The 66,963-nt window shown below is 40.5% G+C and overlaps 3 protein-coding genes and 1 long non-coding RNA gene across 5 annotated transcripts in view; 2 read left to right on the top strand and 2 right to left on the bottom strand.

Moving 5' to 3' along the window:
* LOC124866408 (E3 ubiquitin-protein ligase rnf146-like) overlaps positions 1-2,938 on the bottom strand; it is a 4,569-nt gene extending 1,631 nt beyond the window's left edge. Inside the window, exons 1-3 of the mRNA XM_047362185.1 lie at positions 2,652-2,938; positions 1,961-2,018; positions 1-907 (exon numbers count right to left, since the gene is read on the bottom strand). The exon at positions 1-907 is cut by the window's left edge and continues 1,631 nt beyond it. Of these exons, the coding sequence (XP_047218141.1) occupies positions 1-895 (895 nt within the window). The 5' untranslated portion in view covers positions 896-907; positions 1,961-2,018; positions 2,652-2,938. The remainder of the gene's footprint in view (positions 908-1,960; positions 2,019-2,651) is intronic.
* Positions 2,939-9,439: 6,501 nt separating this feature from the next.
* mdh2 (malate dehydrogenase 2, NAD (mitochondrial)) lies at positions 9,440-10,910 on the top strand. The gene has a single exon (XM_047361119.1). The coding sequence runs from the start codon at positions 9,566-9,568 to the stop codon at positions 10,577-10,579; it is 1,014 nt and encodes a 337-aa protein (XP_047217075.1). The 5' UTR covers positions 9,440-9,565; the 3' UTR covers positions 10,580-10,910.
* A 1,094-nt stretch (positions 10,911-12,004) lies between these two features.
* Positions 12,005-33,408, bottom strand: rspo3 (R-spondin 3). Its single transcript, XM_047361120.1, has 6 exons — positions 32,513-33,408; positions 24,151-24,345; positions 22,081-22,224; positions 21,807-21,953; positions 19,797-19,982; positions 12,005-14,111 (listed from the first exon to the last, which is right to left on the bottom strand). Exons 1-6 carry the CDS (start codon positions 32,610-32,612, stop codon positions 13,900-13,902), a joined length of 984 nt encoding a protein of 327 aa, XP_047217076.1. The 5' UTR covers positions 32,613-33,408; the 3' UTR covers positions 12,005-13,899.
* On the top strand, positions 15,079-25,876 carry LOC124865750. Of its 2 annotated transcripts, none has more exons than XR_007037656.1 (4): positions 15,079-17,488; positions 19,826-20,028; positions 24,711-24,779; positions 25,655-25,876. It is a non-coding gene; the product is annotated as an uncharacterized LOC124865750 (long non-coding RNA). The 2 variants fall into 2 exon arrangements; XR_007037655.1 differs by having other exon boundaries at positions 19,822-20,028.
* Positions 33,409-66,963: the final 33,555 nt, after the last annotated feature.

Raw genomic sequence — 66,963 nt, 5'->3', positions numbered from 1 at the left:
GTGATGTCTCTTCCTCATCGTCATCTTGCCCTTCCCCTTCCCCACCCTCGGACCTGTCATGAGAAGGGGTGGGCCTGGGGCTGATTTGCAACTGGGAGAGAGTGTCCTCCACAGAGGGGCTTGTGCTGGGGCCAGGCTGACCTCCGAGGGAAGTGGGAGGCCGGGCAGTAGCTGAGGGGGCTAAAACAACAGATGGGATACCAGCAGCTTGTGGTGGAGCTCCTCCTGTTGTGGTATCAGCCCCATCTGCAGAGTTTTCTCGACCTACTGAACCCAAAGCTCCGGCAACAGAATCAGTGTCCAACCGCAGTCCGGCCACCCCCTTCTTGGGAATATCTATAATATCCCTCTTCATCTTGCGCCTGCGGCCATGTTCATTGCGCCTATACTGCACCATGTTCTCCAGATCAGCTACATACAAAAATCCAGCAATCAGCATTTCAGCTGTCTTCTTCCCCTTGGAGAAAGCATCCTCCAGCTCACGGCTGGTCCTCTCATCATACTGCCACCAACCATTACGGCCTTCGTAATACCACGCGTGATCGCTTGCTGCTCCGCCGCGGCCTCCTGCTGATGCTTTCAGCTCCTCTGGAGAGAGGAGAGTAGGCCTTTCCAGGAAGTCGTCCGGCACTTCCTGTCTGCAGAGTGCGCAGCGTTTGCTCTGCCAGGACGCCCCCTTAACGCACAGGAAACAGAAGACGTGATGGCACGGCAGTTGGACAGGGTGGACGCAGCTCTGCAGACAGATGGCACACTCCGGCACAGACAGGGCAGGGGACGAGCTGCTGGAGTCAGAGCAGGATGATCCGGTGCCACTGCCCCTTCCACCGCCGCTGCCTTTCTTATTGGATGGAAGCGAGCTCACAGAGTGATCAACCTCTCCACAACTAGCCATCCTTATCAAATACTGTAGAGAAGGAAAGCATTGTTCAGAATTTGCAGTCGAACCCAGATGTTTCCATACACATACAATGACAAGCAACCATTTTCCCCTCACTGTCTTGACATGAAATCAGATAAAACGTTTCCTGATTTAGATCAGTTAGAATAACTAAAATTATGTATTTGCTACTGTCCACAATGATGACAGATTTATTATGACTTTCTCTAAAATGTAGACGTTTGCTTATATTTTATTAGTTTTTGGTAAAATTGCCCTTTTAAACTGTTCAACTCGGGTCAAGCGTTTCAGGTACCCTTCTCCAAGCTCCTCACAACAGCCTGCAAGAATGTTGGTCTATTCCTGACTGATGTTCTGAGATGTTGCTTTACTATTCCCACATAATGCTCTTTCCTCGTGATGCCATTCATTTTGTGAAGTGCACCAGTCTCTCCTGCAGCGGCACACCTAACCAACATGATGCTGCCACCCCTGTACTTCACAGCAAGGATAGTGTTCTTAGGCTTGATCTTTTAACAATGTTCATTCTGGCAAACACATTGTTGTTGCATAAGACCTCAGGACATGTCTCCAAACATGAAGGTCTTTGTCCCTGAGCGCATTTGCAAACCGCAATATGGTTTGTTATGCTGCTTTTGGAGTACTGGCTTCTTCTACACTGATTGGCCTTTTTGACTATTTAATAGAAAACTTGTTCTACTGTGGATAATAATACTCTCATCAGCTTCAGCCAACATCTTCACAAGGTCTTTTGTTTTTGTTTTGGGGTTGATATACTGATACTGCACTTTTCTGAGAGGGTTTCTAACAATACTCCTAATCATTTAGAATCCCCACAGAATGATGCTGCCACCACCAATATCACTGTGAGGATAGTATGTCCATGTTTAGGTTTCCACAAAACAGTGTTTTGACTATAGGCCAAACACTCAATAGTGGTCTCATCTGATCACATCACCTCCTTCCATATATTTGTTGGTTCTCCTACATGGTTAAAACAAAGGACACAAATGAGGATCCTGGTAACACGTGCATCACTTTTACACAGCACACACTTACCTAAAGTTGTCAATGCAGATAAATCATCGGAAGAGCTTCTGGACCTTCAAACCACCCACTGTAAAACAAACAAAACAGGAAAAACAAAGAAGGCAGATAAAACGTACAGTCTACCAGAGCAGGTATGATGTGTAAAATCAAGCTACACATTGTGGATTTTTTACCCTATGAGACAAATAAGTAGATTTTGATTTCTGTATTAAAAGTGAAAGCTGTACACAAATCATTTAGCTGTGAGTGTTTTGAGAGAGAGTAGTATGGGGAGGGGACAAAGGCGTGCTCTGTTAACTGGCGACAATCAGGGAACTTGGCCACTTTTTGCAAACTTAGCCCAGCTGTCCTCATGATGGGTCATGTGACAGACAATAATGAGTTTGTTGTAACATATACATGGAACAAGTGTACTGCGGACAATTGAAAAGAAATGGTGCTTAGCTAACAAATAACAGATACGCAACACTGTGAAATGTTCTGTTCAACATGAGACGTTTAAACAGAAGTCACTATGTAGAGTCATAAAGAGGTAAAAGCCTGTATTATCAATGAATCCTTTTGTAGTCAGCTAACGCTATCTAGGCTAAGCGTTCAGCCTCCAGTAAATAGACGGATCTCATTTGACGACGCTAGCTCCTTTCAGCAGGGCGGCATAAACAGGCGAGGGGGGGAAACACAGACACCTCAATATACTCACCATATGTTAATATCTCGTTCTAGTGGCCTTCTTCACGGTAGAAATTCGTGGTATCGGAGCCGTGTAAAGAGCAAAAACATCGACTTCCAATGTAACTGGCTTTGTTTTCCTCTCAAAGAGAAGCTGACATAACGGAGAAAACGTAACAGTGCGACTTTACGTCACTGAACGTCCTATCCATATGGTCCAATCACACGGGACGTTCTTCTTCTTGTTGGTTTTCTTGGCGGTTGACAGCAAACTTTTAGTAGCATTACCGCCACTTACTGGTATGGAGTGTGGTTCGTGTCGGTCTATCTATTTCAGAATCAGCTTTATTGCCAAGTTCGTACATACAAACAAGGAATTTGACTCTGGTACACTTTGCTGTTTGGTTTTGTTTTTGTATTACAGAATATACATATTTACAATGTACAATATACACATATATAATAAAAAGGTGCATTTGTAACATCTGTATGCTGTTGTTTTGTACTCTATTGAATGTTCAACAGAGAAACAGCCTGGAGGAAGAAACTGTCTCTGTGGCGGCTGGTTTTAGTTAACAGCGCTCTGTAGCGGCGGCCTGAAGGTAAAACTCTAAACAGTTTATGTGCAGGGTGTGTGGGGTCTGCAGAGATTTTAGCAGCTCTTTTCTTGACCCTAGACCTGTATAAGTCCTGGATGGAGGGAAGGTCAGCCCTGATTATTCTCTCTGCAGTCCTGATTATTCGTTGCAGTCTGGACCTGTCCTGTTTTGTGGATGAGCCAAACCACACTGAGATGGATGAAGACAGGACAGACTGAATGATGGCAGTGAAGAAGATGACCAGCAGCTCCTGTGGAAGGTTGAACTTCTTGTGTTGCCTCAGGAAGTACAATCTCTGCTGGGCCTTCTTTCGAACAGTGTCTATGTGTGAAGACCAATACAGTGTTGTTGAGGATGGTGAGGGGGGTGTATGCGGGTGGTGTTCTCCGAAAGTCCACCACCATTACCACAGTCTTAAGTGGGTTCAGTTCAAGGTAGTTCTGACCGCACCAGTGTACCAGCTGATCCACCTGCTGTCTGTATGCAGACTCATCACCGTCCTGGATAAGTCCAATGACAGTGGTGTCGTCTGCAAACTTAAGGAGTTTCACGGACGAGTCCGATGAGGTGCAGTCATTTGTGTACAGAGAGAAGAGGAGTGGGGATAGAACACACCCCTGGGGGGCACCAGTACTTATTGATCTGGATCGGGAGAAGATGCTCCTCAGTCTCACCTGCTGCTGTCGGTCCGTCAGGAAGCTGTTGATCCACTGACAGGTGGAGGCTGGGACGTTGAGCTGGGTGAGCTTCTGGTGGAGGATGTCTGGTATGATGGTGTTGAAGGCCGAGCTGAAGTCTACAAACAGGATCCTGGCGTACGTCCCTGGGTGGTCGAGGTGTTGCAGGATGAAGTGTAGACCTAAGTTAACAGCATTATCTGCTGACCTGTTTGCTCGGTAAGCAAACTGCAGGGGGTCCAGCAGGGGGCCTGTGATGTCTTTCAGGTGCATCAACACCAGCCGCTCAAAGGATTTCATTACCACAGAAGCGATCACTTCCACAATTCTAACTTGTATTTTCCTATTTGTTAAAAAGTCTTTAATCCATTTAAATATTTTCCCTTTAATGCCCAGCATTTGCAATTTAATTAATAATCTCTCCACACACATCATATAAAATGCTTGTTCTATATAAAAAAATACTGCCACTACACTTTCTTTATTTACCTGTGCTCTTCTAATTTCATGCTCTAAACATAGCATTGGATCATTAGTACTCCTCCCTTTTCTAAAACCACTTTGATACTTTGACATATATCCTTTATTATTTAAATAATATACTAGTCTACTATTAATCATTTTTTCCATTATTTTACATAGATTTGATGTTAAGGCTATTGGTCTATAATTTCCTGGATTTGAGTTATCTTTGCCTGGTTTAGCTATTGGTACTATAATTTATTCCTTCCAGCTCAGTGGTAATTTTCCCTCCTTCCAAATTTTATTATATAATTGTAATATTATATCTTTTGATTTTTCACTAAGTTGCCTTATCATTCTGTACCAAATTTGATCTTTACCTGGTGCTGTATTTTATGTATTCCTAAGTGCCAAATTTAATTCAGCTTTTGTAAATTCAACATTTAACAGATTATTTGTTTCTTCAACACTCTGTAATAGATCTTTATATATTAGTTTTGTATTTTCTCTTCCTTTTCTTCTCTCTTCACTAATATAATTTGAACTGTTAATTTTACTAAATATTCTTGCCAATATTTAAACTTTATCTTCATATTTTATTATATTCATATTATTTATTTTTAATATAGGATATCCAAACTCTCTCTTTATGCCATTCATTCTTTTAATTATTTCCAAATTTTTGTATTTGTGTTTCTTTCCCTATTGTGCTACAGAAATTTCTCCAATATTCTCTTTTTGCCTTCTTAATAGTTCTCCTTACTATTGCTTGCTTTCTTTTATAATCAATAAAATTCTTATCAATTGGATTTCCTTTTATTACCATAAATGCCTTATTTCTTAACTTTATTGTTTCTTTACATCAATTTGTCCACCATGGTACCATTTTCTTATTACTTTTACACTCTGCTTTCTTTATAGAATTTTCTGCTGCTTCCATGATTATCTTACAAATTTTTAAATTTACATTATTTATATCCAGTCTCATATCTTCTTTCTCTAAGTTTATTTGACTCAAGTATCTAAATTTAGTCCAGTCTGCCTTATTAAAATTTATATTCTTATTATTTAAAGTTAATCCTACTCTTATTGTAATGGGATAATGATCACTACCTATTGTTGAATTTTTATCAATGCACCACTCACAACTACTAGCTAAACCATTTGAAACCATTGTTAAATCAATAACTGATTCCATCCCTGTTCTTACATTGATTATTGTTCCTCTCCCATCATTAATACATACTAGATTTTTTATTTCCATTAATTCTTCTATAACTTGTCCATTTTTATCATTACAGTTACCCCACAATGTACTATTTGCATTAAAATCCCCACACCAAATTACTTTCCCTTCCAAATATTAATTTAACTCCTCCATTATTTCAATTGACAATGTTTTACATGGATTATAAAAATTTATTATTTTAAATTTACCTTCTTGTTCCCATATCTCAATTACTATGTATTCAAGTTCTTTCCCTTTCCCTAATACCTGATAGTGTATCCCTTGCTTAATAAATATTCCACATCCTCCTCCACTTCTCTCCTGTCGATCTCTTCTTACACCATCATATCCTTTTATCACAAAATCCAACGTTGTTTTTAACCATGTTTCCTGAACACAAATCATTTCTGGTTGTTCTTCAAGACTATAAATATAACCTTTAAGTTCTTGTCTGTTAGCCATTAAACTTCTTGCATTCCATTGTAATATTAACATTTACTACTTTCACCAGATGTTCCTTGTCTCCCATCTACCTCCAACTTTTTATTTATGTTCTCCCATGATCCCTCCTTAAACCCCAACAACATTTCAGCTCCTCTCACTATTATTTTAATCTTCTCAGTTTTATGCTTAACTTGGTCAGTACAGTTTATAACATATGCGACGAATAATATTAGTTTTTCTACTGATATTGTAACATTTTCTTCTGACTGTACTTTGCTTTGCTGTGGAATTTGATTCGCTATTTGTTCAATCTTTCTAGTTTTCTGTTCCTTCATATTTTTAACTGCTTCTGCATAGCTTATGTTTTTAGTCATTTTAATCTGTATGATTTCTTTTGACTTCTTCCTTACTTCACATCCTCCATACGTAACTCTATGTTGCCCTCCACAGTTACATTTTTCTTGTACTTCTTCTTTACATTCTTCTAACGTGTGATCTTCTCCACATTTTGGACATCTCTGCTTCCCTTTACAAACTGCTGCTATGTGTCCATACCTTTGACATTTGAAACAACGAAGTGGTGGAGGGATATAAGGTCTAACCTGAAAGCTGAGATAACCTATTTTAATGTTTTGTGGCAACTCTTTTTCTTCAAATTCAATGAGGATTGACATACTTCCTACTTTTTGTCCATTTATTGTTTTTGACAATCTCTTCAAGTTATTCATTTTTGCACCTATAATACTTCTCTTAATTTTATCAAGATCTTCATCTAGAGGGATCCCATAAATCACTCCTCTAATTTTTTTATTTTCTCCCATGATTTATTTTCTCCAACACCGTTTTCTTGCAGATATTATCCACCTTTAAAGCCTTGTTCTTTTGTTCTTCATTTTTACAAACTACCAATAAGTTTCCATCTCAAAATCTTTACCATTTCAACATCTCCAATTTTCTTTTTTATCTCTCTTGACACCACAATGGGGCTGATGTTATCCTGTTCTTCCTCGTTCTTAAGTTTTAATACTATTTTAAATTCCTCCCTCATAACTTTCCTCCTAACTATCCTTTCTTCTTCTGAACTGCTTCCTTCCAATTCTCGTTTACTACCTTGAATATCACCAATTCCCTTTCCTTCATCTATTTTATTTCTTCCTCATCCTTTCCCTCTTCCTCTCCCCGCTGGCGTCCTCCCTTCAAAATCCATGTCTTCCTCATTTCCTGTCTCCATTTCCAACCGAACCATTCACATACCAGTTTATGCCCAAATCCGATATATTTCTATGTTTTGTTTTTCCCGCGCCGCACCAAAACCGTTTTTCTTCGACGTAGTCTCGCTGTGACGCCGTTCAAACAGACCAACGGGGTCCGAGCCTGGCCCACGCGGGACATTACATAAAACCGTTCTTTTTAAGATAGGAATTAAATGAAATTGTGAGTTTAAAAGTAGTTGATTAATGCAAAATAAATAAGAAAATTAAAATATGCTTTCAAAAACAATAAAACAAATAACTGTTAGAATATTAAAGGAGGTGAGGTTGAATTACTGTGGGTTATGTGAGAATTACGAAAGTTAATAATGTAACAAAGCAGGTTCTAAAGACAGAAAACAATGGAATGTCCATCATCAGTGGTATCAAAAATAGGATAAAGGAGAAAGCGTTTATATCAATTACAGCAAGACGCGGTGGTGCTAATTCAGCTCAGGTGGGGGGAAAACACTAGTCTGGTTTGGGCTAGTTGAAAGGTGTTGAAAGGTCGAATCAGTGGAAGTTATGCTTTTCAGATGTATAAAAGTTATTTAATGGTAACCTCTGGTAAACATGATGACTCTGAAAGAGCTGCAGAGAAAAATCTGTTGAAACACACCCAGAAATCAGTCGTTTATGGAAGACCAGAAAAATGATGTGAACATTGAACCTTTTGACCTACATTGAAAGCCCTATGTGCAGTGGCAAAATAACACTGTGCATCACTCCAAGAACACCATCACCACTGTGAAACATGGTGGTGGCAGCATCATGCTGTGCTTTTCTTCAGGGGGAAGAGTTGGTGGGAAGTTGTATGGAATAAATACAGGGCAATCCTGGACGAAAATCCGTTTGGGGCTTTTGACATTTTACGTTTTGTAAATACTTACACATTGTTTGTTAATGAACTAAATATTTCTACTTTTAGATTTTTGAACAGACATAAAACTTTTCAAAAGTTACCCAACAACAGAAAATGAAGTTGGAGGGGGTAGCACATACAGATATGTCTTGGAAACACAGCAGAAGTGCTCAGACAAACCTAATTTACTGCGTTGATATAAATAAAACCTGTGCTCAGGTCATTTCACAGAGTCATTAAGAACCTGAATAGCCACAGAAAGAGATGATAATGATAAACACTTCCACATACCGTGTCTTTCAAAAATATACACTACTGGTCATAAGGTTTAGAAACACCTTCTCATTTAACAGTTTTCTTTACGTTGATGACTATTTACATTGTACGTAGATTCTCACTGAAGGCATCAAAACTGTGAATGAACACATATGAAATTATGTAGCAAATAAAAAATTGTAAAAGAATGTTGAATATGTTTTATATTCCTTACAGCCCTTTGCTGTGATGACTGAAATATTAACCTTTGGCCGTCTCTCAATGAACCTCTGGGAAGTTCTTTCAAGACTTTTTGGAAAACCATTTCAGGTGACCACCTCATGAAGCTCATGGAGAGAATATTAAGAGAGCAAATCAGTCATCAAAGCAAAGGGTGGCTATTTTGAAGAATCTAAAATATTAAAATGTTTAGAGTTATTCCGTATTTGTGTCTGGTTCATACTAACACACGAGCATACTTTGATCTAAACCATCCCTTTGTAGCTCTGACTGTATGTTCATTGTCCTGCTGGAAGTTGAGCCTCCATCCATCTTCTGATCAGCTTCTCTGTCCATGCTAAAGCAAAGCATCCTCACAGCATGATGGAGCTGTCGTCATGTTTCACACTGGGGACAGGGTGCTCAGAGAGATGTTGAGTGTTAGTATTCCCTCACACACCGTCTGGCCTTAACACCTCCTTCAACAGGTTTGCTGTGTCTTCTGGCTTGAGGTAATTTACTAACAGTGCGTATTGCTAATAGTGAAATTACGGGGGTTGAACTGAATTCTAGTTTAGGGGGTGAATATATTTACTAGCTGCACTTTCAGATTTATCGTTTTCCTTCCACTTCACAGTTATGCTCTAGTTTTTATTGGACTAAAATCCCAAGACATATTGAAGAATGTGGTTGTAAAGTGACAAAATGTGAAAGAGTTCAAAGAGCATAACCTATTTGACCGTGTGAACGTTCAGATCCACACTCCTAAACAGTAGATGGCACCAATGCTCCACTGATGTCGACGCCGAGCGTCGTTTACAACAGGAAGAAGAAACCGGAGCGTTCCTGTTCACTCTTTACTAGAGGACGTTGGTGTCACAGAGGAGAGGGGATCGTCAAATAGTTTTTCTTTCCACCAAACTACACATAAAGAAGAACCGAGAGGAAGATGTTTTCCCGTGCAGTGAGACCAACACTCAGCCTGGCTCGGAGCCTGTCCACCTCCTCACAGAACCACGCTAAGGTGGCGGTGCTTGGCGCTTCTGGCGGCATAGGCCAGCCGCTGTCCCTGCTGCTGAAGAACAGCCCGTTGGTGAGCCACCTGGCCCTCTATGACATCGCCCACACGCCCGGGGTGGCCGCTGACCTCAGCCACATTGAGACCAGGGCCCAGGTGAAAGGCTACATAGGCCCCGACCAGCTGGACGCTGCTCTACAGGGCTGCGAGGTGGTGGTTATCCCCGCCGGCGTGCCGAGGAAACCCGGTATGACCCGGGACGACCTGTTCAACACTAACGCCACCATCGTAGCCAACTTGGCGGACGCCTGCGCACGTAACTGCCCCGAGGCCATAATCTGCATCATTGCTAACCCCGTGAACTCAACGATCCCCATCACGTCGGAGGTGATGAAGAAGCACGGCGTTTACAACCCCAACAGGGTGTTCGGGGTCAGCACCTTGGACATTGTCAGAGCCAACACCTTTGTTGCGGAGCTTAAAGGTCTGGACCCGGCCCGTGTCAACGTCCCAGTGATTGGCGGCCACGCTGGGAAAACCATCATCCCCCTGATCTCCCAGTGCACTCCAAAGGTCGAGTTTCCTTCCGACCAGCTGACTGCTCTGACCGAGAGGATCCAGGAGGCCGGTACGGAGGTGGTTAAAGCCAAGGCGGGAGCGGGCTCCGCCACCCTGTCCATGGCCTATGCAGGTGCCCGCTTCACCTTTTCCGTCCTGGACGCCATGAACGGGAAGGAGGGCGTGGTGGAGTGCTCCTTCGTCAGGTCTGAGGAGACGGAGTGCAAGTACTTCTCCACACCTCTGCTGCTGGGCAAGAACGGCATCGAGAAGAACCTGGGGCTGGGCAAGCTGTCAGCGTTTGAGGAGAAGCTGGTAGCCGATGCCATCGGTGAGCTGAAGGCTTCAATCAAGAAGGGCGAGGACTTTGTGGCCAACATGAAGTAATCAGGAGCTGTTTGAGTAAAGAAACCAACTGTAATTGATAATTAGTTTTGTCTTAAAGGCATCAGACTGAAGGTCCATCAGTGTTTCCTCTCTTTTTCTGTTTGTTTTGTTCCCCCCCCCTTTACCAACCACAGGTCTATCCTGTGGGTATAATTTGTGCCCATTCTCTACTGTACTATGATTTCTGTTTTTGCCAATCTAAATGCAGCCTGTACTTGCATAGACATTTCTGCTGTGAACAAGGAGGGAACACTGTCATGCCTGCTGATTTACAAATGGTTGTTAACTAAAGAGCAAAATCACTCCACCAATAAACTGATTACATTTAAAATGCTTCTTTTTCTTTTACCTGTCTTTCACAGTTTAAAAGGGTGAAAAAGTCAGTGATCAGCCGGTCTGGTTAGGTTACTCTGTGCAGGGCCGGACTTTAGCAAGGGCTTACTGGGGCAGTTGCCAAGGGCTCCAAAATAATATTTTTATTAATAGAATCTCCAAACAAAACTTAGTTATTGATCTGTTCAATTTTTATGTACACAATTTTGTCCTGAGTGTGGATTTTGAAAATTTGTGTTATTTGAAAATGATGTCACAAACCTAATCATGTACCCTAAGTGTCAGTGACTGTGTCGTAGCGCCACACACAGGCCTGACATAGTTACTGTAACATTTTGTATTGACAAGTCGTATGGGTGAAGACATTTCTAGAAAGGGTCCTGCGTAAATATGGACGTCTTTTTTGTTTGTTTGCTTTTCTGACACTAGTGGCCTTTATTCAGAGTAATCAGATGGAGAAGGGGGAAGAAAGGGAGAAAACTTCCCAACGTTCAAAATCAAACCCCAGATAGCTGAGTGGAGGACTAATAACCTCCATATGTGGGATGCCCACTACACCCTGCACCATCCGAATTGTAGATGAACTTTTAGAAGGGATTAGAAGATAGCTGATCTCAGGAGAAACTTATTATACAAGGCCTGAAAATCACTAAATTGATGTATAGCTAAACTGGCACTAGCCCATTATGTGACAGTGGTTCCCATTGTAGGGGCTGCAAATCAACAAATGTTTGGTCTTGAGTTTCTATTTGGAAATTAAATCATTTTAAATCACATGCCTGGAATATATGAAGAAATGTAGAAACAACACCTAAAAAAGAAAAAACGAACATATTTCCTATTGATGCTGCTTGTGTTATTGCACCTGTTTAAATAACCTGGTAGAAATGGATTCTCATTCAGTAGTCGGGGTCACAAATGAAAAGCCGAATAGTTTGGGACACACAGCTACACGTGATCACTCTCTAGCTCTACAAACAGGACTGTCCCAACAGGTTTTCGGTGATTAAAACCACTGCTGTGCTTCAGTCCAGTGAAAGGAAGATTTATGGAGCTGTATAAATTTGTCATAAAACAAACAACAGACACAAATAGAAACCATTACAGCTTTATTTTACATACAGTTTTTTTTTTTTTTTTGGTTTGTTTGATGAGCAGTTTTGTTTGGAGCACAGAATCCATTCACAAAAAAGGGGAGAAAAAAAACAGATCCAGAAGATTTAGCACTTTTCTGCATAAACGTTGCTTTCATCACACATGTACATATTTCAGTTTTTGACACAGCACTCAGCTTTCCCTACATCTGTCAGTATGAAGCTGGCAAGAGCTAAAACTCATATTTTGTTCTTTACAAAATTCGCACCAGATAGATCTACACAACAATAAAAAACTGCTTCACACAGTGTATTGCAGAAGTATTCATATGCCTTGAACTTTGTCACATTTTGTCACATTACAAGCACAAACGTCCATATTTTTTATTCTGATTTTCTGTGACAGAACAATGAGGGGTGAGTAATTGTGAAGGATGTTGTAAAGGATAGGTTGTTTTCAATTTTTGTTTAAAAATGCCTCTGCCCCAGTCTCTAGTCTGCTAACAGGTTTTCCTAGACAGCTGCATTATATCTAGCTCCATCCATCTTCCCATCAAGTCTGATCAATGTTCCTGTCCATGCATATGCTGTCACAATGACTAATCAAGGATATGGTGTCTTCAGGGTTGATGTCCTCTCATTTCCAGGCATAGCATTTTGTATGTAGCATAAAACCTTGGCCACATCCAACCACATCCTTTTATCATGTCTGCTGTGTCTGCTACATGCCTGAGGGTTAGCGTTAAACGGGACTCCTCATGGCTTTGTTTCAACCATGGTTATCTACTTGCCACTCATCCATCAAGGCCAGATTTGTCTATTGTGTGACTAAGAGTTGTCAGATGACATATTTCTCACCTGATCCCTGGATCTCTGCAGCTCCTCCAGAGTTACCATGGGCCTCTATGCTGCTTTTTGGATAGATGCTCTCCTTGCACAGCCGTTTTAGGTGCATAGCCATTGGGAGGTTTGCAGTTGTGCCATAGTCTTCCAATTTTTAAATGGTGAATTGAACAGTGCATCACATGATTTTTAAAGCTTGCGATACCCTTTTATAAACTTTTCTACAACTTAATTCCTGACCTGTCTTCGGTGTTCCTTGGTCTTCATAACGCTGTTTGTTCCCTAACGTTCTCCAACAAACCTTCACAGAACAGTTGTATTGTAATCAGATTAAATTACACACAGTCGGAGTTTACTTACAAAATAGATGACCTCTGAAGGTGATTGGTTGTGCTAGATTTTAGTAAGACATAATAGATTAAAAGGGCCTGAATGCAAATGCAAATTGCAGTATTCAGATTTTTATTTGTAGAAAAAAAAATGGAAAACAATGGATCCTTTTCATTCCATTTCACACTTATGTACCACTGTGTGTTGGTGTAGGACATAAAATGTCTACAAAATACATTTAAGTTTATGATTGTAATGGGATAAAATGCAAAACAATAATCAGCAGGAATTAATACTTTTGCAAAGCACTGTAATGCTATAAAATCTACATTTGGGACCAAGGATGCACAATATTATACCGAAGCTCCATTAAATAACCATATGAACAAGCACATATGTCTCTATCCTAGTCAGTCTGTATGACAGTCCTCTGCAGTCACAGACCATTCCCAGTTTCCCAACACCAGTGTTCCTTAAAGCTTTCACATGAGACACTTTGAGCGGTAATGATGCAGTTTTTGAGATCAAAAGGGCTTTTTTATAGTCTATGAATGTGCCCCATAATGCTGATGTAAAAACGGCCTGTTAAACCCATACAAGTAGCAGCAACACCCCTGTAAAGAGGGGTCAAAGAGGGGCGAGATAATGGGTGAGGGGGAGATGCCATGGAACAGGAAGGATGGGAAGACAACCAAAGGATGTCGTCGTTTGTCCCCAGCTTTATTGCACAAGGCTGTCTTTAGGAGAGACTGTTTGTGAGTCGTGGCCTCTTCGGTGTCTGTGCTCTGTTTTGTTCCTGTTATCAGAGTCTTCACTCGCGTCCCTGTTCCGCTCCCGCTCCCTCTTCCTCTCCCTCCGGCCCTCTTGGCTCTCCTTGTCTTTGCGGTTGTTGCGATTCCTCCTCTCTTTTCGGTCGGTCTTCCTCTGTGCTCCTGGAAAGCAAGGAAATTTATCAAGAAGATTATAATTCAGGCAAGCTCACAATTTTCTAACATGCCACTCATAATGAAGTAAATTCCGTTAACCTAAATTTGCTTGCTATAAATGTCATAATTCCATTGGATAAAAGTGATCTTTCATTAAATTACATTGATGTAATTTTATTCCATCGTTGTAATGTAATGCTGAATAAAAGTGAAAGGATTTCCTACTGTTGAATTCAGATATAGACTGTATAAAAAAAACACAATTTTTTTTCCAAACTTCTAACATTAAACATTTCTTTTTTAGGTTGGCTGGGATTATTGCAGTTATTTCTATCTGCTAAATTCCAGAAGGATTTAAGACAGAAGATAATATTTTATCACTTTCTTCAAATTCAAAAGTTTTACAAAATGTGTAGAGTTTAAAAGACAATACTAGGGAAATATATGTCAACTTCTGATTTTGAAGAAAGTAAAATAAAAACTCTCATTATTCTGGAATTTTGTAAATGGAAAAAACTTTGCTAATCCCATCTGACCTAAAACAGGAGAATTTGGTCTTATTTATTCTAAGACATTAAGAGAACAAGGTTAACTTTTATACCATTTGTGTATGAATCTGATTTTAGTTGTAAATCTGGATGGGTATGGAAATGCATTTCATCAAGCAACACACTTTAGTTTTGGTGTAGAAAGAAATAACGAAATATGAAATATGGTTAGTCTTCCCCAGTCTTTACTTGTAGGAACCGCAAAGATAGACTGAAAACCAACATACATTATGTTGAGTGCTTGAAGACAGAAGTATTGTTGATTTTCTTTTTACCACTAGGTGTCAGTCTTTACTAACAAGTAGCTGCTCTGCTGTCAGCCTGTCAGCTGTCGTGGCACTCTGCATGTGATCAGCAGACCTTTGTCGAAAATAGAAAGCCTTTAAATACACCCCCCCCCCCACACACACACACACACACACCACGGTCTATCTGATCTTGCAACACTGTCTCATACACAAAAGTGGGAGTCTATGGAATGCTGAAGGTTTTATCTCTGCCTGAGCTGCGGTTATTAATGATAATAACAAGATCTACTCTCAGGAAGGCTGGAGATGGGACCTATGAGTGAAAGCAGAGGAGGGCCCTTTCTGTTGTTGTACGGGTGCTGCTCATGTGTGAGTGGAACGGAGCAGTACGGCTTGCTCGGCTGTTGGCTGCCTGTTTGGGGATTGTGAAACTGCTGAAGTAGGCAGTAGCCTCAGACCCAGGGAGAGCGGAAAAGACAGATCTGTCTCTCCTGTCTGCAAGCTTTTTGCCTCTCGCCTAACCCTCCTACATGCATTAAACAGGCCGGTCTCTGGTTGGACCATGAACCAGGTGTGACTTATGCATTTTACATTGCTGGAACAGATACTCCCTAATTGCTGTGCTACATTTTCTGTTTGACATTCCATAAAGAAAAGAGGTCTTGAAATGGAAATGGGGACACAAAAATTATTTTGAGTAAAACAGAAGCGATAGTGAAGGCAGCCAATTTTATGGATGGATGAATGATGGATGGATGGATGGATGGATGGATGGATGGACTGGGTAATCTGCTCCACTGACTCACCATGGTTTGCCCTCATCCTCTATAAACACAGGAAGTCCCCTTCAATCTCATTGTTTTTTCTGTCCTAACACCATAACTATTTACAAGTTCAGTGGATTAGTCATACTGTAGCCCCAGTTCTTTTGTTGAACCAAAGCAGAAACCTAATCCGTGCCAATGGTGAGATGATTAACAGAGTGTTTATCAATCCAACGTGCATTTGTTTTGGTGGTACAGTTTTTGACAGGCCAAATGTAAACTGTGAGTAGAGAGTGGATAAACGTCCCTAAATGAGACACCTATATTGTTTTAGAATATGTACTGCAAAGACATTCAAATTTCCATTTGTTATGCGTTGTTTCAAAAGGACGAGTTTACAGACAGCTTGACTTGTTCGAAAAAAATCTTTAATTAACATACCAAGATTGAAGTTTGGGGTAAATTAATCTTGTTGGAACAGACTTGTTTCTCATAGAAATGTATGTATGATTATTGCTGAACTTGCACCATTATCAAGCACAGTCTGGCATAAAGTCCATTTACTCATGTGACTATGTCTTAGCAATCATCTGCATGAATTCTCTCCTCATATTAATTAAATTTGCGTGAAAGAATAAGGGCAGAGAAGTTCACGTATCCTGGTGTCTTGTTAATGAGCGATGACAGGATAGAGTGTAACCTGATTTGCTTTGTCAGAAACTCCCAAAGACTCAGGTGGAGGCCTCAACGATCTCCTGGATCAAAGAGTACCTGACAAACAGACCACAGATTGTGAGACTGAAGGATTGCGAGCCTAACCAGGTAGTCAGCACCACAGGAGCACCACAGGGGACTGTACTCTCACCATTCCTTTTCACTCTGTACACCTCAGACTTCCAGTACTAGACTAGAACGAGCAGGAGAGTGTAGCTGGGAAGAGACGTTTCTGGGTCTTCCTTATGGACTTGTTATCTCCACGATCCATTCTCGGATTTACAGAAGAAAATTTATTTCTGGGGCAGATTTATGTGTCATCAGGATAGGATATGTTTTTGCCAATGTTAAGCCTGTTGATGATAAAGAGGAAAGGGCCCAAAAACAGAGTCTTAAGGCACCCCTAGCTTGACTGCGGCTGTATTCAGGTATTATTGAGAGTGAAACTGCTTCCCGTTGGATAAGTAATACTTAAAGGAGGATACCAACATGATGAGGTAGGGGATAACAAGGATGGAAAGAGATGGTGTCAGAAAAAAAACTGATTGGTCAAAAAGAGTGAGTAAGAAGAAGAATAGTGACTACAATAATGTGTTTTACTCAAGACTAGATAGGGTTTGAAAAATTTCTTCTAACTCACACAGAACAAGTTATATACACGCTTAATGCTGCAGTCCTCTCAGAAATGATAAATAATGGTTTCAAGGATGTGGTCTAATTGTCTTTTTTTTTAGCACAAAAGTTATTTTTCTGGGAGCCCATGAAAACACCCAGTAAACTAAACCAGCCGCTTGTAGATATCAATGACACACAGCACTCGTCTGAGCTAAGAACAAAGAGAACAGCTTTATAGAACAAGAAACCACTTATAGCACAATGGCAGAAAAAGCTAGAGAAAGGAAAACACAGGGAAGTAATAAGTGAAAACCCATCATGTTGTGTGTTACTGACAGACACTGTGGTTTTATGTTGGTACGTCCTTTGTAGCAGTCATTCTGTCGTTGGGGGAGCTTTTGGCGGGAGACAGACTGGGATTAAAGGCCTTGGGCTGTCCAACAAGTGGAATGCCTGCTGCATGGCTGCCAGGATGTTACGATGGGGGTTGTAGTGTGAGTAATACTCAATCACTCATATACATGCATACACACTGCATGGATGGCTAGTGGCAGCTAGTAAATCTATATGCTTCTCAGTGTGTGAGAAATATATGTGGTGTCTTTTTCTGCTCAACAGACAGGCAAATGGTGCATCTAGCTACAGAGACAACCTTGGTTCTATTGAAGGACAAATTAGCCAACAATCTTTTCAGAGAGTATGAGTGAGGTTGTGGGTCTCTGCTTATATAATCAGTGGGTTATTCTGAACAGAAGCTTAGTTATGCTATATCTGGGTATAATGGTCTTTGGGATGTCAGAGGAGTAGGCTGTTAATTATTTATGCAAAATAAGCTGCTCAGTATATCTTTCTTCTGGTAAACAGAATGCAATGATTAATTTACGGCAACATAGTTTTTGTTTACATAAAGATTTATGAAATATTACAGATTTCAGATTTTGTTTGATTGTTTAAATGTTCAGGAGTTTATGTTCTACTGATCCCAACAATACGTTTCTCAGTAAGACAGCTTCTATATCCTCTCGAAAGAGAAAAATAATTTGATGAAGAGAAGAAAAGCTTTGTAGAATTCTGGGCTGTTACCTGGTTGAATAAGGCATATAAAAATAAAACTGATGCATTAATCAATTGGCTAGAGGCTGAGACCAGCCAATTCTCTCTTTATCAACTTTGATTATTCATTCATTAAATGCATCAAAACTATAAACTATGGTCATTTTCGGTCGGAAAAGTTGCATCAAACCACAGCATGTTCTTTGATGCACTTCTTTCAGTTTAATACAAATCACATGATAGCTAAGGACATATGCTTGGATGCATAAATGGGGATAATATTGGAATTCCTCCTTTTCTCTTGGTTTCAAAACCACAATATCTATTGTTTTGGTGACCTTGCAAAAAGAGATCAAAATCGTAAAAGCAAATCTCAAAGGAAACCTGAAGTTGGTTTCGGCCAGGAAAAGCCTGATCAGTGCATCAAAGAAATAAAAAAACAGATAAAGAGGAAACAAAAGTTGTGAAAAATGTAGTAACATTTTCCTACTACAGGAATAGGAATAGGAGAGAGAGGGCAGAAGGGGGAAGGAGGGCTAAAAGCTAAAGGAAAAAGAACAGAAAAGGAAGAAAGGAAGAGGATGGCAAGAAGGATGTATCAGTGTTGGAGGGCTGTTGGAGGATTACTCAGGGCTCTCTGAGGTCAGGCCAATGACCTCCTAGCGTGTGCAGAACGTAAACAGCGAGGAGAGGATGCACTGCGGCAGATAATTAGCTTCCATTCACTATGCAGTCTCTTGGAGATCAGGCAACTGAGTAATCACGTGTAAAGGTAAAACTGATAAGAACAGTCTACTCTCTGTCTCTCTCCCTCTCTGATTTGGCTCTGGTGGGATCAGTGGCAAATCATATGGCTGAGGAGTTATTTTAAAGATGGAATGTGTGCAAGTGCATTTGTGTGTGTGTGCAAGCAAATTACGTGTGTGTATTAGCAGCTGTGGGGATAAACCAGTGCTGATCCCCTGGTCGCCTTGTGCCTCCCAGGAGGATGTTGATGTTGAGCTGGCTGACTCTGCTCCAGAGTCAACTGCTTTTTGCTGCATCACACACACACTGATGCACACATGCACACTCGTACAAATAGTGTAAGTGTGAGGCCCCAGGGAACTGGATCTCAGCCTCCTACCCTGTCTGCAATCTGTCATTTAACACTGAAGAACCCCAAAGAAAAAACAACCAGCCGTAGCCGACAACCAACCACCTCGGTACCCACACACACACACCGAAAAAACTCAAAGTGGTCGTAAATGTGCCGTGGGTGGCAGATTTCACAAAAAAGTAGACCCTCGTCTGAAAGTAGTTTTCATCCATTCATTAGAAATGATCACGCTATTCCCTGTTTACTGAGAGCACAGAGAGTGGTTTTACTGTTTCAAATTCGAAGGGGGTCTGGTGGGAAAAAAACACAGCATACCCATTGCAACATCACACATGTGTGCTCCCCCCACTGTCCTGACTGCAGCCACAATGACAGTCCTCTGAGTAAACAGTCACAGTCCTGAGCGGAAGACAGGCTTGTTCTGGTTGTACAAACTGAAGCAGAGCAGTCTGGAATGCATAGAGCTGAAATTGTGCCCTGTGATCCAAATACAGCGTTGGCAGTGAACCTGAAGGATTGGCAGCAAACACCATTGGTTTTATTGGCTGTTTAAATCAATACATACAGTTTGTTTGGCATCATATTGGACCAGAGGGCCTTTAATAAGGAGAAAAACAAACAGCTACTTTGCCACAAGTGGGTTTATTTACCTGGACATCTCTTCTTCTTGACCAGACAGTCTTTGACCTCAGAGATCTCAGGGCAGGGATTGCCAAAAGGAGATGGATACTGCAGGACCTGTCTTGTGCGGGTCTCCTGGCCTCGTCTGAAGCCACAGGTTCTGCCCGATCTGGAGCAGGGGCTCCACTCGCTCCACTCACCCACCTCACAGTGCACTGACCGGGGAAACATGGAGAGGGGACAATAAATGTTCTCTGAAAGGTCAGACTAAGTTAGTCTCATTTCCTTAAGCATACAAAACTATTCATCCACCTCAAACATTTTCACGTATTTAATGTATTTTAAGGGGATTTTATGTGATAGACCAACTCAAAGCAATGAGAAATACGTGGTTTTCAAGGTTTTTTTGTACAAATGAAAATTTGTGTTGCAATTGCCACCGCAAGTTTTTTGAGCTCTGTCTGTCTTTGCAAAAAAAAACAACAACCCCTAAACATATTAGATGATGATCATCTGTAACATACATTTTAAGTTTTGCCAAGGATCCTCAGTTTGATTTAAGTCTAGAATTTGACAGGGTCATTCTAACGCCATACTTTGATCCAAACCATTCCAATGTAGCTCCGTGTCCCTGTCGAGATTCAAGGTAACTCCCTGCCCATTCTCAAGTCTTTTCCAGCCTTCAAAAGGTTTTCTTCCAGTATTACCCTGTATTTAGCTCCACCCCACTTATCTCACTAACTCTGAGCAGCTTCCCTGTTCCTGCTGAAGAAAAGCATTCCTTCAACATGATGCTGCCACCACCATACAAGGTTTTGGTCTAATCTGACCAGAGCACCTTCTTCTGCAATTTTGTTGTGTGCTCTAGGTGGCCTGTGTAAAACTGCAAATAGGATATTATATGGCTATCTTTCTCCTCTTTATCAAAAAGGCCAGATTTGTGTAGGTCAACATATTCTCCCACCTGAGCTGTAGATCTCTGCAGCTCCTCCAGAGTTACCATGGACATTTTGACTCCCTCCCTGATTAATGCTCTCCTTGCTTTGCTGTCAGTTTAGGTGGACGGTCATGTTTTAGTGCGTTTATATTCAAGTAGACTATATTTACTAATTAGGCCTTCTGTAGGCACTCACTGGACTAAATTTTATTTAGGGATATCGGAGTAAAGATGTTGTAAATCATGTATCATTTTCTTTGTTGGTCTTTCATGTGAAATCTCAATAAAAGACATATCCAGGTGCATCTCACAAATTAAAATATTGTTAAAACTTTTGTTTTATTTCAGTAACTCAATTCACAATAAATAGGTTAATTACAGACAGAATGATGTTTCCCAGCCTTTATTTCTGTTAATTGTGATTTTCTCTTTAGAGCTAAGGAAAACATAAAATTTTACATTAGACCAAGTAAAAAAAAAAATTTCTAATACAGGAATGTGGGCTTAATGAAAAGTATGTTTAATACCTGCTTGAAGGATGTTATTTTCAAATAATACTTTTGATCTGACAAACGAGCTTCATCGGAACACATATTTTACTATACTGAGATGTACCTGTGTGTTTGTAGTTATACATAAATGGTAATTAAAACGTAAAAGAAGTGAAAAAACTAAATCCTTTTCAAGCATAAATCAAATTTCAACAAATGTTAAAACATATATTTACAATTAATCTACATAAGGTACAGATATGAGGATTTTTGATTTGCACATGGTATTTATTGTCATTTTGATTTTTTTAACTGCTAAATATTCACTGATATATAGATTAAAAAAGAAAAGGAAGTAAGCTAAATAATTGTCAATGTTACTTTATGGAGAAGGGGAGAGACAAAATGAGTCTGCATCTGTTCCCATCTTTTTCAAATATGTAAATTAATTCTATAATTTATGTTCTTTTTTCCCATTTTGTTTATTGAATTTACATGTTTACATGAATTTACAATTTACATCTTTTGCTTTGAGTTGTATCTGCTATTTGTTGCGAATAAAGGTGCCCAGAGAAAGCAAACATACCCACACCCTCTCACACAGGACTTACCTTGCGATGTGCACTCCATTAGTTTGTCATTGGGCTCATAGTCATCTGGACAGATGTGGTAGCAACTTCCCTCCAGCTGATAAAGGCCTGGCCGACAACGTGTACATGTGTCGCTGTTCACACATAGCTCACACTCTGCAGAGCATCCTGTAGACACGGTTACACAACTGAGTTCAGCATGTTTTTGGACACACCAGGTGTGCAAAGAACCTTTATTTCATTCGATTTGATGTTTATTTTTCAGCCATGAGAAAAGTAAAATGAAGACACTCACTGGGAACACACTCCCTCTGTGCGTCATTGTGGACCATGCCCACGGGACAGCTGTCCAGGCACTTGCCCAGGTGAAGGTAGAACCCTGCTCGGCAGCGGGTGCAGAAGTTCTTGTTAAAGCATGAGTCACACTCTGATCTGCACTCTGAGAGAGAGAGAAAAAAACAGAACCACCGATTTATCTGCTATGTCCAGTAGGCAGATTGATGCTTGACTGGCTGGCTGTAGCACACACTTAATTAAATGACACAAAATGGCAAGACTTTGTTTGAGTTTTCTCAGTACATTTATTCATAATGCAGTGCCAGAGTTAGTTTTGCTTGTAAAGATAAATGCTGTTGATATAACACAAATCTGAAATAACTATTGTGCCTTGCAAAAGTAGTAATACTGCTTTAACTTTCCCACATATTGTCACGCTACAACCAAAAACCTAATTGTATTTTATTAGGATGTTATATCAATGACCCCAACAAACTAGTGCACAACTGTGAAGAGAAAAGGAAATGATGATCACGATTTTAGTTTTTTCAAATAAAATCATAAGTGCTAAATATATAAGTGCAGTTTGCATTTATATTAAGGCCCCCTGAGTAAATACTTTGCAAAACTTATGTTCAATTATGTCTCTACCAGGTTTGCACATCGTGTATGGACATCAATTTTCCAGCTCTTCCTCAGATTTCCAATTGGATTTTAGACTGGACTTTGACTGGTCCCTTCTAAAACATGAAGAAGCATTGGTCTAAACCATTCTATTGAAGCTCAGGGTTGTCCTGTATGGGTGGTTAACCTTTAGGCCCAAACTCAAGTTTTTTACAGCTGCTAACAGTTTCTCTTTAAATATTTGCCCTGTATTTAGCTTCTTGCATCTTTTCATCAATGTTAAACCGGTTCCCTGTCCCTGTTGAAGACATGTATCCACACAGCATGATGCTGCCACCACTATGTCAGAATGATGTGTTCAAGTTTATGTGCTGTATTAGTTTACCATTTAATAGACTTCTAAAGGCAATTGGCTGAACTGGATTTTATTTATTGTCATCGGTAAATCGGTAAACAGGGCAGAATACTAATGCATGCTACATGTTATAGATTTTTTTTTTTATAAATATGAAAACCAAGAATCCTTTTCCTTCCATTTTACAGTTATCCATTTTTGTGTTGGTCTTTTACATATATTCTAATAATATATAATTTAAAATCCATCCATTGTCTTCCGCTTCTCCAAGTTGGAGTCCCGGGGGCAACAGGTTCAGGAGGGAACCCCAGACATCCCTCTCATCCCAGCTCATTCAAGGTGTAAGGCAGACAGGATATGTAGTCCCTCCAGCAGGTTCTGGGTCTTCCCAGGCAACTCCTTCCAGTGGGATGTGCCTGGAAAACCTCTAAAGGAAGGCACTAAGAGGGCATTTTTATTAGATGCCCGAACCACCTGAACTGACTTCTTCCAATGAGGGAAAGGAGCAGCTCTACTTTGAGCTCCCCCTGGAGCTCCTCACCCTATCTCTAAGGCTAAATGCAGCTCCTCTCCTAAGGAAGCTGATTTTGGCCGCTTGTATCTTAGATCTCATTCTTTCATTTATTTTATATACCTCATGTGCATAGATAAAGGTCGGAACGTAGAGGACTGCTCCAGTGCATGCTGGGGGTCATAGCTTGAAGAGGCCAACAAAAGACCTTCTCCAGGTCTACAAAACACATGTAGACAGGTGTAGCATACTCCCATGACCCCCTCAGCAATTCTGCGAGGGTACATTTCTAGTTCACTGTTCCCTTGGAGGCTGAGAAGTGTGATCCCCCGATAATTGGAACACACTCTCCAGTCCCCATTCTTGAAAATTGGGACCACCAGGCTGAATCTCATCCTCACCTGCTGACTCTTTGTAATGTCACAAAATGTAAAAAAAGAAGTTTGAAGGGTATGTTTCCATAACAGATCAAAAAACAGAAAATAATAACCAACTGAACCCAGGAATTATTTATGCAAAGGAGGGATTTGCTACATAAAAAGAAGACTTTAAAGCACTCCATCATCTTTCTCCAAGTTTGTTGCTAGTTTTTTACTCACTTGTACAGGTGTTTCTCTCTGGGGATCGAGTGCCGTAAAAGCCAAGAGGACAGGAAGTCATGCACACCCCGATCTGCTTCATCCCAATCCTCTCCAAATGCATGAAGAGACGAGGCTTGCAGGACAGACAGCCATTGTAGTCAGAGCATGTCAGGCAGCCACCTTGCTGGCACCCTGAGCTCGCACCGGTCATCGCTGTAGGCAGAAGCAGAAGACTTTAATTGTGACAAATGAAACATTAATATTATATCAGAAAAGTTGTATAAAGCATACTGTGCAAATTCAGGCATTTGACCAGCAACATGGCAACGTTTTTGGTTGGACACTTGGAATTTCTTTCCATCCCTGATAGGGATAATATTCTTATCAGTTTATTTTATCACTGAAGGTTTACAAAGTTCTATGAGGGGCAATTTGAGTCATAATTTGGTCTGCCACTCTCAAGTTGCTTTTACACCGTCACATGCAATCTATGCTGGCCTATTAAAAAAATGCATGATAAATGGTTGAAACACTGAAGTGCATTTTGTGTAACATCAAGTACTGTCACTTCATTTCAGGATAAACTGACTGGGTTAGGATCAAAGTCCAATGATCATTGAGTGACCTCAAGCTGGAAAACAAGTTAGGTATGCTTCAAACATTTGGCATGCTGAGCTGAGTACACCTTCATCAGGGCAAACAGAATATTTGCATAAACACATTTGTTTAGTATATATGGTATTTTCTGCTCATGCTGTAAAGTTTTTCAACATATACAAAAAAAAAGATTCATGGCAACTTGGCTTAGCGGATAATCAAATTGTTTATGCTAAAGCATCAGATGTGTGGAAAGGCAGAACTGGAATGTTATTTACTATGGCAGCATATTTTACCTTGCCACTGAATTGCAAAGCAGATACACAACAGTGTCAAGAAGATACTACTTACAAATATTTTTAGAAGTAGTAACCAGCCCCATATAAATTTGAGCCAGTTCTTTCTTTAATTTACAGTACATACGTAATACAAATTATATTAAAGTATAGATGTTTCAGACAGTGTATATTAGTCAGTCTATAACAAAGTAAAGATATACTGGGATTATTTGTTGCAAAACTGGCTTAAGTCAACAAATAGACTAAATAGAATAAACTTTTATAAGGTTTTTTTATTTGTTCTACTCAAATCACTCTTACATTAGAGTCTCATTCACAAAGCCACACCAACAAGAAAAACATGGTACACACCCTGGCCCAGCCTTCCCCTCTCTGTGGTGTTTGCATGTGTCTGTGGTAATGTGAAATGTTGCGATGAATGCAGAGGCATAAATTATGGGGTAATATTATGGCGTTTTGCAACAAATTCAGAGGTGCATGCCGCCACATACTGTACATCATTGTATAACTCCACGCACTATATTCTATGTTTTAGTTTTGTATTTCATAAAAATAAGAACAATGCTTTATTTATAATACTCTTGATTTCCTCCCTATCTCCCCTCTGTTCCTAATATTCCTTTTAGACTGAATTATCTCCCATTCCGGCACTACGTTTACTGGCGGTGAGGAGTGTGACAGCGCATGCGCAATGCGAATCGACTAACTCTGTGCTCCACTAACCAGCCTGAGATCACATGACGCCAAGTCGCTGACGTAAATTTATATTCTCATAGAAAGAAATCGTTTTTACAAACTGTTATACCATATTGTATTCATAAAGAATAAACAACAACTGTAAACTTGAACTTTGTGTTTGTAATTTCTTGAAGCTGTAACATTTTATTTTGTATTCTTATAGAGAAAATATACAATACCTCTTTTGGATTTTACTTATGCACAACTATTGCTAATATGCACAAATTTTCGTCTTTACATACACACTGTTTTTGACAGCGTTCTTACCCCATAGTAAATCTAAAGTGCATTAAAATTAGGGTTGTGGCTGGGGTGTTTAAGACAGCAGCCCCAAAGCCCTGAGTGTCTAATGTATTAAAATTGAGGTGCATGTCTGCAAGACCCATCGTCCCACACCCCAAGGCCCAATGATGTGTGGTGTTGCATATGTAAGGGAGGAGGGGGTGGGCGCTAAGCCACCTCCATGAATCCCCACTGGGGGCAGCACCCCAACTGCACATCTACATGTGTTGGGGATGACTACCTTTCCCGCTGTACCACAGCCACCCTTAAACATAAAATGATTTTCCCCATAATTTCTTAAGCGTGTTAGTGTTGCAAACTCTAATAAGAAATTATGAAATCCAACTATATCAGTTGTTTTCAAAACAAAACAACAACTGAACCACGATTGGTTAAATGGTTAATTGTAAAACCTTTTACTTTACCTATAATAGACATTTTACTATTTGATTTTTGATTTAACGTAAATGTTTGATCATGTACGTTTAGATATTTCCTGTTGGCAACAGTTTTTAAACCTCTAGTTTTAAAATGAGGCTGAATAAATTGATCACACAGGTCAAGCCTGAACAATAACATACACAATGCAGCATCCCAGCAGTAGCAGTTGTACAGGTCAGTACCTAACATCACAGTAATGGTTGTCTCAGTGGTTTTCTCTTTACCTGAAGTAACAGTCCAAACCTTAGATGTCAAAGTGCTAAGCCAAAGTTAGAAAACAAATTAGAAAATAAATGGAGCAACACAGAGTTCAGACAGGTTGACAAACTTAATCTTCTTCGTATCAAATAGAAAGGCCTTTTACTGGAATCAAGGTATACCAAGGTTAAAAAACTTACGGTTGTAATACACTTGAACATTTATGTCATAGCAATCCTTTGACTTTAAGCTCTTTAGTGAGATGCCACAGAAAATGTCAAAGTGACCAAAGAGTTCTTTGACTGTATGGACCACAGAGTGATGCCCTGCCCGCTCCAGCCCCCCATCCTCATTGCTGCACGCTGCTGATCAGCTGGTTGACAGAAGACTACTGCTCTTTCCCGTCATTTATGGGAAAGACAAGTTTGTCTGTTTGTAAATGTTTAATTTGTGGAAAATAAAGCAGCAGCACCCATCACCTTTATAAAGTTAACACAATCTTAAAACTACAATTGGCAAGGTACAAATGTCATGGCTGTGAAGCCACCTGGATTAACTAGCTAGCTAATATCAACTTTAATTTATAAAGAGCAACATTAAACATTATTGTCATAAACAACCTTACAACTAAATATTATTATAACTAATGATGTATATATTATATTATTTCAGCAGGAGTAGGAATGATTGTTGCTTGTCTGTTTTAAATAAACCAGTTAGATCATGTCAGATAAGTTTGTGATGCTTGAGAATCTCATTCCGGCCCATGCCTGCAGTTTTGTGTTCCAAAAAACAATTTTAGGTTTTCTGAATTCGAACTATATTTGTTCCTTACAGCTGCAATGGACTGGCGACCTGTCCAGGGTGTAACCCGCTTCTCACCCGTAGACTGCTGGAGATAGGCACCAGCTCCCCTACAACTCTCTACGGAAGAAGTGGATATAGAAGATGGATGGATGGATGGTGTTCCTTACAGACTGCAGCTCCTAAAAATAATTACTAGTTGAGGAACTCTTGGCACCAACAGCTACCATCAAGCATTTGTGACAGCTGCCAATAAGTCTTTTATATCATGATGGAGAGAAATTTTGGCCCACTTTTCTTTGCAGAAATATTTTGGATGGTTTTTGAGCACAATTAGCCAGTTTAAGGTATTACCACAGCATCTTTAAGTCCAGACTTTGACTAGGCCAATCCAAAAGCATCATTGGTTTTAGCTGTTTAGAGGTGGACTTACTGGTTTGCTTTAGATTTTTATGCTGTATAACCCAAGAGTTGTTGAGCCAAACGCCATGAAGTGATGGTTGGGTATTTTCCTTCAGGACGTTCTGCTAGAGAGCTGATTCTTTTTATGTCGTGAACGCTGACATTAACTAGATATGTGAGGCCTGCATTGGTTTAGACTATGTTTTGGGATCTTTTGTGACTTCCTGGATGAGTCATCCAGATTGATAATGGAATATTTTCCTTATTGTTCAACGTGATCTTTATGTGTAGATAACAGTTCTCACTGTGGATCACTGGAAATGGCTTTGTAATCCATTCCAGATTGGTAGATGTCAATAACTTTTTTTCCTCAAACATTGGTTTATATTTATGAGTGGGTTTTCCCCTTAATAATTGAGATCATCATATAAAAAAACACTTTTTGTTGTCACTCAGGTTGCCTTTTTAAAACCAGTTTGACCACTTAAAACATTCAAGTCCAACAAAAAAAAAAGCAAAAAACAAACAAAATTTGTTGGAGGTGGGAGGTAATATTTTTACTTCACTGTATATTGAAGTTGCAAATAACTCCCTCAAATGTAACCTCAAGCCAAATCCAAAAAGCTGCTCATGGCTTTTTAGATTTGGCTGCAATTCTCAACCTCTGGTTTAAGATTTGCAGTTACAGATGTGTCTAATCAGTGGCACCTGCACGATCATATGTGCAGAAACTGCAAAAATACTTTCCTCATTTTATACCTTACTTGACCTACTTGAATTAATTCTACATTCCTTATGTTTTATGAAAATGTACAGTAGTGCATCATGCAGGTCATGAAGTGTCATGCAGGTGAAAAACATGACACTTCCTCCCTTATCTTAGCATCACTTGGAAATGCCTTATACACTTGGTATATTTCTCAGTTCAAGCTGTGGCTGCTTTAGCTGCCAGTTGATCATAGATCATAGACAATTTGTTTGAAATATCTTGACTGTCTTTACAAGTGCTGTCCACTGGCCCACATTGGTTCCTGCTAAGCTGCTCAGACACAGGAATTCAGCTTTTCACTTCAGCTAGTCTGCCTTCATCTTTGTAGCACACGAATAAATGAACATGTTTTTATGTATGTTGAATAATAGAAAATAAGAGAAAGCCATTGCATTAAGACACACGATTAAATAATCAGTTGTTTATCAAGGATTGTTCACATTTTGTTGTTTAATCTTATACTTTATTTATCTCTGAAGAAAAAAGTGATTTAACATCACTTAAGCAACAAAAAATAACTTTATTTTAGCAATTGCACAATTCAGAAAAAAAAAATGTTTTTCTATGCTAGGAAAAAGTAAGCACCCCCTAGTTCTGATAGCTAATTATACATGCTTAAACGAAAATAATTTTAGTAAGGCACGTCTTGTAGCAATCTACTGGTGTGAGGAAAATTTGTTCCACTCTTTACTTTCAGCTGTGAAATGTTTCTTGCACGCACAGCACGTTTCAGGTCACCTCTAGCTTTTTCAAGTCATAGTAAAAGTGGGATGTTCATAATTTATTCCTAATCAGAAGTAGCTTTTTCTAGATTTTATAAAAAAGATTTTCTTTCCAGTTTTATGGTTTATCTATTTTACTTGAATAATCAGTATTGTTAAGATTCTTATTAAATGTCCATACGTCCAAATGTGTTACAAATACACACAGGTTGTAGTAGTTTTTCACATAAGTCTATGTGTCTTTTACTGTAGATGCTATCATGCAAACATCACTGATGACACACTCATTGCACCCAGAGCTTAATTTTTTTTGGTAGGCATCATCATCACACAGGAAGTTTGTGGTTTTGTCTGCTGCTTGGTAATCCTGGACTGTTAACTGAATGGTCATTGACTCTCCTGTGACTCTTTTCCCCTTTTTTCTAACTCCTGTGGTCTGTACTCTTTCCCCAACTAATCCCTCCATCCTCCCTAATATCTGTCGGAGTGTTAGATATCTGCATCCTTGGAGGAAGTTGGTTGTTAACTGTTTATTAGTCAGTGCAAAGGTTAGATGATTGCTCCTCATTCTACGTAAGAATGAAGGTAATGTTGCCATCCCGTCTACAGAGCAGAATCGCATGCATCAAGAGATGTTTTGAAAGACACCCGAATGGTTTCAGACTAAAATCACATTTCATGTTATCATGTTCTTCTGCACAGAATGCAGCGAGCATAGTCTGTTCTTGAGGAAAAATATCATAAACTAAGGTTTTGTCTCAGTGACCTTCCTGTTTGCATCCTGCCAGCGCTGTTCACAATGGCTGTTTAGTAGCTGGTTAGAGGAAATAAACGGTTAGGGACATAATCTTTGTAATGAAACTTTCAAGAATACAATGAAGTTCATCATCTGAATGCTAAAACTTTTACATGTTCTGTCAGTTTGAACCATTTATCCATTAATTAAGATTTTTTGTGATAGAGCTTCACATGTTGGCCCATATTTGCGAATAGAGTAGTGTGTTTATTTTCAGTAGAAGCACAGCTGTTTTATTAGAGAACATTAGTACGCAAACAGTGTCATAAACATAAAAAAACACAGCAGACAGGTCAGGAGGAACGTTGTAGAGACGTTTAAGGCAGGATCAGGTATAAGGCAATATTCCACTGTACATCCAGATTGGATCCAGATTGGATGTACAGGCTCAGTGACTGTGGCTTTGTAGGAAGAGTAGTCGTCTTGCAATCAGAAGGTTGTGGGTTTGATTCCAGCTTCCTCCTGACATATGTCGATGTTCCCCTGGGCAAGGCACTTAACCTCAAGTTGCCTACGTATTGGTGTATGAGCGTTAGTGAGTGCAATTGGGTGAATGTGGCTCTAGTGTAAAGCACTTTGAGCGGTCTGTATGACTGGAAAAATGCTGTATAAGTTCAGTCCATTTACCAAGTAGCACTGTTAGATCCTTCATTGGATAATGGAAACTCATAGTAGTTGAACTTTTTAAGTCTGATTTTTATGTAAGAGTGGCAAGAAAAAAAATCCATTGCAGCTCCATTCCTAAAGGCCGGTGTCCTGCTAGTTTACTCCAACACAGCTTATTGAAATAGTCCAACTACCTCCTCAGCTTGAGCTATTTTGCAAAGAAGAATGAGGAAAAAGTTATATCTTCAGATGTGCAAAGCTGGTAGAGACAGCTCTGCCCCCAGCTTCGCAATTGTGCACCACTTTGCGTTGTTTTGTCTCCTAAGATTAATACAAAACACATTCAAGTTTGTGCTTGTAACATTACAAAATTGGGAAAATGTTAAATGAGATGTGACTACATTTGCACCTTCGACGCTGCACTACAATTATTGCAGGACTATTTAAAACAAAGAACTCTTAGTGCAAACCAGAGCTCTAATACCAAATCAACTTTTCAGTCCCAGGTGGGACGGATAAAAACATCACTCAAGGGCTCTATTACCGCAGATTAGAGACAGCTTTCAGATATGCTGACAAGTGATGCATGAAAAAGTCCAGTTATCATTGCTCCTCTTTAACTGAATCGGTCAAAGAGCCCATCTGGCAGCCTTCAGTGATGCTGTGTGGGTATAACAGAAAAAAAGGATGCTTTATTGATACTTATTTCAGGGAAGGGAGACCTGGTCATAGCCCAAGAAACAAGACATGATGTTGGACTTTAGGGAGATAGATGGCAGAAGAAATCCCGGCAGAGGCTGCATGGAACATCTCCTGACTCCTGCTGTCTGCTTTGCATTACTTGTTAGAAGACACGATCATGACTGCAGCCAACATCTGGAGAAATATTTCCAAATTTAGAACAATGATGTAAATACAAGAAGCTCGTCAGACCTCTAAATATGGTAAGAAAATAACATCAGCATGTTCAGCTCGGGTACACAGACCGTTTAAACCGTGTGCCTGAAATCTGCTGCGCTGACCGCTAGAGAGCGACGCAGGAGGCTCAGCTCAGAGCGATAGCTGCGGACTGCAAGTGGGCCCGCAATTATTTAATCAACCCCATTAGGTTCACTCACAATGATGCTGTAGAATAAAAGCTTGGTCACACAAAAAACAATCTCCAGATGACACTTTTCCGTCAAAAATTGATTTTGTGAACGGAAATGCTGGAGATAGAGCTGCAGGTGGATTTGGGAAAAAAACATGCATATTTTATATTAAACACAGTTTAAAAACATCGCATTTGAGCTCGTTATACAAAAAAAGAAAAAAAAAAAGAAATAAAAAAGCGCTTAAATCTCAAGCATCTCCCAAACTTATTCTGACCTATCTAATAGATAAGTGACCTCATTGTTCAGAGCGTTACTAGTGTAAAAATAGTCTACATAGACCTAAGTGATAAAAGCTAATCTTTTGGACCTGGGAAATGCAAGTTGGAATAAAAGAATGACAGAAGCTTGCTTATAATAGCAGAAAATTAAGATTTTTGTCTGAAGTGTAACAGGTACCTCGATTTCTAAGTCTTAAAAACGGAACAATCTGAATTTAAACTGCATGTAATTGTTTTTATTCATTTATTCTTTTCCATAAATCCATGAATAAAACATGTTCATTTTTATTTTTTTCCAAACTTTTTATCTTGACCTTCCTGTTAAAGCATCAGACATCATGCTGATCTACTTACCTTTGTGCTGGCGGTGCCTGGAGCTGCTGTGCGACTGACAACCAGTGTAATCCATGCAGTTCCAGATGATCAGAACAAAGGAGATCAGTTGTAATTGCATAGTAGCCCAGAAATGAGACTCTTAAAGCCAGTGTCAATGTTCACCAAAACACGTTTTGTTTTTGTTTTTTAACGTTTTTCCCCGCCTAAAGGAGATTTAAGTTGGAGCGCGAAAAACTCCTAAACGCAGCAGGACGCAGCCCAGCTGTGTGGTGTTATGTGGTGGTTGTACCGTACCGTGGCCCAATGATGCCTGGGCCGTTTAGACTGTAACATCCTGGATAGAGTCCACATATGTGCTGAGAAAACCAGTCTTCGTCAGAGGTCCGTTATCCTTTCAGCGACGGGGAACATTTTCTTAAAAAAGACAAAGCGCTAAAAACCCCCCTCCACTTTCATCTGTTGCGCACAATCAGAAAAACGGAGTTACACATCAGTATGTCTGTAAAAATACTAAGAAGGCTTTAGTGGAATACTGAAGAAGCTTGAAAAGTTAAATCCTTTTGTCCAAACTCCATATTAGCGTACCCTTTCCTGTCCTTTGGTGGAGATGCGCCGTGCGTCCCAGTGTGAGTGGATACTGCGCCAGGCGCGCTTATTCAGCTCAGCATCAGCTGTAGCAAACACACACAAACACACACACACAAGCACACTGGCATAAAGTAAAACAAAAAAATCAATCAATGTTAGGAATCACTAAAGTAATTCCCCAGCAGTGTTCCGCAGGTCTTGATGTACAACCGACACCTCCTCATGCTGCTCGCCGTATCTGAACCAAAGTAAATCTCCGCAGTTTCAGCGCTTTTCTGCTTTGCGTGCAGGACCTATTCACTCCCTTGATGACTTCAGCCTTCTGCTGTCTCTCTCTCTCTCTCTCTCCCTCCTATGTTTCTCTCCCTCTCTCTCCCCATGAGCTCTAAAGTTTATTTAGAGGGCATGCCCCCCGCGTCAGAGAGAGGGAAAGAGAGAGACGGACTGAATAGATTCAGATAAGCACCGTGCTGTCTCTAATTCATTATTCCTCCTTTGAGTTTTTTCGTTTGCTCATCCGTAATCCGTAATTTTAAACCAAGAGCAGCTCAAATCGATACACACACAAAGTGTGCTCACAGTCAAAAATATAAACTGCCGGCTTGTTCCTTTTACCTTAAATGCTGAATTTATACTGCGAGCAGTGATGGTTTTAATATGACCAATACGGCTCACTGTCCGGGGTGGCACAGTCGGGGGTGGGATGGGGGGAGGTGGGGGGTGCAGGTTGGGGGATTTTAGGAGTAGTTGCCAGGAAAAAAAAATAGTCAATTGCACATTCAGTCAAGGAGGAGTTGCCCCCCCCCCCACCCCACCCCAATGATATTGATTGATACATTGTAAACATGTTGTATTATACAAATTTTTGTCAAAGTAAATCTTAATGGATATTATTAGAACTGAATTAAAAAATAAAGTCATGAACTTGATCCCAAATATAATTTCTTTAGTGATCCAGGTTATGGGTTATTCCTTTTGACCCACACTTTGGTAGCCTTAATCTTGGATATTATTCAACCCAGTAACCCAATTAAATTGTATTAAACCAAACCAGGACTAGATTACTGTATATATAACCTATAACTGGGATGTCAAAATAACTCAACCTGAACTGATGTTAATCCAGTGGTTTTAAAAGTGTGCCTTCCTCCAAAATAATACAAACCAATGGATACACTTCTTGCATAGTATACAAGTCTACTTTTTCAGAATTGCTTAGTTATTGATAGGTAAGAATGTACAAGCTCAATTTAATTCATGTCTATAAAGTAGGATATATCTTCTTATTCAGAGGTGACTTTTTACCTAATCTGCCGTATATATTATATTTTGAGATACCTATTGTAAAGTAAAAAAAAAAAAAAAGAAATCATGTTATCTATTCCTATATGATTTTTTTCTTTTGGTGTACCGAGCAGCATGGCTGATAAGTTGAGGAAAAAACGGATCCAAAGACGCACAAGCAATTCTTAGTACCACCTCTAGAGGGAGTTAGTTCCATAAAGCTTGAGATGAATTTCAGCACTTGACCCCTTCTCTGACGAGTCCAAATGCAGCGTTGTTACACAAGACCAACAGTTTCTCACATAATAAAAATGTAAATAAATTGTCTGTTTTAAGTGGGCATGCAGATCCAGAGAACACTGGTAAAGACTTTCTAGAGATATATTTTCTCATACATGCAAGGAGGGACTTTACAGGTTTGGTTGACTCTGGAGACAAGAGGAGGGAGGGAGGGCCAAGGTCTCATTTGTCTAACTATAGTGTTGATGTTTAGGGGGAACAGTATGCACGACTCCAGTGCTTTTCCCCACTGTGGCTTCTGGTCTTCCATCAGTCACCGGGCTGAGGAAAGCAATGCAAACACAGTGTGGGTTTTCTTTTTTTCATTATGAGAATACTTCCCTGTTTGCCCTGTACTAACTCAAGACCAGGACAGTGAGACATAGCAGAGATTGATGCATTGTTTTAAACTCCTTTACCTCAGTAGAAGCAGACCTCTTAACCCAAACTCTGCCAAAAGATATTAAGTGAAGTATTATGCGGCTATTACACAGTGAAAATGACAAGCCATCTTACTACATTTATATCTAATCCACAACTCAACAAACCTTCTCTTAAAATGTGTCACATTATGGAATGCAATGTCACATATAAAGATAGGCTTAAAGTAACATTGCTAAGATTTGAGAAATTCAAAGATAAATTCTAAAACCTCCGTCCTTCTCTCCTCAGTCTGCAGTTTATTGGTGGGGATGTGGGGGAATAATGCTTGTCTTTGTTTCCCAGACTCAACAAGCTCCACTGGCCCCCAGGGGTAGCAATGTGTGTGTGCCTGTGTGTGTTTATGTGCGTGTAGGTGCGTATGTGGCTGAGGGGTGTGGAAGGTTAAGGTCACTTGGTCAGTCCCTGTGACCGGCCCATGAGAGAATCAGTCGACACCTGTAAATGAAGTCTGGCAGGTGCATAGAGCCGGTTGACCCAGGATAGATGCACGTTACAAGTTTTTTTTCTTCTTTTCAGACTACACCTTGTCGTATTTTAGCCACAAACTAATTTAGGTCTTGTTCTCACAGAGCGAGGTATGGGGGTTTATACCAACATCGCTGATGACTCAGAGACAAAGATGGTTGGGAAAACACAATGTCAAGTTCACAATCATTTTTCGTTTCTTTCAAGAATTTCATTTTCAATACTTGCTGAACCCTTCCATGTTTGCAGGGGTGCTGAAGCCTGTCTATGGGTGAGAAGTAGTTACATTTTATCTACTGAATTGATCATAAGGACATGTAAAACAGGAACATTAATATTTTGTTCTTACCATCTTTAAACAGTGCAGTATGCAGTTTATATGTAAAATGTTTTGGGAGGATGGTCTTCTTTTAATTGAGATATTTTCATATGCCACTCCTTATATGCCTTGAGTTTCAGACACTGCACACACTAACATGAATATTTTGTGAAATTAAGGTTTTATGCTGTGCTAACATCTCTTCTCTACATTTGTATGACAAAAACAGAGATTAAAAAAACATTTTTCAAAGTGGAAATGATTAAAACTTCATTTTTTATTGTAGTCATGTGGACTAAAAGATTATGATGGTATGACATTTTCATGGTTTGATAACCTCAATTAAAAATGTGATAGACTCATTGTTTTAACCAAGAAAATGTAAACAAAATGTTTAGCTTCTCTGATTCAGATGAAAGCATCTGAATCAGAGGAGCAGTTCTTTGTCCTCAGTAGTCCTATTGTTGCTAAAATATTTTCATAAAATCTTAGTGCTTATTGCACAGAATCTTAGATCTTTTTCTCATTCTGCTCTTAATATAAAAACACTACGAGATTAACAAGCTGATGTTAACAAGGAGGTTAGTTGGACTATCTGCATTAGTTGCCAGTTTGCAGTCAGCTACTTTAGAGACATTCTAGTTTTAGCTGGCCAGCTGTATTTTTAAAACTGCACAACCCTAACAACAGTGATGGCTGCCATTCCTTTAGTTTCTATGCTACGACTGTGTTTTTTGTGACTTGAAATATTTCTGAACAGCTGAATTTTTCTTTCAGTTCAGACTCTCTTTTATCCTTAAATTAACTCAGCTGGTTTTAGTGCTGTGAGGATAATTTGCAGTTGTGTTATGAAAATTGTCTGGCGGTTTTCTCTCCAGTTGATATCAGACGATCTGTATACAGCCCTTTAAAAAGAAGAAGGCTTTATAGTCTAACATGTAAAATACACCAGTCATTCCCGTGTTTCAGCTATTAATAGGCTGTATGATATCCTTGTGACATTGCAAAAATCCCATAACCTCCAACTAAACAGGCATGCTACTCTTCTAATCCTTGGCGGCCTCAGAGCGGTGAACATACAAGGACACTGCAAAGCTCACACCTCTGATCTCCAAACTGTTCCTCCCCCCGCTCATGACTTATAAAATTCTCAGGTGACAGTGACAACCACTGGGCTGTCATCGGCTTATGAATTAGGTTCAGCTGAGTGTAGACAGCGACTGACAGAGCAAGCCTCACTAAGGTTTGTGAAAACATTGGAGTCTGTGGCATTATAGCTTTTTTTTTTTTTTACTTTCTCAGTTAAAGTTACAAATATCGCAGCAGTTTTCCTTGCACATTTTCTCACCATGAAGCAAGCAGGGCAAGACTGTAACACAGCAAAAGGGGTAAGATCTTGAACCAAGCAACTTCAGCCAAACTAACACAACCATCCCCTTTAACTCTGTCAAACATGGTGGTGGCAGCATAATGTTGCTGGGAGGCTTTTTCCAGGGAAGAAGAAGTTAGAAAAAGACCTAAGGAAGACAGAGAACGTAATAGTAAATTGATTCATTTAGCACTTCTCTAGTCATACTGTCCAGTCAAAGTGCTTTACACTAGATCCACATTCAGCCATTCACACACAGATTAGTAAGCAACTTTGGCTTAAGTGCCTTGCCCAGGAGCATATCAATATGTGACAGAAGGAAGCTGGAATCCCACCCACAACTTTCAGATTGCAAGATAACAATTGTGCTCAATGAGCCACAGTCTCTCCATAAAGCTAAATAAAATTAATATATTAACGCTTGTTGTTGTGCTGTTGTGTTGTTTTGTAAAGTGGCAAAAATTGAAAAGTTCAAGGCATAATGATACTTTTACTAAACAGCATAACATACATACAGTCAAAGGTCTTAGATTAACATAAAAAAGGTTCAGACAGGTGTGTGTCTGAGGGAGAAAAAACTTTCACTTATATACGTGTGAATGTAATCTAGGTTGATTGAGGGGATCTCTTCCTATTATGAGGGATTGAGAAGGTGGTCAAGGACAGATAATCACTCTGCCCAAGCACTGTCAGCTGTACACACAGAGGGAAATCTGGACAGAGATTTGAACAGAGAAGGTCAGATAGCTGTAGACTGTAAATGTGTGTATATGCATGTTCAGGCTGGTAGCTCACCTTTTCATTACCATGTATGAAATTGAGAAATATGTAAAGAAGCATGAACAAATTGAGCTTAAGGCCACAGAGAATGCAGTCAAAAATTTTGAGGTTTGGAACGCTGAACTTCATCAGTACACTTCACAATGTCCACTCAGGGTAAAAATAGCATAAACACAGTCTCCAGCTTGAATGTTAGTTCATAAACTGAAGATTTATATGACAATTCATCCAGTGAGGAGGAGGAACTCAGAAATGTGCAGCTGCTTAGAGACCTAGTAAACTGGCACAATATGGAGGGATTTAAAAGCCCTCTGGGGTGAGCCCTTACTGCTGATAGTTCACAACAGTGGGGAAATGCTGCTTATGACAAAAAGCGATCTGGGAGTGTTCAGGTTAAATGAAACAATTTCTGATCCAGGTCTGCCCAGCATTGTTGGCCATATGTGTCAGCTCTTCAATTTTTCCAAAGAGCTGTCATCAGAATCCTTTATGTTCAAAAGCCATACAGTAATTGTGCTTGTCTCACTCTTTTCAAATAATCAGTCAGTATTTAACTTGAGAGGGTTTGCCGGCATTACCATAATGCAGCAATTATTCTGAGAACACCATCTCTTACACCACTTAAACTTTATAAGTCCACCTACAGTTAGCTTTACCACAAGGTGTTTGGCCCTAAAAAGTCACTACTCTTCTTTATTTAGTTCAGACAGAGATAAAATATGCAAGTACAACAAAATATTAGTAAAAAAACATTTTCTTCTCTGATTAAACTTTATGCTCACAAGACCCACAGTCAGCTTTGTGGCTGTTGACTCCCTCATCAAGATATCTCTTATAGTTGTGACATGACTTGTTTGGTGCCTTCATCTTTTAGTGTATGATTGTTTCTCGCCTTCATTCTAAGGCTTCAATTGTTTGTTACTGCAGGGGCAAAATGTGTTTTCAACAAATAGACTGTTTTTGCAGGGTGAGAAGAAATCCATCCTCCCTGTCTTAACACCCCAAGATCTAAGATCCACATCCACACTTCCTGCATTGATGATTTTTGCAGCACAAGTGCTCACTGTGTTGCTAATAAGCAGCCACTAATCCATTCACATATTCCCATTAAAAAGGTCTTTTTTGTGAAGAAAACCAACAGATATCTCTCTACACCCATAAGGAGGGACAAGCTTCACGATAGTATTGGGTAAATCCTGTGTGGGTATAACTATCTGTTCTCTTAAATGCGCTGCAGCAGGATTCCCCATGGCAAGGTTCTACTGATTTAGCAGTGAGTGTGGAAATAATTACGCATTCCATCTAAAATTGTGTCTCTGTTCTCAACCCCATCTACAGCAGCTCTTTAAATAAACTAAGCTGTTGACTTTTAAGGGCATGGCTTTCTGTGTCTGACCATCAGTGTGACCTCAACTGATGTATTTCCACATTTTTTACTTCCCCTTGATTGGGGAATGACTTGCCAAGTAATCCTCATGACTGCGGAATGGGTTGAGGAGTAGGTTGGGGTTGAGTGGGGTAGGGTTGCTTAGTTAAGTTAACTTGAGTGAAGTTGGATGAGGGGATGTGGTATTCTCATAAAATTGAAGAAAAAAAGTCAGTGAGCTAAGCCAGCTACCCCTTGACAGGAGTGAAAAGGTTTATATGATCTCTTTCCCCTCTTGCTTTGCAACCCTGATCTTGCCGTTCTTGTGAAGCTCCGAGGAGACAAAAGCAGCATACTGGGGATCAACCACTGCCTCCCAAGAAATTTTAATCATAAGGGCACTGCTGCCCCCCCTCACCCACCTCTGTTGTTTCCAGGCAACATGTGGTATAGACCTGGGATGTTCTGTGTAGGGGGTGTCTTGAATTTCTGTCGTGGGAGGGAAGGGTGTGAAGATCAGGTTGTGCAGAAAAGCACCTCAGGGTTATTTTATTAATTGGCATGGGGAGTCTTTTCCTTTGTGTCCATGAAACAATCCTCCATGTTCAATCTTAATTGAAGGTGGCCCGTCTCCTCTCCAATTTTGTACTGTGATCAGTGAGCTCTGCAGGGACCCGTGTCAGGAGTCCCCTTAAAGAGAGCCTGTGTGTGAGTGGGGTAAGGTATGCATGAAAGGCATTAGACACCATCATTATCACGGAAGTTTGCAAAGCTGCATGTCTTTGGGCAATCTAGTTTCATCATTTAAATACTATAAATCATTTTTTGTTGACGTTTTACTAAACACATGGTTCAGGAATAGCCCCGAGAAACTTCTCCTTTACTTAAAAGAAGGCAGATGGTTTGAGCTTTATTTTTCTAGTGAACAATTTCCTTCCAATCTGAGGGGTTCTAATGGAACGGGCCTGAATTACACCATGTGTGAAAGCAATATTTGGCCCTTTAATTCTCACCCAAGCAGAACAACCCCACGGCAAGGACAACTGGACTTTTCATAAAACAAATTAATGGAGATTTGTGGTCCAAGCAGTAAGGAAATAATAGAAAACAGCACTATTTTTCTGTTCCAGCAAACCTTTGAGTGGCCACATCTGTTCAGCCAGAACTACAAGTGGCTAATATTGCTTTGTTTATCTCAAGGACGTTTGAGACAGTGTGGTTTCAATAGTCAACAAACAGCTTCTCAGATGTTCTAAATATTATGGTTATGAAGTGATGTCTCTTTTCTCCAAAATGTGGTTTAGAGCAAGAATCCTGTTACCCATTCCAGGGTGTTTTGAGTTCATTCAGTTGCTTCGTATTAAAAAAGGAAGTACAAAGTCAAAACTGTATGTACAACTGAATACACAGAAACTAACTGTTCCACAGCAAGCCAAGAACATTTATCCAGAGTTTTAACCCAAAACAAACAAAGCTCACAAGCCCTGAGAAGGAGCCTCATGAAAGTGGCCCAACAGTTGTATTAGTAATGACCACCATGCACAACAGTGACATCATGCTGATAGCATGTTTAGCTCGAATAAAGCTTAACATCAGTGACCTCTTAATACAGGGTCTAAACATAGGTAATGGAATCCAGTTATTTATTTAATTGATTTCTTAATTTAAACCTACAACAACCAATATAGAGATGCTGGAGATTACCAGCCATGTCTCTATATGCCAGGGTTGTGTTAGAATAACCATGATGAACAGAAAACCTACAGGAAACAGAGAAATACGGGAACCAGACGAATAGCTAAAGTAGAATCCATTGGAGAGGAAACAGAAACCAGGAACTTAAATACAGGGGAGATGTGATGAGCTAGATGAAAACCAGCTGCAGGAGAACCAAACAGGGAATTGATGGAATCTGGACAAATGGGCACAGAATGGATCCAAATACAAACCTAAGTGAGAGCACAAACAGCTGCGGATCATGGCAGTTTACACCGTGAGCTTTTTAGTAGTTTAATGTCAGAGGATGTTTCTAGTACTCATAGAAATTAAATGATTACAGTAGAATCAGCACCTCAATGCCTAACTTAAATTCAGTTAACTATCCAGAGACATTGTGAACATACTGAACATAAATGGTTTAAAACAGTAGCATATTACTATGAAAGAAGTTCTTACTCTCTCTTTTGCTGTAACGATTTGAAATGAAATACAGTTCAGATATCCTGGAAAATTGAGCTTTGGAACACATTGACTCTTGCTACAAAACTCTATTCAAAAGTTCCTGGTATATGTACTAATACTACCATTCTACCAGGGCTATTATCTGGGGTAAATTTCTACCCTGGTAATTAGTTTTTCCCTGGTAAATCCACTGGAAATGCTGAGGGGTCATATTGGCCCCAGAAAACCACCCTGGTCGCTGGATAAGGTTTCCACCATCAAAATGCCCATACTATAGTTACTAAATGTTATAGTATGTAGTGTTCTGCTTGTTGTTTCAGCTCTGTTGTTCTTGAGGTTGGTCACACATTGTCATAGTGAACAAGTGAGAAAAAAATGTCTTCCTCTTAGCAGGCTTTAAAAATTAACAAATTTTGAGTATGTGCACACAAGAAACCCATTTATCTGAAAACCAGTCATATAAAAATACTCAGGACCCATAAAACAGTTGGATTTAAGGGCTGGTGTTATATAATTGCAGCCAAAGCTTATTATTGCTAATGACCCAAATAGGAGTGTTTGGCAGGGGACATTACATATGTGCTGCGCACAGTTAACCTAAATGATCTGCAGTGGCTTAACAACATATAAAATAAACTGTTGCTCTATAGAAAAGCTATTTGTGAGTAATGCAATATATTGGCATTCTAAATTAATTTATGAACTAAATGTGTTTTTAGCTCTTGAAGCTGTAACAGAAAATTAAATGTAAAAGGTTCAATAAGAACACACATCATGCAGATAAAATTAATGTTTGATTAATGTCTTCTTTGGTATAGACACGCCACTTATTGGGCTGCACGGTGGCGTAGTTGGTAGCACTGTTGACTTGCAGCAAGAAGGTCCTGGGTTTGGATTCCCGGCTGGGGGTGTTTCTGCATGGAGTTTGCATGTTCTCCCTATCCATGCGTGGGTTCTCACCGGGTACTCTGGCTTCCCAAAGACATACCTGGGGTTAATTGGTCTCTCTAAATTGCCCTTAGGTGTATGAATGAGTTTGTGCATAGTTGTTTGTGTGTTGCCCTGCGATGGACTGGTGACCTGTCCAAGGTGTACCCTGCCTCTCGCCCATAGACTGCTGGAGATGGGCACCAGCTTCTCTGTGACCCACTATAGAATAAGCGGTAGAAAATGGCCGATGTAAATTAATCAAAAAACAGTTTTTTTTATTATCAGCCTCTTTAGGTTATGGTAGAGACATCCAGATCCTCTTGCATATTATCCCTGACTAGATACAAGGTTTTCGTCCAGGGTGAACTTCCACAGAGCGGTTGAACACATGTTTGATGCATGTGAAAAATGTGAGGCCAGGAAAACATAACTGATCCTACATTTGACCAACAGAGAGGGGCGACAGTCTACAATGGCTGTTTAAAGCCCGTCATAATGGTATTGTATAAAAGCCACAGTGGGCTAATTTTTCTGGAGGGCTTGGACACTGGGCATCTACTTTGTTGAATAAGGTTTATGACGCAGAGTACCTGTTGCTAAATCTATGTACATCAGAATCAGAAAAGCTTTATTGCTAAGTATGTTTTTGGACATACAAGGAATTTGTTTTGGCGTAGTCGGTGCAATACAATACAAATTAAACAGTATAAACATATCTACAATATAATATAAATATATGTGCACAGTTTTAAGTGAGTGAGAGTAAATATAGAGCAGTATAGGATGCAAGAGCAATACAACAGTGCAGGTGATCATTGTGCAAGTATGGCAGTGCAAGTAAAGCAGGAGTCCATGCTGAGCGTTAATGTAACGCATACGTATACCATCATTACTAATATTTATAGTCCCTTGCAAAAGCGCCGTTGAACCTTTAGTACACATTTGGAAGCATTACAGCAGCAAACTTCGATGTAGTTTTGCAAGTTTTATTAGTATTTTTTGTTACAGGCCAACAAAAAGTATCACATAACCACACGGTGGAAGAAAAAGTAAACCAGGGTTTTAAATTCATTTAAAAAATAAAAAACTGAACTGTAGAGCATGCATATATGTACTCCACCCACTTCACTCCGGATAATGTAAAGGTTGTTGCACAGTTGCAAACCTACTAAGACTTTTCCACTGAAAATGACAGGCCTGCAAGTAGAACATTCAACAGGGAAGCAGTCAAAACCCTGGAGGAGCTGCAGAGATTAATGATAGAGGTGGGAGAATCTGTTGACATGACAACTCATACTTGTGCACTCCACAAGTTTGGCCTTGATGGAGGAAGGGCAAGAAGAAAACCATTGTGATAGAGGGAGAGACAGCCATAAAACAACTGTTTAACTTTCGCTAAAAGCTCTGAAGGGATTACAGCAAACACGTGAAGGAAGGTGCTCTAGGGAAAGGGGGCCATAATAAAAATTTTGGACACATAATGATGGTAGAATCAGGCTGTGGAGATGCTTTACATCAGCAGGAACAAGGAATTCAATCAGAGGTGATGGACGCTGGATGAAGCAACATACAGAGCGATCCTGGGAGCAAATCTGTTAGAGACTGTAATAGACTTGAGACCTTCCAGCGGAACAGCAATCCTAAACATATATTCAAAGCTACAATGGAATGGTTTAGATTAAACTCTATTCATGTATAAGACTGGCTCAGTCATATTCCAGCCCTATATCCAATTAAGAATCTGAGGCAAGACTTGAAAACTGATCTCTCCATCCAATCTGACTAAGAGTGAGATACTTTTTAAAGATAAAAGGCAAAGAATTTCAGTCTAGATTTGCAAAGCTGGCATACCCCAAACGACTTCAAAAGCTGTTTCTACAAAACATTGACTCAGAGAAACTGGATACAAATGCATGCAATATATTTCAAATTTCTATTAGCAAAATATCTTAAAAACATGTATCTTTTTCTTTTACTTCCCAATTGTGCACTTTGTATGAATCTATCATATAGAATCCCAAAGAAATACTCTGTGTTTGCAGAGTTTGCAATGTGACAAGAAGTGAAGAACTTCAAAGGTTATGAACACTAATAAAGGACACTGGATAAGGATATAACTGCCTCAAGACTTTATCTGTTTGTTGATTTAAGTTCTTCTCACTTATTCTTTGCTCAAGTAAGGGAATGCAACTTTACTGCTCTACAGTGACATAAATAAATGCAGTCCAAAAAGGCAGAACACTTCAAGACCATCCCAAAATGCTCTTTTTGTAATTCAGAAATTGTTAACTTGATCCACTGAAAACAAAACTTGGCTCTTGAAGAATAAGAAATACATTTGAAAAGCTATGAAAGACTGATATCCTTGAAAAGCCCTGATGCATTTTTGGCAAACTGCTGTGGACTAAAAAGTGCTCTGGACTGTTGCAAAAAAAACCCAAAAAAACAAACAAGCTTTTTAAATGTCTGTCAAACTCTAAATGTAACCAAAGAACTGGCAAAAAATGTTCCTCTTCACAAAATGTGACTAGTAACAACTGTTACGTTGTAATTTCTACTTTGTGTTTTACTCACTTTTTATGTTTCAAAGATTCATTGGTCTATGTTAAGCCTAACATGCAGTTCTGGTGAGAATATCTGGCATGATTCTCATAATAATTTTGGACTTTTTATTTTACTTGGGAACAATTCTTATCTCTGGATGAAATAGTTATATAATATGCAACCTGGTCAGATTTTACAAACAACAAATGTTTAGCATTAGGAAAAGCACAAAATCTGAACTGATGCACAGATATGCAGATATTATGTTACTCTGTGTTGTGAATAATATTATGAATATATTATTTAGTATTTAATATTAATATTTCAATATTTTATTAAATAATAATTTGGTCTGTTAAGTGTTGTCCTGTGGATATCCCAATAAGGCGGTGGTATTAGGACAATAGTGAAAGGGGTGAGCCATGCTCTGACATTACTGAACAGCAAAACTCTGCACACACGTAATAAATTCACACAGTTTCTTAAAATACAAGAATTTATGAACAAAAACAAGTCAACTCAAAGCCAAACATTGACATTCAATCAACAAACAGTTTACTATACTAGTACGATCTAACTAAACTCGTACTCGTACTCGTCGTCTTCCGCTTATCCGGGACCGGGTCGCGGGGGCAGCAGACTCAGCAGAGACGCCCAGACGTCCCTCTCTCCAGACACCTCCTCCAGTTCCTCCAGGGGGAGCCCAAGGCGTTCCCAGGCCAGCCGAGAGACATAGTCCCTCCAGCGTGTCCTGGGCCGTCCCCTGGGCCTCCTCCCGGTGGGACGTGCCTGGAACACCTCCCAAGGAAGGCGTCCAGGAGGCATCCGGTATAGATGCCCGAGCCACCTCAACTGGCTCCTCTCAATGTGGAGGAGCAGCGGCTCTACTCCGAGCCCCTCTCGGATGGCCGAGCTCCTCACCCTATCTATAAGGGAGTGCCCAGCCACCCTAAGGAGGAAGCTCATTTCAGCCGCTTGTATCCGGGATCTCGTTCTTTCGGTCATGACCCAAAGTTCATGGCCATAGGTGAGGGTAGGAACGTAGACCGACCGGTAAATTGAGAGCTTTGCTTTTTGGCTCAGCTCTCTCTTCACCACAATGGACCGGCACAGCGCCCCCATTACTGTGGCAGCCGCACCAATCCGTCTGTCAATCTCCCGCTCCATTCTTCCCTCACTCGTGAACAAGACCCCGAGATACTTAAACTCCTCCACTTGAGGCAGGAACTCCCCTCCAACCTGAAGAGGACAAGCCACCCTTTTCCGGTCGAGTACCATGGCCTCGGACTTGGAGGAGCTGATCCTCATCCCAGCCGCTTCACACTCGGCTGCGAACCGCCACAGCGCATGCTGTAGGTCTTGGCTAGAGGGGGCCAGCAGGACCACGTCATCCGCAAAAAGAAGAGACGAAATCCACTGGTCCCCAAACTAGACACCCTCCGGCCCTTGGCTGCGTCTAGAAATCCTGTCCATAAACGTTATGAACAGGACCGGTGACAAAGGGTAGCCCTGCCGGAGTCCAACATGCACCGGGAACAGGTCCGACTTAGTGTCGGCAATGCGGACCAAACTCCTGCTCCGCTTGTACAGGGACCGGATGGCCCCTAATAAAGGGCCCCCAATTCCATACTCCTGGAGCAACCCCCACAGGGCATCACGAGGGACACAATCGAAGGCCTTCTCCAGGTCCACAAAACACATGTGAACCGGTTGGGCAAACTCCCATGAACCCTCGAGCACCCTGTAGAGGGTATAGAGCTGGTCCAGTGTTCCACGGCCGGGACGAAAACCACACTGCTCCTCCTGAAGCCGAGGTTCGACTATCGGTCGGACTCTCCTTTCCAATACCCTGGCGTAGGCCTTACCAGGGAGGTGAGGAGTGTGATCCCCCTGTAGTTGGTACACACCATCCGGTCCCCCTTCTTATGGAGGGGGACCACCACCCCAGTTTGCCAGTCCAGAGGCACTGTCCCCGACCGCCATGCAATGTTGAAGAGGCGTGTCAACCATGACAGCCCTACAACATCCAGAGACTTGAGGTACTCAGGGCGGATCTCATCCACCCCCGAAGCCTTGCCACCGCGGAGCTTTTTAACCACCTCAGTGACTTCAGCCTGGGTGATGAAAGAGTCCAACCCCGAGTCCCCAGCCTCTGTTTCCACCACAGAATGCGTGATGGCAGGATTGAGGAGATCCTCGAAGTACTCCTTCCACTGCCCGATAATGTCCTCAGTCGAGGTCAGCAGTCTCCCGCCCCCACTGTAAACAGTGTTGGCGAAGCACTGCTTCCCCCTCCTGAGGCGCCGGACGGTTTGCCAGAATCGCTTCGAGGCCAACTGGTAGTCCTTCTCCATGGCCTCACCGAACTTCTCCCAGGCCCGAGTTTTTGCCTCTGCCACAGCCCGGCCGCAGCACGCTTGGCCTCACGGTACCCGTCAGCCGCCTCAGGAGTCCCACAAGCCAACCACAGCCGATAGGACTCCTTCTTCAGCTTGACAGCATCCCTTACTGCCGGTGTCCACCACCGGGTTCTGGGATTGCCGCCGCGACAGGCACCGCAGACCTTATGGCCGCAGCTACGGGCAGCAGCATCGACAATAGATGTGGAGAACATGGTCCACTCGGACTCTATGTCTCCAACATCCCCCAGGTGGGAGTTAAATACATCCCTGGCCGAGGGCTCCGCCAGGCGTTCCCAGCATACCCTCACTATGCGCTTGGGCCTGCCAAGTCTGTCCGGCTTTCTCCTCCTCCAGCGGATCCAACTCACCACCAGGTGGTGATCAGTGGACAGCTCAGCCCCTCTCTTCACCCGAGTGTCCAAAACATGCGGCCGAAGGTCTGATGATACGACAACAAAGTCGATCATCGACCTCCTTCCTAGGGTGTCCTGGTGCCAAGTGCACTGATGGATACCCTTATGTTTGAACACAGTGTTCGTTATGGACAATCCGTGACTAGCACAGAAGTCCAATAACAAAGCACCACTCGGATTCAGATCGGGGAGGCCATTCCTCCCAATCACGCCTCTCCAGGTGTCACTGTCGTTCCCCACGTGGGCGTTGAAGTCCCCCAGCAGAATAATGGAGTCCCCGGGAGGGGCACTATCCAGCACCCCCGACAGGGACGCCAAGAAGGCCGGGTACTCTGCACTACCATTCGGCCCGTAGGCTGAAATGATAGTCAGAAGGTGCAGGGATACGACCCTCTCATCCACTGGGGTAAACCCCAACACGAGACGGCTGAGCTGGGGGGCAACAAGCAAACCCACACCAGCCCACCGCCTCTCCCCATGGGCCCCTCCAGAGTAGAAGAGAGTCCAACCCCTCTCAAGGAGATGGGTTCCAGAGCCCACGCTGTGCGTGGAGGCGAGCCCGACTATTTCTAGTCGATATCTCTCGACCTCCCGCACAAGCTCAGGCTCCTTCCCCCCCAGCGAGGTGACATTCCACGTCCCTAGAGCCAGCCTAAGCATCCGGGGATCGGGCCGCTGAGGTCTCCACCTTTGTCCGCCACCCAATCCTCTTTGCACCGGTCCCTCACGGTTCCCCCTGCAGGTGGTGGGCCCACTGGGGGATGGCCTCGCGTCTCTCGTTCGGGCTTGGCCCGGCCGGGTCCCGTGAGGAGCAACCCGGCCACCAGGCGCTCTCCAACGAGTCCCGACCCCAGGCCTGGCTCCAGGGTGGGACCCCGGCTCCGCCGTACCGGGCAACGTCACGTGCCTCGATATTTTGTTCTTCATGAGGGATTCTTGAACCACTCTTTGTCTGACCCATCACCAAGAGCCTGTTTGCCATGGGAGACCCTACCAGGGGCATTTAGGCCCCAGACAACATAGCCTCTAGGATCATTTGAGCACTCAAACCCCTCCACCATGTTAAGGTGGCGGTTCAAGGAGGGGTCTAACTAAACTACCAAGCAGAATAAAAGAATAAAGAAGACCAACTATATACAATATGAACAAGTGAATCAAAGATGATTAAAGCCATGACCAATAAAATGAAGCAACATTACCATTCAATGTTATTTATGTTTGAGAACCAAAGATTATCTTGAAGAATCTGGAAATGAAGTTAGGTTAATCTTGGAACTAACTTAGGCAACAATTGATATTCCTTCAAACAACCATTCACAATGCAAAATTAGATAAAACATTATTTTAATAAAATAATATTTTAAAGAATGATTTGCCGAATAAAACCAACTTTCTGAGTGACTAATTCTCAATGGTGTTTCATTAGCTGCCTTCATTTAGTACAATAACATTTAAGGAAATATTATCATGGAAATATTAAAATAATATTTAAGGAAAAATTATTTTGAATGAGAACCAAACCTTTCTGTATACATGAATATGTATGGTGTTTAATTAGCACATTTAGTAAAATAATATTTGAGGGAAATATTTTGCTAGATTGGAAACTAACACATTTTCTGGATAAATGATTCTTAATAGACTCATGAGATGGCAGTCATAAGTCACATGTTACCGTAGCCGTTAGTGGTTCAATTCAATATAATTCAGTTTTATTTATATAGCGCCAATTCACAACACATGTTGTCTCAAGGCATTTCACAAAGTCAATTCAATCTAATCATACAGATTTCAAGTCAGGTATACACTCCAATTAATCCTAACTATCAAACAGTGCAGTCGGATTCAGTCATTTATTCAAATTAGTTAAAAAGTTTTTCTATCTAGGGAAACCCAGCAGATTGCATCCAGTCAGTGACTTGCGGCATTCACTCCTCCCGGATGAGCATGTAACGACAGTGGACAATCACTGGCCTTGACGTTGCAGCAATCCCTCATACTGAGCATGCATGTAGCGACAGTGGAGAGGAAAAACTCAGTTTTAACAGGAAGAAACCTCCAGCAGAACCAGGCTCAGTGTGAGCGGCCATCTACCACAACCGACTGGGGATTTGAGAGAACAGAGCAGAGACAGAAAAAGAACACAGAAGCACTGATCCAGGAGTACTTTCTATGGGAAGGAAAAATAATACATTAATGGTTATAGCTCCTTTAGAGGCTTAATCTAGGAAGAAAAAACAGATAAACTCTGAGCCAGTTTTCAAGTTTTGAGTATGAAAGAGAGCACATACTGTTAGTCAGTAAAATCTCAGTCAGTAGCAATATCTAGGAGAAAAATAGGGTTAAACACTGAAAGACAGGGCCAAGTGTATCATCGGTAGAAGGTGAGCATTAAGTTGTTGGCAGCAGAAGCTTGGCTGATGCCCCCCTCCAGGAAGGTGTCACAGGTAGATACTGAGTCAGGCCAGGTGTAGCTTCTAGGAAGAGAAAAGAAAGGGGACATGAAGTTTAAAGCTGAAATAACAGCAAATAACACAAAATTGGAGAGTAGTATGAAAAGGTAGCAGAGAGAGTGAAAGTGGTCATTATGTCCTCCAGCAGCCTAAGCCTATAGCAGCATAACTACAGAGATAGCTCAGGATAAGCTAAGCCTAGCTATAAGCTTTATCAAAAAGGAAAGTTTTAAGCCTGGCCTTAAAAGTAGAGAACGGTCTAAAACTAAAACTGGGAGCTGGTTCCACAGGAGAGGAGCCTAATAACTAAAGGATCTGCCTCCCATTCTACTTCTAGAGACTATAGGAACCACCAGCAAACTTACCCTTCATACAGACAAATAGATTTGAGACTAATAAAAATAGTTTAATTTAATGAGACTGAAAAGATTTTGAATACATAAATAAAATTAACCAAGTCAATCAACTGCTATTCAGTTCTAATTAATGTTATCCTTCTCTACAAATGGATGCATACGTTTAATTTTACCAGGCTCAGATGAATACATACAGCCCCACTACTACTTGGTTAGATGTCCATCAGCAAATTGCTTCTCAGTCACATGCTTTTTTTGGTATTCACCAGCAAGTTTGTGGGATCTTTCTGGCTGACTATTTGAATAAATTTTATTGGTGGAATCTGCAGATTTTATTTAATTTGATCAGTTTTCTGGCACAGATTGTCAACGTCAAAAAATTCACGATTTCTTTCAGCAGGGCTGAATTTTGGGGCCATTCCACAAGCTTGATGTTAGTCTACTTTATCCAATTTGAAACCAATTTTGATGTGTGTTTGTTAATGTTGAGCTGTTGGAACACTCAATTGTGTCCAGATTTCAACTTCCTGACCCAATCTGTCACCCTCAGGGAAAAGGAAGTTGATTAGCAGACTCAGCAACAACCCAGAATGTACCAAAGATCAAGCGTATCAATAAACTGAAGATGTGAGAACAATACTGAAATGCGGATCTACTCGCAGAGACAAAAGCCTTTCGATCTGATGAGGCAAAGATTGAGCTGTATTGCAATGATAAGATCAATGTTTAGAGGAGTCAAGTCTTTCAAACCTAACAACACTGTGAACTATGGCCACAACTGGGTGTTCCAACCTGACAGTGATCCAAAACACAGATAAAAACTTGATTTGGAATGGATTTTGCCGACTAACAGCTGTAGCCAGTGACATTGAATGTTTTACAGTTTGGGTCAAGAATAAAGACAACCAACAGTCATCAGATTATGACATAAAACATTGCACCATGTGGTAGAAAACAGATGACGTTCAAGTTAAAAAAGCACAAATAAATATTTCAATGGACTAAGGCAAATTATTTGCAGTGACCTTCACCATTCCCCTGCTATTATTACAGATCCAAGTCTAGGCCTCAGAAAGGCTGTGCTCCAACAGAGACAGCACAGCTGAAATGTGGTTTGTAGCCTGAACTGATTCTAGTAAATCCTCCAATGACATGAGCCTTGATGTATCAGCCTGGATGATCACATCTCAATTACTTTGATTGAACCTTGATTTGAAGGGTTGTGACTCCTTGGCATGGGCTTCTCTTTCAATCAGTGAGGCCTGTTGTCCTCAGAAGAACTCTGCATCAGGTCAGAGGACAGTGTTCTGTAGACCTTTGCAGACATGCAACACTGGGCTTGGCTGTGGGGGATGGCTAATGCAGCACAGATTCGGGAGCACAGAGGGACCGCTGATGTGGACAGGTTTGTTGTACTTGGATAATTCAGTCAGTCAGTCATTTTCTACCGCTTATTCCATAGTGGGTCACGGGGGAGCTGGTGCCTATCTCCAGCAGTCTATGGGCAAGAGGCGGGGTACACCCTGGACAGGTTGCCAATCCATCGCAGGGCAACACACAAACACTCATTCATACACCTAAGGGCAATTTAGAGACCGATTAACATAACAGGCATATCTTTGGACTGTGGGAGGAAGCCAGAGTACCCGGTGAGAACCCACGCATGCACGGGGAGAACATGCAAACTCCATGCAGAAAGACCCCCGGCCGGGAATCGAACCCAGGATCTTCTTGCTGCAAGGCAACAGTGCTACCAACTGCACCACCGTGAAGCCTTGGATAATTCATTTGGCAGGAAACGGTCTCAACATTGATTGTGATTAAAATTAGCTGGCTCCAACTCTTCACACTTTGAAATACCACTTACCTTACTTTCTCATAGGCAATAACACATGATTAATAAACAGGCAACAGAAACTTACTTTCTTAAATTATGTTGATCAAAGGATATCCTCTTTGTAAGCAATGACTAATTGTCATTTGTCTGAAAATCTATAGGCATATTTAGATGTTTAGCAGTTAGTGTGTGTGTGTCTGTGTGTGTGTGTGTGTGTGTGTGTGTGTGTGTCCTTGCTACTGAGTGAGAACAATTTTTTGTATTTTTATCGCAAAGTGAGGACATTTTGACAAAGTTATGAGATTTTCCTGGTTCTCGCTTTTCAAAATTCTATTCTTGGGAAAGGTTTACGACTAGGGTATGAATTAGGGTTAGAGTTAGGGTTAGGTGTGAACTGGTTAGGTTTAGGGTCAGGGTTAGGCCCTAGAAATCAAAGAAAATGAATGGAGGTCAATGGAAGTAGCTGAAATGTCCTCCTAAAGATAGTAAAATGCTGATGTGTGTGTGTGTGTGTGCGTGTGTGTTTTTGTACTTGTTGCTGAGCGAGAACCATTTTTCGTATTTTTATCGCAAAGTGAGGACATTTTGACAAAGTGAGGACATTTTCCTGGTCCTCACTTTTTCAAATTCCGTTCTTGGGACAGGGGTTAGGTTTAGGACTAGGGTATGAATTGAGTTATTGTTAGGGTTAGGTATTAACTGGTTAGGGTTAGTGTTGGTGTTAGGGTCAGGGTTAGGCACTAAAAATCAAGGAAAATGAATGGAAGTCAATGGAAGTAACCGAAAAGTCCTCATAAAGATAGTAAAACACGGATGTGTGTGTGTGTTATCTGACCTCCTGAATCAAACTTGGGATGTGATTTTTTCAAACCACAAGTGGTTGCAGCCTGAAAGCAATAATTTTACCATAGCTGTAGTTGACAGCCGCATCTTCGGTCTCAAAAGGATTAATCACTGATTTAAAAACTTCCAAAGTCTTCTGTCAAATAAATCTCCAGTTTTCTTCTCTAAAGCCAAAGTCCACACTTAGAGCATCCCCAGTGAATTAGGTTCTAGCACAATCTGTTCAAAGAATAAAAACAAATTACTGAAAAATAGTGGCCAGCAGCTGCATCCCAGAGTGAATACGTAGATTCATGTATTTGTTATAAAGTGTTAAATCAGAGTTATTAGACTATAATCATTTTTACGAGACAAGAGCAGTGACTCGATTCCCTGCTGCTGTTGGGTTACGTGGCGTTCTTTTGGTTCGGGGTGATAAAATCATTTTCACCACATGTGCTTTGTACTGAGAAGAATTTACTGTCTCCAAGGCATGTTTTCAGCTTAAACTGGGCAGCTATTGGACACCAGATTGGGCTAATCAGTATGGTTGGCTCCTTAGAGAAAAGGTGGAAAATTTGTGGTTGAAGTGAAATATTTTAGTCATGAAAGGTCTTCACACAGCAATGTTCAATCAACAACATACTGAGATGACTGAGAGGGTGAGACGAAGAATATGGAGAAAGTATAAAATGGCATGTGAGAATAAATCAACACTGACGGCTTTCTTGTATGGCAAAGTCAGTGATGACAAGGATGTTCGATAATGGGGAGCAGGAACACTGGTTTTTAGTGACATGTCAAAGATTACATCATATGTTTTTACAAATAAATGCAGGGCATCCTCTTCTAGTCTTGCAACACACTCTGCAGTCTTATCAGCCTGTGCATCAAGCAGCCAAAAAGACAAATCTCTACTTTGTCAACACATTTTCTAGTGTCTAAAAGTCTGGAGTTGTGTTTCAGTCATTACTTTGGTTTTGCAAAACTCAGTCCGCTGCTTCAAGAATACTGGTTGGCATAGTAATGCGCAATATTAAATGTAAAAAGTGCTAGAATGAACAGCAGAAACCCTAGATCCAAAACAGCAATTCATCCATTTCCTGTACCTGCTTTGTCCTGTGCATATTGGAGCCAACAAAAAGAAGAATAGATATAAACTATTATGTATATACGTACTCACTCAGTTAGACTGTGGTCTTTATCAACTTTAGGCTCATCGGGATGAAAACATGTAAAGTAAATACAGTTCTGCAGAGTAAAGGTCCGAACCATTATATTCTGTGTAGTGATGCAGCAAAACTGGAAGGTGTGAGTCCTGTTACACTTGGTGTAATGCTAAGATAGCGTTTCAGAAAAACAACATCATCCCGACAGTCAAACATGGTGGTGCTAGTGACGATCTGGGGCTCCTTTCCTGATTCAGAAACTAGACCTTGGCATAACATGAACCATGAATTCTGCTCTTATCAGAGGATCCTGAAGGACAATGACTGGCCATTGGTCTGTGACCTAAAGTCCAAGGACACTTGGTTCATCCAGAAGGACAGTGGTACAAAGCACACCAGCAATTTCACCTCTGAATGATTCAAAACTACCACAAAGAAATGTTATTGGAGTGGCCTAATCAAAGTCTGGACTCAAATCAGACTGAAATGCTTTGGCATGAACCAAAAGTGGTCGAAACGTTCTCAACAGCACTGTAAAAGAATAATTCCCAGGAATGACAGCCTTGCTGGAAGTTGTTGACCTTTCTATTTATCACCAAATTGATTTGAATAGCATTTATTCCTTAATAAACAAAATAAAATTTTTAAAATAGATTTTAATTACCGTAAATTCCGGATTATAAGCCGCTGCTTTTTTCACACACTTTGAACACTGCAGCCTATACAATGGTGCGGCTAATGCATGTTTTGTTTCATGCCGCCAAAAAAATTTTGCCTGGTAACAGTAGACCAATCAAATGAACTTGTGCGATAAATCAACATCCGGTGCGGCCTGTACAAGTACAAAATTGGTTTTCTTTCTAAAATTACAGCATGCAGCTTTTAATCAGGTGCGCTCTGTAGTCTGGATTTTACGGTACTCAACTTGTGTTTGTCTGATTTTTTCACAGCACTGTATCTGAGGCTCAAAAGCTTACACTTGGTATTTTACTAATGGGAGATCTTATTTCAGAAGAACTCATAATACAACCATAATAGATAAGGCGAGACATCAGTGATGACATGACATTTAAAAGTTTCACCTAATCTATATTTAAAAAATCAAAACATTAAATGTATAAATAAATGTATTAATATAATAAATGTATTAAATGCATGTTTTGCACACCATCAAGAAAATGTATCTGAGTCTTCAAGTAAGCAATCCTGTAAGCTTGTTTGTGTGTGTGTGTGTGTGTGTGTGTGTTTGTAGGTTTAATTGGTTTGGAAGGAGATTACCCTGAGTTTGCAGAGGGTATCTCCACTCTCGGGACTTATAAACACCTCAGCACGGGGCCATGTGCATGTGTGTGTCTGCACACCGTGCTCTGTTTACACACCCACATGAACACATTCCCTTTGTCCCACACATGCCCTCAGAGAGAAACATGCACTCTAGCGTGCACACACACACATTTTATGAGCTATCTAGAAAAGCAAATAAACATACCTCACAGCGCTGCAAAGAAATGACACACACACATACACACATTCTCCAGCACAGATATCCACTTTCTCACTGTTTATTATTTGTTGGTGTATTTCCTTCTGTCTCCTGCTTTTCTAACTAACGCTACAAGATTTAGTGTTACTATCAGTGTTACTATCAGAAACTATCAGTTACAATCAGAAACAACTTTGCAAACTTCTAAAAGTCAAATTTCTTTTTCACCTCTGCATCAGTTCAGTGAAGATGCAGTGACACCCTCTGCTAATCTCTTCTCCTTCATCTTTTCCCACCCTCCTCTCTTCTCTCATTCCACTCTCTGCTCCTCTTTCTCTCAGAGTCACGGCTCATTGGAAAACAAACATCCTGACCCTCTGCACACCCTGGCCGCTTCCCCCCACTCCCATCTCTCTCCCTCCCCTGTATTCCTCCCTCTTATCCTACTCCTCCAGCTCAGCTCGTAACCGTATCCTACCTGCAGCAGATCCTTTTCACGCATTTATCAACGTCAGCCATTTAGACGAGCTCTTAGAGAGCAGGGAAAAAGCACAACATGAAATTAGTTTGAAAAAGGGAGAGAGTTTGGTAATATGAAATAGAGGCATCCTGGTGAGAAGGCATGCATGGAATCAGTAGTATGGCCTCCCTTGGTGAGAAGGAGAGTCACTGAATCAGGACATTTCATTGTCATCTACGGCTGTGTTTGTCAATAACTGCTTTCAAAAGTTTTTTAAAAGAGTTTTGATTCAAACTGTAGTCTGCCCAGGAACTGTACAACACCACAATACTTCAGCACAGCTCCTGAAAATTGCAGGACTGGCTTGATATATATTTTTTTCTTAAATCTGCAATTAATACACAAAGACTGATGTTTTCAAGCCTTTATTTATGTTAATTATGAGGATATTCCATTTACAGCTAATGAAAACATGACATTTAATTTGTTGGAAGATTAGAATATTACATCAGACCAATAAAAAGATTTTTAGTACAGAAATATGGGCTTAATGAAAGTATGTTTAATACCTTTTTAAAGGTTGTTATTTTAAAAAAAAAGTACTTTTAGTTTGACTAACACGCCTTCGTCAGAAAGTATATTCCAATTTTTGAGATGTACCCGTATAAAATGTTATATTAAATAAATTACAATATGCTTTCCGATGAAGTTCTGTACAGGACCTAATGGTTCTTAAGAGGTTTTTTACACCTGTGAGAACATGTTAAAAACTGTTTTCAGAAAAAAAGAAACTTGTGCCTCATGTTTACTGATTTAAAACAAGTTATGACAGTAACTTTTCTTGATTGACCATATTGACATCATTGCGATATTAGTTTCCGCTTTACTGCAGCTTTATGCATGTTACCTGAATGATAAAATATTAAAACAAACTTAAAATTGCAAAGAAAACCAATCATAATGCACTTAAAGGTCTAATGAATCTCTGAAGTAACTTTCACAAAAGAATTTACTGTGGTCAGCAGGGGTTACTGATGTGCTCGGGTTGACAGAAATGATTCAAATCATTTCTTTTCAGCTTTAGGCAATAGTTTGGGTTTTAGAGCGCCAAGATCGACTCAGGTTACTGTTCTTAGACATAAGAATTGTGGAGTTTTAAGCAACCACCAGCGAGCCACCATGCCTCTTGGCTTCCTGGCTCAGCTGAATGTTTCATGCTGGCTGATGGAATGATTCCCAACTTGTAGAGAAACAACAGTCAAGCTGAAGGTGAAAACAGAGAGCTCTGTGTTTAGGTTACTTAATTAGTATTTTGGTGGTTTGGTATTGTTTTGGTCCTCCAACTGGCTTCTGATACTAAGTCTACTAAGTCTACTAAGATACTAAGTTGGCCACAAAACTCTGCAAAAGTTCATTCTAGTTTTATTTTTCTTTCTATTAAAAGAAAAACAAAGATATTTTTTCAGGGGTTGATATTGTACACAGTTGCTTTGTTATTGAGTGAAGCATTTTGACAGTTTAGAACTGAATGTATTGCTACTAAAAAGAACCAGTTTTGTTTCATGAATTGTAAGACTCTGACAGGACCAGGTGTCCCTTAGTGGCGCTTTGCCTTCCTGTGTTTTATTTCTATGACTGGACCAGAACTGTTTGAAGTCAAAGCCCTTTGCTGATTAGAAGAGAACATTGCCAAGAAGCTCTCTGGAGTGATGTGTCACACTTTCATCTTTTTCCTTCTGTCTATCATGTGAACATGGGTTCCATATGACAGGAGAATGCACTATATGAACTCAGTGGGGACACTGTGGAGATTTTTGAGGTCATAGAGAACAATCTGAAATTGACAGGAAAAACAACTGGAAGGCTATTGAGCTGTGGGCTCTAACCTCAAATCTGAACTGTATAAATTTATAGAAGCATTATAAGTAGGTTAAAAGAGGTGAAAATAGCTTCGTTCACTTGGAATGACCATAACCAGAAGATTTTGTGGATAACAGTAGGTTTTTAGTACCAAATTGGACAATTGTCAGCTTGGCAACCATTGATGAGGGGTTTGGAACGGCAAAACTCCAATCTTTTTCTGGTCAGGCCTGGGGTCGGGACTCTTCGGTAAGCGCCTGGTGGCATGGCTGCCCTTTGTCACCAGTCCTGTTCATAACTTTAATGGACAGGATTTCTAGGTGCAGCCAGGGGCCGGAGGGGGCCTGGTTTGGGGACCAGTGGAATTCGTCTCTCCTTTTTGCAGATGACGTGGTCCTGCTGGGCCCCTCCAGCTAAGACCTACAGTATGCACTGGGGCAGGTCGCAGCCGAATGCAATGCGGATGGGATGTGGATCAGCTCCTCCAAATACGAGGCCATGATTCTCGACCGGAAAAGGGAAGCATGCCATCTTCAGGTTGGAGCGGAGTTCCTGCCTCAAGTGGAGGAGTTCAGGCATCTTGGGGTCTTGTTCACAAGTGAAGGGAGAATGGAGCAGGAGATCAACAGACAGATCATTGCGGCTGGTGCAGTAATGAGTTCCCTGTGCCAGTCCGTTGTGATGAATAGAGAGCTGAGCCAAAAAGCTCTGCTCACAATCTTCCAAAATGCAACAAAAAAATCCAAATGAGAACACAGAACACAGCAATAAACTAGTGTGACAATATAATAATGAACACAGAAAAACAAGACAATTATCAAAACATAAACATAACAGAAAACCAAAACAGAAACTCAAGGATCATGACAATTACCTAATCGAAGGTGACTGTCTTTGTTAGATTTCCCAAAACATGGTAATAGAACAGATGTATTACACATTATCAATTCTGTAACTAGCAACAGGTAGGTGTCTAAGATTACTCAACACACAAATTTAAGATATTGTGCCATTCAGAGTATATTTAATTTTTAGTTTGTCTTTTGCTATGTCCTGCCATGTAAAAACAATCAAACATGGAGAAATTTTTATCAGTAAAGCTTGGCCTTGCACTGATTATAGGTTACTACACTGGTTAGCCAAAGCACCTGCATCCGGGAGGGTTGGATAATTTTTAAACATCTGACAAATTAAGCTTTTTCTTGAAGCTGATGTGATTACTTTAAACATTAAAGAAGATAAATAGCTGTCAGCACCATCTTGCATCTGTCCTGATGAGTAAGAAGTGAGTAAGAAGAGGAGAATGTTGGCTGCATTCCGCATCAGCCTCTGTGTGGAGCCAAAATTTTAAGATGATGATGATGCTGTCTGCATGTGTGTTGTGTGTGCTCTTATTGTGTTTCAGGAATGGTTTAGGAAATGTCTTTGCTTTTTTTTAACTATAACAGAAAGAACATGAATATACAGTGCCTTGCAAAAGTATTAAAATCCTTCAAACGTTTTCACATTTTGTCACGTTACAAACACAGACCTCTGTGTATTTAATGGGGGTTTTATGTGAGTGTGGTGTACGTTTGTATCAGCTCCCAGACAGTATTCTTGGTAGAAACTCTTCACGCAATTCCAGCTGCTAGTCTGTGTGGTTTGGCTCTACCAGTTTTAAGACATTAAAATCTGAACCGTTTTTTCTCATTAAAACGGCTCAAGCTCAATAAGGTTTTGAAGGAGAGTTTCCACAAACATCAAGTTTCAAGTCTTGCTAAAGAACCTGCCCCAGTCTCCTGTCTTTTGCAGCCTCTAAAATATTTTCTTCAAGGATTCTACTGTATTTAGCTCCAACCATCTTCACATTAACTCTGACTAGTTTGCTGCTCCCTCCTAAAGAAACAAACACCCTACAGCTTGATGTTAACAATGATAGCATTTTGAGGGTGATGTGCTGTGTTAGTTATCCTCCAAACATAGTGTTTTGTAGGAAGACCAAAAACTTCAAGTTTGGTGTAACTGACTAGAGAACCTTCTTCCACATGTTTTCTGTGCCCCCTACATGGTTTTGGCAAAAGCAGTAGCAATTATGGGTTACTTTGTGTTGGTCAGTCTGATATAATATATTGAGGTTGTTTGTTGTAATGTGACAAATGTCAGTCCAGGGAGGTCCAGGATTTCTCTTGTTTACATAACTTTTAAAAAATCCAGTTTTTCTATGTTCTTCATGTAAGAGCCTCTTAGCCAGGTCTGCATTATTACGAGCTGAAAACATGATGAAAAAGCTGAGAAGCAAGAGAACTTTGTGTTTATCTATTGAGAAAAAAACATGTACACTCAGGTGAGTTTACATGAAAAATTCCTGAGCTGCTTCCAAAGTTACAGCTAACATCCCTGCATCAACCAGCGCATGCTTGACTGATGTTTCGGTGGACTCCCGTGTGACTGCTGGAGAAAGAGCACGTAGGAGAGCGGAGAGACGTGGTTTAGATATGAGGGGGCGAGAGGTAGCCTTGTGCACTTCAACTTGTTTGTTTCCGCTCGTTGTTGAAAGGCTGTCCTTTCATCTCTGCTCATATACCGGTGTTTTCGTCACACAAAGGAAGCTTGTGGGGTTTTATCTCATGAAGATTTACAGAGAATGGCGAGTAGGCACACTGTTCCCAAGTGTTTAAGTGGTCTGACTGATAACACAGAGATCTCTGTCTGTGGTGAGATGTGTGGTGAGCAACTTCTGTTGGAGTCCGCATAGTACAATACCTCAGATTTCTGATAATGCTCCACAAAGTAGCAACCTGTGTAAATGTAAAGCTTGATATAGAGGTCTCTTATAGTTGCATCAATGATCAGTTATATACTAGTTCCATTCCAATAGAAATACGATGATATGTTTTCTGACTGTACTGTGTTATTGTTTGTTACAGGATTTTATTAACATGCCTATATTATTTAGAACAACATATCTTAAAGGACTACAGATTGAGGCTATAACAATGGGGAAGAAAACTGCTCTTTATTGCTTTTGTGCTACAGTGTGTATGGCTGATCTTTTCAATAAATATAATAATGTTGTTTGAGTATTATATTTTAATTATGTTTTGTTAATTATACAATTGCTGTCCATGGTGCTGAATTATAGCCACATTGCACTATGGATGGCCATGTTGTACCTGACACTGTCATAAAATGCATTATGCTTGCCCAAACATAGTCTAGCCTACAGTATCTTTGTACAAAGTTGTTTATGCAATGCTGCCTCCAAAGTTTAAAAACAAATATTGTCTCAGTTGTTAAAGTATAGGAGTTTTAATGAACAGAAAGCTATGGTTTCCTGATGTTCTGTTGTGTTATTTATTTTTTAGACTCTCAGAGATAACACAACAGGAATGTGTAAATAAAAATGATAAGTTGTTTGTTTTCCTGGCTCATTGCAGCTTCAGGTGTGCAAATCTGCACGCTGCCTCAGTCATCCTGCAAAACCTCACAATTTCATGCATTGTTCTTAAAGACGTTTCTTATCAGTTTATGTTGGAACACTGTGCAGGCAGCAGCCCTGCTGCAGGTTCTGGTCCAGCTCCAAAGAAATGCAAACTAAGTGCAGTCACCATAAAAATTTTGCACATAGTTCGTCGAGTGAATGAGGTAGAGAGATTTCATTCTGGCTTTAGATGAGTTGTGTTTGGATCTACTTTTGTGCACCAACTTTTTAAATGTCTCTGTGCATGTGCATAGATTCATACATTTGTTTGTTTTGAACCTATTGCACTTGTATAGCTCTTTATCAAGTTTGAGGACTCCAAAGCACCCATTCACACACTGACAATTGTAAGCTACAATGTAACCACAGCTGCCCTGAGGCAGGCTGACAGAAGCAGAGCTTTCATGAGTTGCTGTGTCTCTTATGACCTTTGGTGAGCTGCAATAGGGACTTGTGGTATTCTTTAAATAGTGGCTCTTTTCTTGCCACTCTACAATTGAGGCCTGATTTGTTGAGTGCACAGTTAATCACCATCTTGCTAAGGGGTCATCCCACCTGAGCTGTGGATCTTTACAGCTCCTCTAGAGTTACAATGAGCCTCTTGATTGTTTTTCTGAATAATGCCCTTTATGCCTGGCTAGTCCACAGCTTTGCCCCTGCTGTGTCCTTTCAGAGTGTCCTTTGAGAGTGACCAATTAACCTAACTGTCATGTTTTTGAACTGTGGGAGGAAGCCGGAGTACCCGGGGAGAACCCACGCTTGCATGGGGAGAACATGCAAACTCCATGCAGAAAGACCCCTGGCCGGGAATCGAACCCAGTACCTTTCTTGCTGTAAGGAAACAATGCTACCAACTGTGCCACCGTGCGCTGTGCAAAGTCAAGGGTGCTTTATACAAATGTATGCCACACAGATTTTTAGTTGTCTAAAATTGAGAAAAATGTGTGTTATGTTTCTTCCACTTTAAAATTATCCACTACTCTGTGTTGGTCTATTACATGAAATCCTGATAAACCAAAGCTTTGTAGTTGTAAAGTGACATAACAATGCATCTAAATAGAAATACAGATTAAAAGTGAAGGGTGCTCCTAAAAATTGTCCAAGTCACTGTGGTTACACTTGCCTCATATTTTCAAATCTGCAACACGCTTCTTTAGTTACACTCATCCTATGGACAGTCCATACACAGCCCCATGTTAACATAAACAATACTGTTCCTCAATTCTTGGCACCCCTTGTTAAGATATGTACAAATACCTTAAAATACATAGTTGTTATAGAGACTAGGTTATCCAAGTCTTCCAACTCACTGTTTGCAGGGACTTGATAAACTTGGATGCTCATCCAGTTTAGTTTTTTGTTGTCAAACTTCCAGTTGTTTTAAATGTTTAATTGCTGCTCTGACTGTAGATTTTGGCAAGTGTAGGTGAGTAGCTATTTTGTAGCCATTTCCTGATTTATAAGGTATAACTCCAATTTTGATGTGGATGTTCTCTTGTCTTCCAGATTTTTAGAAGTTACATAGAGTAATGATTATCTGTGTCACATAATTTTTACACCCCTGGCAAAGACAAAGTCATGGAGTAGAAATCACATTTCAGAAACAAAACCCCAAAATCAACAGAAATGCTTCTTTTAGATTTATTTTGATTAAACTGTTATAGGTCCAATAAATGTCATCCTTGGAATTTCTTTTTTTGTCCAATGAATAAATGTGCCTTAATAAAGGATGGGGTTTATCAGAGTCAGAACTGGTTGCAAATATATTGCAAACAACCTAGCATGATTACAGAAAGACTGGTTCAGATGGCTGGTCTGTAAGCTAGCGTCTAATTGGATAAATACATTTTAAGGGACATATTTTAAATCCAATCAATTTAACAACTAACAAATGGATCAGGCAGAAAGACTTTTTAGATGATATTTGGACTGCTCCCTGGAATGCACATATGAATAAGCTGATTTTTACAAAAGTACAGGAGCTATAAAAGATATTTATCACATTCCTACACTAAAAGGTATCCATACCCACAAGGTTCTCTGGCAAGGTGTCAAAAATGCCAGCACTTAGCCCTGTTCTCTGGAGATGTTGGCACTTATGTAGACCTAATATCAGCCTGATCTGTAATACAATGCTGTGCTCCTATGCCAGCCAGACAGCCAAGTCCAGATTTAAGACATTTCTCCCTTTTTCTTAAAATTGCAAGCAGGTGTTCGTCCCTTGCTTTTCTCTCTTACCCCCCCCCCAGAAAAATATAAAAAAATAAAAAGATATCTCTACTCCTTCTCCCCACCTTGTGTGTCTGCATATGTGTGTCTGTGTGGACATGTAACTTGAGTTCAGAACCAAAACCTCTCTTGTTTAAACAAATTTTCTTAACTAAAGGTATCATTAGGATGTTGATATGATCACGCACAAGGCGGAAGTAAGAATAAGATTGTTTCCTAAAACTCAACAATTATTCTTAGATGTTTTCCTAACTGAGTGAAGCAGAGAAAGGGAGCTGCAAGCCCATGTAAAGAGGAATTCGAGGGTCAGCCAAACTGGGATGCAGTTCATTTATATTGCAACTAAGGGGAGCATTTCAAAGCGGTTATTTAGAAAAATGTGGTGGAAAAGAGCAATAATGGGATTCTAGTTTCCTGAAAATAGGGTTCCATAAAATTGCTCCCCTTCTATTCATCTGCTTTTGGCACAATGTCTTCATTTCCTCACACCATGAACAATTAGTGGAAAAACTACTTAAACATTGTCAAGCAACTGTATTCTCAATGCACCAAGTGCCATTCACAGGTAATGTTTAATTATCTGCCTTTAATTTCAAAGACTTTGAGTGGCACTAGTGGCCTTAATTCACAGTAATCAGACATGAAATAGCCAGAGAGAGAAGGGGGGAAGATATGCAAAGGTCTCAAGGTCGGTAATCAGAATTTGGTTGGCTGTGTCGGCTGCACGCTCCACCACTTCTCCACGTGCAGCCAAATTATCTAAATGCATAAAGATAAATTACAAAGATAAACTTAGTGTAACACCAGCCCTGGAAGAGTCTCATGATAGATGAAGACTGAATTAGGTCAGGTAACTTTACTACTTTTAGGCTACTGCTCATATCAGACCATACAAGGCAATCAATGTGAAAATTCTATCTTGTTCCAAAATCATGCTTAACTCTCCCAATTTTAATGAGCTCTTAGGAAAACACACAGTATGTTCTCTGTGTTCTAAATAGAGTGAGGAGACAGTGGGTACCAGGACTTGCGGTTCTGTGTTGCTTAAGTAAGATCACACATGAGATAACACTTGGATGACAAATTTGAAAAGGAATTTTAACTTTTACACAGCCTTGCAAAATATTCTCACAGTCTTGAACTTTTTCCCTGTTTTTCACATACCAACCACAAATATCAATGTATTGTACTCAGCTTTCACATGCAAGACCAACACAAAGTAGTGCATAATTATAGAGCGGAATGAAAAGCATTTATGGCTCTTAAAGTTTTTTACAAACAAAAATCTGAAAAGTACTTACTTCGTGGAATTACTGTTGCTGCAATTACAACTGCAAGTATTTTGGTGCATGTATCTACCAGCTGTTTAAGTCTAGAGAAAGTCAGAGATTTTTGCTAATTCCTTTTTGCAAAATAGCTGAAGATGTTAGATTGAATGTAATCCTTTTATGACCATCAGTTTTCAAATCTTGCCACAGATTCTTAGTTGAACTTAAGTCAGGACTTTAACTGGAACCTTCTAAACCATGAATATGCTTTGATCTTAAACATTCTAGTGTAACCCTTGTTGTATATTTAGTGTCCCCCCCTGTTTTGAATTGAATTGCGCCGCTCAAGGTGGCAGCAGGTTGGAGTAGCTCTGTTACTTTTGATTCTGATTTATTCTTTTTTGGGAACTATTCATCTAGTGGTAGATACAGTTGATTTTTTATTTTTTTTTGGACAACTGTCCTCTCCGGTGTCAGATGCTGTGCAGCTTGGAGGATTTTTTCCTAATACCTTCTATTTTTGGACATTTGTTATGATGCAATGCCATGGCAACGGGGTTGTTTCTTACAACCGGGAGCAGCTGATTAATATCTCAAAAGCTCAAACAATACTTCAACTACAACCCCAATCCCTGATGAGTTGAAAAGGAGACGCCGTGGATGCAGAGCAGGAGTTAAGAGAAGAGAGAGAAGGAGGAAGTTCAAACCATCTCTTCCATCGATTATGATGGGCAATGTGAGATCGTTGGGAAACAAGTTGAGCCAGAGTACCGGGCATGCAGTATTATGTGTTTTACTGAGACATGGCTGCAGGATCATATCCCCGACTCCAGCGTCTCTCTGCCGGGCTTTTTAACCATACGAGCAGACAGAGATTTAAAGAGGAGCGGCAAATGTAAAGGAGGTGGACTGGCAGTACGTGTGAACAACAGATGGTGTCATCCAGGATATGTAACTGTGAAGTGTCATATCTGCAGTCCAGATGTGGAACTGTTGGTAGTAAATTTTCGTCCATATTATTTACCCAGAGAGTTCACCAGTGTTATTTTGGCAACAGTTTACGTTCCACCTTCCGCTGTTGCCGACATGCAGTGTTGCCGACACTGCATGTGATGCCATCAGCTCAGTTGTTGCTAAGCTACAGACTCAAAACCCCAATGCTGTTGTTGCAATTTCTGGTGATTTTAAACACGCTTCACTCTCTGCTACACTTCCACCGTTTCAACAGTTTGTCAGCTGCTCTACCAGAGAAAACAAAACATTGGATTTGTTTTATGCAAATGTCAAGGACTCATACATCTCGACAGCAATACCTCCTCTAGACAAATTAGATGACAATCTTGTTTTTCTCTGCTCGAAATATAAGCCCCTTGTTCAGAGGCAACCTGTAATAAAGAGGACTATGAGAAAATGGTCACAGGAAGCTGAAGAAGCTCTGCAAGGTTGCTTTGAGGCAACAGACTGGGACGCACTGTGCCAGCCACATGGAGAGGACATCAATGCCATGACTGAGTGTGCAACCGACTATATAAACTTCTGCGTTGATAACATCATCCCCACCAGAACCGTGAGATGCTTCCCCAATAACAAACCTTGAATCACCAGTGACCTGAAGGACCTGCTTAACAAGAAAAAAAGAGCCTTCAGAGAGGGAGACAGAGAATTATTGAAGATTATACAGAAGCAACTTAAAGTCAAGATAAGA

This window comes from Girardinichthys multiradiatus, chromosome 3, assembly GCF_021462225.1.
Source record: "Girardinichthys multiradiatus isolate DD_20200921_A chromosome 3, DD_fGirMul_XY1, whole genome shotgun sequence".
NCBI classification, from domain to species: domain Eukaryota; kingdom Metazoa; phylum Chordata; class Actinopteri; order Cyprinodontiformes; family Goodeidae; genus Girardinichthys; species Girardinichthys multiradiatus.
Note: the sequence above shows the minus strand (reverse complement) of the source record. Positions and strands in the feature narration are given on the sequence as shown.

Bases quoted from the DNA above. Each gene is read 5' to 3' on its own strand.
- rspo3 (XM_047361120.1), bottom strand. From the start codon at position 32,612: ATGCAATTACAACTGATCTCCTTTGTTCTGATCATCTGGAACTGCATG. The intron at 22,225-24,150 runs GTGAGTAAAAAA...TCTCTCTCTCAG, and splicing joins AGAGAGAAACACCTGTACAA to AGTGCAGATCAGAGTGTGAC. The intron at 19,983-21,806 runs GTAAGTCCTGTG...TTCCCCGGTCAG, and splicing joins AATGGAGTGCACATCGCAAG to TGCACTGTGAGGTGGGTGAG.
- mdh2 (XM_047361119.1), top strand. From the start codon at position 9,566: ATGTTTTCCCGTGCAGTGAGACCAACACTCAGCCTGGCTCGGAGCCTG.